Raw genomic sequence first — 70,757 nt, forward strand, 5'->3', positions numbered from 1 at the left:
GTTATTCTATTACGACTCCAGTATATTATAATTTTACTTTATACCAATTTAAATGTTTTAACTAGGGGTGTCAATGAATTTGGTTCGGTTCTTAAGACACTTAGAATTATAAACATTATAATTTTTTTTTTCGATTATGGTTTTTGTTCCAAAATAAATGGAATGGGAATTGGAGTACTCATTAATTCTAATTCTTTAAGAATCAAATGAAAAAGAAAGTATTTCAAATTATTATAAAACATTTTTTTCTTTCCAAAAATCAAGATATTATCTACAAAATTACTAACTTAGATAAGTTAATGATTTTTTTTAAAATAAAAATTTATTTTCTTTAAAAATTATAAATTTTTAGAAGAAGTAACTTATTTTAAGTTCCAAACCATAGTTTACATGAAAATTGAAGAACATATATAACATGCATTAATTTTAAATTAACAGAATACTTTAAATCATCTATAGTATTAAAAGAAAAAAAAAATAAATTGATTTCGAATACCCGTGAATACCCATTGGATTGAACCTAATGATTCAGGTTCCCAGTGGTTCGGCTCCATTTTAGACCCTAATCTAATCAATTACAATAAAAAGGGAACCAGAACCGAAGTTTTCGGCTCAGGTAAAGGGGTTACCATTGAAACCGCTACTTTTAACTAGTATAACAAAATTGAGTCGAACGAGTCAACTCGTCACGGTGAGGGGGTGAGGGCCAAGGAGACGGGATGTGTGATTTTAAAACGGTCCACTGGGCCGGGTCGAAGCCTTCGTTTTTGTTCGAGGAAATTATAATGGTCCAAACTTGTCAGGGTCATGGCCGGCCCATTATACTACAGACAACAAATACCTTTATTTTCCTATTTATTTACGGGTTTACCCTTAACAACATTCTGAGTTAGGGTTTTTTAGGAGACAAAACCTTGAAATTTAATCCTGTTCGTCCATATTACATAACTAAGTTTCGGACCGTTCGATCGCTTTCAACTCCTTTTTAAAGAGCAACCAACTCTCCTCCAGTCTCTCTCACAGAAATTAGGGTTTTGCAGAGGAACCCCTCCGAAGAAAACAAGTAGATCGAATTTCTGCAACTTCGGTTGCTTAATCTCATATCGATTCTGCAAACATGGCAACTCAAATGAGCAAAAAGCGAAAGGTCAGATCTCTGTTTGTTTTTTTTTTTCCTATTCTGGTTCTAGGGTTTCTCATCAAGATTTGTCTTACTTTATTGGTTACAGTTTGTCGCTGATGGAGTTTTCTTTGCGGAGCTTAACGAGGTTTTGACGAGAGAGCTTGCTGAGGATGGATACTCAGGTGTAGAAGTTAGGGTTACACCGATGCGCACAGAGATCATCATCAGAGCTACTCGAACTCAAAACGTTCTCGGTAAATCTCAATTTGTTACTTTAGGTTCTGTGATTTAGGATTTTTATTGATTTGAGATGATAATTAGGGTTTGGATTGGATTTTTATTAGGCGAGAAGGGAAGAAGGATTAGGGAATTAACATCGGTTGTGCAAAAGAGGTTTAAGTTTCCTGAGAACAGTGTGGAACTTTATGCTGAGAAAGTCAATAACAGAGGACTTTGTGCCATTGCTCAGGCCGAGTCTCTTCGTTACAAGCTTCTTGGAGGCCTTGCTGTTAGGAGGTACGTGTTGATAGTCTAGATGCTTAAATTGGTGTTTTTATGATGATTTTGTATTTGTTTGTTTGCTTGTTTGTTGTTGTTGATAATTTGTGGTACTTTTTGTTTTTTTGTTGGCATTTTTTATCGCATTATTGTCTGTTTGGCTTCTAGATCTGTAATAATGTGATGATTATTAGTTGTTTGATGCATAATATTATATCGAATGTTTCTGCAACGAATCAGATATGTACCAGAATGTATTGATTTGGTCGATACAGAAATGGTTTTTTTGACTAACCGAAACATCCAATCGATATAGAGTTTTAAACCTTGCTCTGAATTGCTTCTGAACTATTTGTATCAGTGGGTTTTTTCTCTCCTTTTTATTTTTATTTTTTACAATAATGCATTTGAATGGGTTTGCTTGGATCTAAGAATTCACTTTACCTTTTATTTGCCTCTGAAGTATTTGTATCAATGGGGTTTCCTCTCCTTTTTATTTTTTACAATAATGCACTTGAGTGGGTTTGCTGGGATCTAAGAATTCAGTTTGCTCAAGTAATCTACAAGAAGTTGGTTCTTCTTGCCAATCTTGTTTTCGAGGATGATTACATTTGATGCACCTCCATCTACGACACAAATCCCAAGAAGAGGTTCTTAATATTCTCTTGATATAATTGTCAGTGAGGGATTAAGTTAACTTCTGCTTTATAATACAGGGTGCGAGAGAGTTCTTATAGCTTAAATATGAAACGACTTGATGTCTTTATTCTCGCATCTCTTCAATGGTTCCGAGGATTAAATCCCTTGGCATGTATAGCATCCTTTCTGCTGGTATTAAAATTATTTTCTTTGTCCAAGAATCCTATGTTGGGACGATTGAGCCTTGTGTATGGGAGAAAGCTAATTTTGTAGTATTAGAATTTGTATGATTCGTGATTTGCTTCTTGCTGTCAATAAAACAGTTTGGTTTGTTGTACCAACTTTGTTTTGGAAGGTGTGTAATTAGTTTTGCTTCTATATTCCATCATCCTCATGGAATGTTATTGTTTTTTGTGCTGCAACCCTTAGGGAGGGCCACGATTCTTGGTTGTAAAGGAGCTTTGTTGGCTCAAGTACCATCAAACATAAACTTCTTAATGAGAAAGTAGTAGTAAAATCAAGATTTCTCCTAGATCATGCTTTATGTGCCTTAGAAATATGTAGAGCTTCGTGTGCTTTCTTGTTTGCTGTTTTAGGGAATTTTCCTCACTGTTTTTGTGTCATCTATAAAGCAAATAGGTAATCTTGGTACTGACTCTTTGTCGGAAGATGACTATATTAATAATGCTTGCCTGAGCTATTGTGCCCATGAAGTACACCTATATCATGTTGTAAGCTTGGGGTAGCCACATAACTTAGTTTCCTCCACTAGTTGTTTGTTTATTTAACTTTCAATGGTTATAATCACTATCATTTTGTGAAAGGAATTTTGAATTCATTTGAAAAATTATTTTCCTTTTAAAACTTTTTGCTTTTCCTTGTCCAAGATCAATGCATTGTGAATCTTGAGAAGTGGTGGGTAAAATTTAATAGAACTTCCCCTTGGTTAAAGTTATTGGTTCACACTTAAGTTAGTAAAACTATCATATATCTAAAAGAAAAAAAAATTGGGGATTGGAAAAGGAAATAATAGTACGTGTGTGTGTGTTTTTGCTAATGTGTGCAAAAACGATGAAGGACAATGAAAGAAAAGTATTACAAAGTGCCATTTACATTTAGAGTGCAGTATATGTGCGTGTGTGGCAAATCACAATTCTTTCATTGCAATTGATTTTGTTGAGTTCAGAATTTGATTTCGACAATGAACTTTGGAATTTGATTGTAAATTTTCATTTTTTAAAAATTTATTTTCTGACTGTATATTTTGTTAGAAATTTTCTATCTTCTTCTTATGTATTTAAACAAAAATGCATATGCTTTTTCCCATTTTTTCGTCATCCAAAATTTTTTAAAGTAGATTTTCCTGATTTGCAATAACATATGCGCAATGGCATATACTGATCATATAACGTAGCACGTGCTATTTGATAATATTGATCTCAACACTCACTGACTTTACCTACTTAGCAAGCTTGCACCTTCAGTACATTCATTATTGTTGGTAGGAATTTTTTTGTTGGTCTTGTTAAAATCTAGGGTACTTTGGTAAGTAAATACTATAATATAGGTTTATGGGATCTGTTGACGGAAAAAGCACAAAATCCTGACTGTTGCAACACAAAATCCCATGATCAGGATTTATGCTAGGGATATATATATATCCTCAAAATGTGTTTTACCTAGACCAGTGGACTTCGTGTTTTTAACGGCCAGGATTTCATATATGTTTTTTACGGGTTATTTTTCATGAGTCATCGATTCCCAAGCCTTATATTAAAAGTAACCCTGGTGACATTGTTGGTGCCCTTGGGTTATAAGCTATGCTTCTCTACCATCTTCGCATAAGTTTCTCTATTAGTATGCTTTCATCTACTAGATCAAGTTTCTTCCATCATAAAGGAATTTTAATTCTTCTATTTTCTTTTTTTCTTTTTTGGCTTCCTCTAACGTGCGCCATATGGTTGCATTTTTAATTATCTATGTCCTTACAATCTACATTGCCCAATGATGGAAAACTCATTTTGAGGAGCGGTTGCATTGATTTTCATTTTGAGCCTTGACACCACCACCACCACCACTATCACCACTACCACCACTATCTTAACCACCATCATCACCATTACCAACATCATCATCTTTTTCTATACTGAGGTGTGTTGAGGCTCTTAATGAAACCCATTTGCTTAAGCCGTTGATGAATATTGAAAGCTATGAGATCTGAGGGCACAAATACAAAATGTTAAATTGACAAGTCAGACTCATTTATGCTTTATGCCTTGCTATTCTACCTTTTTGGCTAAGTAATCTGGCTACCAAACTTTTTTTTTTGTTTTTGTTTTTGTTTTGGCTAAGTCAATTAAGGCGGTGACATTTTTGGTGCCCTAGGGTTATAAGTCATGCTTCTCTAACGTTGTTGCTTGAGTTTCTTTATTAGTATGCTTTTCATCTACTGCATCAAGTTTCTTTCATCACAAAGGAATCTTAATTGTTTTATTTTGTTCATTTCGGCTTCCTCTAACATGTGCCATATAGTTGCATTTTTAGTACTCGGTGCTCTTACAATCTACATTGCCCAATGATGGAAAACTCATTTTGAGGAGCGGTTGCATTGATTTTCATTTTGAGCCTTCACCTCACTACCACCACCCCCACCTCCGCCATCACCACCCCCATGTTCATCACCATCATCATCACTATAACCAACATTATTCTCTTTTTTCAATTCTGAGGTGTGTTTAGGCTCTTGATGAAACCCACTTGCTTAAGCCGTCGATGAATATTGAAAGCTATGAGATCTGAGGGCAAAAAATTCAATATGTCAAATGGACAAGTCAGACTCACTTATGCTTGTGCTTTGTGCCGTGCTGTTCCCCCTTTTTTTTGAAAGACTTAATGACCTATACCCTAAGTATATTTTGTACTTTAAAAAAAGTATATTTTGGAGATGAGCAAGTTCAATTTCTTTAAGCATTCACTTGCTACCTATTGTGTGTTAAGGACATGGACATGTGTATTGATGTCCATGACAGGAGCAATATGTATGACATGGGGCCTCTAAGAAGCTTGAAATATTGTCACATCCCTACATGTGTTTATCATCAATCCATCATTGAGGTCATCTGTACTTTATCCCAATAACTGGGGCTGTTAGCATGGGTCCTATTTCTACACATGTTTTTACAATATAATATTTTGCAAAACGTACCTGCATTATGCATTCTATGCCTTGGAAATATTTAGGCCTTAATGTTCTTCTCATCTGCTTTTTTTTGGGGATTTCTCAGTATTTGCATGTCATCTATAAAGCAAATAAGTAAACTTTGTACTGACTTTGTGTCGGAAGATGACAACATTAATAGTGCTTGTCCGAGCCATTTAGCCCATGGATTACACTTACTTCATGTTTTAAGCTCGGGGTAGCCACATTACTTAGTTTCTTCTACTAGTTTGTACTCATTTAGCTTTCAATTGGAAGTATGAAACTATAGATGTGGTTCAGTTTTAATGAGTTTGTGTGGATAGTAAAATCTGAAAAATGAAAATTTGAATTCTCAGCCTTGTTTCTGCAAGCATATACATGAGGCTGAGCATATAAGAAATTATTTTTGCTAATGTTGCTATTATTTATACGAAATGCCCCTCCTTTATTTATCATCTATGCTGAAAGCAACCTTAATGAAGATAGAGTTTCATAATCTTATTCCTCTAATTTACACTTATAAATCTGAAATATATAGACTTGGCAACATTAGCTTTACAAGTTCTTAGCAGACTCAAATAATTAATCTGCCCATTATTTTCTATTATGTGTGCCAAAAATTTGTTTTGTTTACTCGTTGACCAACCGATTAAGCGACAATACCACGTTTATACTGTATTTATTAAACTGAAATTAATAATTAGATAATACAATACGAGAACAAGTAAGAAATACCTCTTTGGAGGCTTCTCATTTATTATCAATGCTCACATAAACAATTTATGCGAGTGGGTTAGGCTTCTGTGACTTTTGTGAAGTGCTTGGTGTTTGGATTTTGGAATATCCTCCGACATGCCAATCCGTCCGTCTATGCTGATAAAGCCCAATTCAAGTCCATTAGTAAGAGAAGTGGTGGCCTTGTTTTGTTTGCCGGGAGAAGAAATGTTCAGTCTTTTCTAGCTAGAAAGCTAATGTTTGATTATACTGACCATTCTTATTCTTGTTTTTCCATGGGGCCTTCATGTATGATTCCAGCTTGTAGTGATCAAGTTGAAAATTCTGTTAGGCTGAGTTTAAGATCTTTCTCTATCTTCCCTATGTTATTTCAACTTTCAAGTCAAATTATGTATCTTAAAAAAAGAAGTAATAAATTTCACTGAAAAGATCTGTCAGAACTTTTTAATGAGTACATTTTTGCTATGACCAACTGTGAAAATAAGCTAAGGGCTTTTGAAAAGTTGAAAGAAAGTAAAAAAACTTCATAAAAAGTGCCAATTTGGTTATCGAATAAGAAGGTGATATAGGTTGAAACAAGCATTTGTCACCAGGGGCAGAGCCAGGATTTTGCCCTGTAGGGGCAACCAAGAGTAGAAATTTTTTTGTGGGGACAACAAATAGTGAAAAAAAAAAAAAAGTTTTGGGGGCAACTAAGATTGGAAAAATTTTTTGTGGGGCAATAGTGGCAGATTTTTTTATTTGCCACTAAAATCTGTCGCAATGGCTCACTAATTCATATAGACTTTGAAAATTCTTGTGGGGGGCTAGTGCCCCCACTCTAAATCCACCTCTGTTTGTCACTCATTTTTATTTTTTAATGTAAACTATACAAATAAAAAAAATATTTTACCCTTGAAATATGCTATGCCAGTTCTATTTGGATCACAGTATGTAATGTTATGGCAAGAATTTGTGTTAGTCTTTGCTTGGTTCACTGCATAATATTTTGTTTGAAGTATTTTTTTTTTCTTTGAGGAACAAATATTTTCTTCAAAAAACAAAGGTACTTTCAGAAAATATTTTTCTGTGAACCAAATACAGCCTAATTGCAAAAAATTGGTTTCAAATTTCATGAGTTATAATAGTTTTATATTAGTATATAGATGTTGAGTTTGTGTTTTCCGTAGTTATGGGAAACAGCTTCAATTTGGTTTTTTGAAGTTTATTGTGGATTCATATTAAGTCCTTATTTTCTTTGTTGAATTGTTACAATTTCACATTTTTAAATATTCTACTAAATTTTTTGTTTAATTGAATCACATGTCTTTGTGAATTGTGATACTTTGTCAAATAACAGATTATATTTATCCAATGACCCATCTATGTTGTAGGGCCTGCTATGGTGTCCTGAGATTCATCATGGAAAGTGGAGCCAAGGGCTGTGAGGTTTGTTTCTAAGCTGATTCTTGCATTTACTTTTATTGGTCTTGTTAGGATTTGAAAATGTGACGATTTACGGCTACAAACAGGTGATTGTGAGTGGAAAACTCAGAGCGCAGCGTGCAAAGTCAATGAAGTTTAAGGATGGATACATGATTTCCTCTGGTCAACCTGTTAATGAGTACATTGATTCAGCTGTGAGGCACGTTCTTCTCAGACAGGTCAGCTTCTGCACTTGTTTTTTTTCCCCTTGGTATGTTCGAGTTCCCATGCTTGTTTATGCAGGGTTACACTTTTTTTCCAAATCTGAACCCTTGTTAGCAATTTGGAATACAACAAAAATTAGATTTGTGAAGAATTCAAGTTCTATTCGATTTTGGATTGCAAAAATCCAGTCTAAAATTTGGCCAAAAATTCTATAAATGGAAAATATGCTTCATACGTGTATTATCCGTTTCTTTTCAGAAATTTTAAAATCAGAAATTCAGTCATATGATTGTGATGTTAATGGTGACGGTGAAGGTGATGGTGATAATGAGGACATTGAGGTTCGTGTCATTGTTTTTTTAAAGATAAAGAGGACATTTGTCATTTAAAAATGTGGATTCTTCCAAAATTTTGAAGTATGGCCGTGTCAAAGTCAACTTGTGTTACACATCACAACTTACAAGTTTACACTATGCAACATACAACAAGTTAATGTATAGTAGCATTTTTTTCCACGTTGTAAAAACTGCGTTTTATTCTTTTCAAACTTAAAATCCATGAATTATCCAGAATAGTTCAATAATCTGGAGAATAATACTTCCATTGATAGAAATGAAAAATTCAAGAATTAAACGGGAGATTTCTGACAAGGATCTGAACCCTGTCATGCTGTTATGAATTCAACGTTTACTATGAGATCCAATTTTTTTTTTTGATAGATACTATGAGATCCTATTTCACTGTGTACTACTTTTAACACACCAATTAATGAAATTAGATGCAACCCAACAAGGATATAGACTGAAAAAAGGAGTTCTGAAACCCAAACATAACAGAAAAAAATGGGTGGGAAAGAAAGGAGCTAACTAGTAATCCAATGAAAGCTAACTTTTAGTTTCTTTCTCGATCAACCTCACTCATAACCTTTCTTTCAGCTTCTTCTAAGGGGAATACATGCAAGTGGGTGCAGGTATTAAAAAAATGAAGTTCGTTTTTTGCACACCAAACTCCATATTTAATTTCATTGTGTAGCAATATAAGCTATCTTTATTACAATAGTATGTTTACAAGCATTTACTATGATAGTATTTCTGATATATCATAGTTACTTAATTAATGTAGTGATTTTAGGCTTGTTGTCTCTGCTATTATGTTTTGAATTGCAGATACCTTGGTTTATGGTCTTTTAAATATGGTTTACTTTGGGTTTGTGTCACAGGGTGTGCTTGGAATCAAGGTGAAGATCATGCTTGACTGGGATCCCAAGGGAAAACAGGGTCCAATGACGCCATTGCCTGATCTGGTTACCATCCACACCCCCAAGGATGAGGAGGAATACATTAGGCCATCGATGCTGGCCACTGATATTGATGTTCCTGTTGCTTAAGTCAAGTACTATGGTATTTTTGAGTTCCCGAGGCATTTAGTTTGTGTTTTTTGCGTTATTATGTCGGAAACAATATTAGGCTTCAATTGCAGAAGTAGTACTGTGAATTCTTGTTCATTTATGGTATTTAGATACTATATACAGTCTTTTTCTCAAATTTTTTTGACATTATTTACGCATGCTTGAAAAGGATTTATAGTTAGTTTTGGGGTGTGATTGTGTTTGTTTCTTGGACATCCTGGAAATGTTCTCTAGGTGTGTTGATCAATCTCTTTTATTTTAAATTCTGAAGCAAATATATAATACTACTTTATATGTATAGGTAGGACAGTTGCTATGAACTAGTGATTTTTATTCAAATATCTTCATACCTATGTTACCTACCAGAGGTTTAACTGAAGAAAGCGAACCCAGTTTTTGTAAGGTAGGGTAGGTAGAGAATTCGTTTTGGTGGTGTTTTACTTCATTGTTTTCCATTCAAATGTTATTTACCATGTGTTGGAACAACTTTACTGAGTTGATTCTAAATACTTTATTGGATTTTGGGCTTTATTTATATGATTGCAAAGAAAAAAATAAAAGCGTTACAGGATAATGATGGCAATGAGAGATGAGTGTCTATATTTTGGGAGCAGACTGTAGTAGTGCCCCTTTTAATTAATAGAGATTGACATCTTGAAAATAAAGACAGACAACTCAACCTTGAATGGATTATGGTGTAGATCAGATTTGAAAAAAAAAAAAAAAAAAGGTTTTCTTTTAATCAGATGGATGGTCCATGACTCCAATTTTTTAACGAAAAAGATTTTGTGGATATGTAACGTGGCTGTCCTTGGATTGTGGATACGTAACGTGGCCGTCCTTCAATTGTCATTTATCACTACAGGTGGTTACTGCAGGGAAAACGCACTAGAGAGGATCCACTCCCATGGATATAGTGCAATAAATACAAGTTGGGAATAAGCATTTAAATCACTTTTTAATGTGTGTGCCATGTTAAAAGTATGTGTTGATGAGATGGTATTAAAAGAGTATGCATTTTGACTAGTATAGGAAATTCAATGAAAATGAGAGCTCATTTTGCGAGGACTAATTGTCCCAATGGAAGTTCATTGAGATGTCTTAGTGGTTTTTAGGTTTTTGTTTTTTCTTTTCTATTGGGAGGGTCATCTCGACCTACCTTCCTCTTTGTTCTTTATTTATCTTATCAATAAATATTGAAATGGTTTGGGAATGAGATAAAAGTATAGCAAATTTTAATGGTCTTGGGATGCCAGACCTACCCTCTGTTGTGTTAATCGATAGAATTGTTCTATATTGAATTTATAAACATTTACCGGAGCAGACCCATCTGTTGCAATTTATTACAAAAAAAGATTAATGATAAATCGTGGCAAAGGCACATGAGAACCTCTCTTCTTTTTTCATGCATGCCCTTGCCACGTACAAATGCGTGCGTGCGTTGATTTATCGTGACTCTAAAAAACCTCTCTTACTTTATATGTTTGTTGTGAATCCAATAAGACTAACGGAGCGTCGTTGGGTCTATATGGATTGTTTAATTAGCAATCCAACAACACAACCTTCTAGATTTCATGGAAAAAAAAAATCAAAAAATCAAAAAATCTTTCTAAGTTTGATTGTAGATGTTGAAAATGATGGTTATCAAAATCCAAAATTTAAAATTAAAATTCAACATTGAAAATTAAATTTCTATTTTAATTTGTTTTTTTTTTTTCCTTATCGTGGTATCCTCACTCTTTAGGTGAGTGAGACATCCCACGGTCACATGCACCCACTCTTGAAATTCATTATTTCGTGGGTTTTCAAAACTTTACTTACCCTTCCCAAGGAGCTTATCAAGGCTAATCCGCTTGCCATGGGATTAAAATTAAAATAATGGAATTTAAACCTCTATCATTCTTACGTATGGTCTTACGTCACTCACTTGACACGATTAACAAACACGTGGTCCCGTCCCATGGCCCCCCCTACAAATTTGTCTCTTCAAAAGCTAGGCACTTTGGGAACTATATAGAAATACTTAATGGAAACCTTAATTATCAAAAAACTTCCTTGATGGTACATATTCCACCAAAAAGTACAATATTTTCAAATTTTAATCTAATAAACCCTTTCTCATCAAGATATTTTTCACAATTTTACTCAACTTTGATTTCTAAGGTTTTGTGACAACTGCTGTTAATTGAGCCCATTGGACCCTTAACCCGGAACCTTGATCTTTTAGTATACAAAGATAGGCACCTCGGGTTAGGACTTACGATCTAACAATCCAAACTCTAGCATTCCAACTCGACTCAACTCGTAGTAGATTTTAAAATCATATATTATATATAATTAGATGTATGATTTTATAATCAAAAGTAACTAAAATATATTACAAATGACAAATTTGTCTCTGTATTGGACTACTTTAAAAAAAAAAAAAAAAAATCTAGAATGGAGATTGAATCCTATTTTGATATTAAGCAAATATCAGACAGCTCCAAATTGTTTTAAAAATTGATCTTTTTTAATTTAGCACAAAAAATCAACCCAAGCCCAATCAGGGCCTCTTTCGTAGGTCCTATGGAGGTATAGAATTAGTTTAATGTACAACGCGCCTCTTTAATATTGAGTTGAACCCATGACCATATTTTCAAATCTTTTTCGAGATGAAGATGATTTGCCCAAGTCATCGTGCCATCATTCTTGAATTATCTCACATGTTGTCTTGTAAACAATCGAATTGATTCAAACAATAATTTGAATCTTTCAATTGAGTCTGTAAAACTCGATTGATTCAACTAGGATTTTATATATATTTTTTTAAATAATTATTTTTTATAATTTAAATATTAATTATCTAAATAAAAAGTGATCGTATGACTAATGATATTCTAATCTACCTCAGTTTATAATTATCTATATAAAATATATTAATAAATAATCGTAAATCTAGGTAAATAGTTTACCTCGTACAAGATGAGATGACTTGTCCGAGATAAATCAGTCTTGTCCATGAAAGAAACATCAAACTGAGATTTTATACTAAGGATGACAATTTTGCCCTGCTTCGACCCACCTCTATAGGGTCGAATTTTCACACCTTTAAATGTTTTCAGGACAGTTTTGGCATTAAAAACTAAAAACTGAATCAGATTCGGGATGGGAATGGTTTTGATATACCCACCCCTACCTATATATACCCCTCAATAGAGTTTATATTGCCACCCCATCTTTTACTTATCTAAGTTATTTTTCATTTTAATTAGGTTCAGTAAGTAAAAGTTGGGGTGCATCTTCTACAATCTTATTAAGATTCACTTAGACTAAAAATTAGAGATTTCCCAAGTTGATTGAGAAAAAAGAAAAAATTGTGCTAAAGGGCTAGGCAAGGCGTGGTTGGGGTTTAGAAAATAATATTAGGGGTGGGTTCAGAAAAATTTAGACCCAAGTCGAGGTTAGGGTAAACATTATTAATCAGGGCTGGGGCTGGGTTAAGCTAAACCCGACCTAAACCCGCCCCGTTGCCATCCCTATTTTACAAGAGATTAAAGACAACGATATTTCAGTCATATTCCAATATTCTCTCATAGAAGACCCATGTCAATAGATTATATCATTAATTTGAAAACTTTAAGGGATGTCCAAAGAAATTAGAACAGTAAAAATTTACTTCTTTACTTATACCCTGTTTGGTAGGTGCTTTGACTTTTAAAGAAAACGATTGGAAAAAGTTTTGACTTTTATAAAGAGGTCTACCCACTCTGACTTTTATAAAGAGGTCTTCCCACTCTGACTAAAAAGTTTTGACTAGTGGAGTAATTAAACACAAGTGGGGAAATCTTTTCAATAGGTGAGGCCTGAAAATGATTGCAAGCCGCCCTTACAAATGGAAAATGACGAAACCACCCATTATGTTATTAGTTAAATAAATTACTACATCTTCTCACCTACATTAAAAATAAAAATAAAAATAAAATATTTAATTTAAGAAAGCTAATGACCACTTTCTTCACTTAAGCTAAAGCAAACTTCCCCAAGTTATTATTTATTTAAAAAAAAAATTGAACCAACCAAAAGCCCACTTGATTTAATTATTAAAATAATATTTGAAAATTGTATGTGTAGGAGATACATGAAAAGTAATCATAGCAAACACTTCCCACTTACGACCTAGTAAAAGTGCTCGTATTTGTCAATTTTTGATTATTTAGTTGTCGGCACCTTTCATTTGTGTGTACAACAAATTTTACGATGATTTTTTTTTTTTTTTAAATTTTTTGTAAATTCTTTTTTCGAAATTCTTAAGATGTAGTTTCAATGTGAGCAAAACATGAATATTGTTTTATTGTCAACAAAGGGTGATTAGGTGTCAAAATTGATGATTCATAATAGAATTTTAAAATTTAGAAATTATGAATATAAAAAACTTGTCAAAATAATACTATTTGTAACGTTTTAGTACCACGAACAGTACGATATGGTTCGCTCTGGGCCAAAGCCCTCATGAGTACCTTAAAACACATTGTACAATATTGGATTAGTTTTGTCCTTATAACCTAAGTTTTGAATGTTTTCCTATCTTATATGAGATAAATTACACGCTCCCTATTATTCCATCTCGCACTATGAGTCCACGAAGACTCCACTTTGACCTCACATGGTCTTTATACCCTTTTTCTATCAAGTCAAGGTAAACCAAACACCAACAAAAAATTATTTTACTTTGCAAAGGAATGACTCAACATTGACTAATTGCAAAATTTTATTTTAAGTCAATTTACTATGATTTACATCAAATCTTATCATTAAAATTAAAAATTATAAGGATTGAAAAATTATTTTACCTAACCAAAAGTTTTTATTTTTATTTTTTTTCGTTGGAGAACAGCATCATTAGGGGATTTTCCAATTTTTTTCTTCTTTTCGACTTACTTTCGGCCTTGACTTGTAATCTCACATTCAACCCTAAATTATTGAATAATCAAATATTATAGTTACAATGAAGAATTTAGTGGACAAGATATTTTAGTATGATTTTCAATCAAAATCACAAAATTATTTATAACTATTTCAATAAAATAAAGGGGTATTTAAGTAATTTCAAGTTCCAAAAAAATAGACCATAAGCACGCAAAGACATGGTGTTATGATGGTGAAGGATACAAAGAGTGGACTCTCCACAATTTTACTTAGTGGATCTCAGCACGCTCGACAGGTTTCCCTCACACGGTGGCGGGTCCCACCTCCTCCTCAATACCATGCCTCATCCAATTTAGAAATTCAGCTAAATTTAGGGGTTTTATTTGATGAGAATTCAGCTTAAATATTATGACCTAAGAATTTGATACAGACTTCTCAAGACAAGCCTCGTGGCCCACTTTTTCATGTTTGATAATCCGATGCATCGATGCTAATGTTTTTAAAAATGTGATTGATGATTGACCAGAGTGACTGATCGGATGGTCTTATTCTATCTAATAGACTGATCGGTTCAACCCAAAAGTGAAATATTAAGTAAATGACAACCTACGTGGATCCAACAATTCAAATCTTATTAAGTTAGTTGTAAGTCTATTTCTGTTAGAGTCGTGATAATTTGAAACTCTTTTTTCAGATGCACCTTTACGCCCCCATCACAGAACTGTGGATCATTTGTTTTAGGATACACGAGAAAAATATTTATGGTTCTGTAACTATCAGGTTAGGGGGTGTCTGAAAAAAGAGCATTAGATTATCATTAGTCTTTGTGTAATGGTTTTCTAACTGAAAAATTCACTAACGTGACATATGCAAGAATCATATATTTTTTCTCTAGAGTTACACCACTGCTCATTCTCATAAAACATGTGCAGTTGTGTATCCCAAGAGAAAAAAATCTGTAGTTCTTGCACATGTCACGTCAATGAGTTTTTGAGTTATTGTTTCAGATTGAGTTAGAAAATAAGCCATGCCAACTTAGCAAAAGAATAAAAAGTTTAGAAAATCAACACTCTTAGTATTTTGTTTAATACGTTTGAAGATGAGCACATTTAACTTATTTTCCATTAGAATAATGATGGAGTGACTTCGACATTGACCTCAATTCACACTTCAATGATGTGGAGGTATGTACAAAAATAGATGCTTTTCATCAAGATACGAGTAAAAATCATTTATGATTGTGTGTGCACCTACATGTTAACAAAGTGTAAATTGAGGTCATTCTAGCTAAACTCTTTCCATTGATTTATAAGTGGAGAGCTTAGGTATGCATGTCATCAATTTAAAAACATGGGTATTTCGAATATAGGTTGGGATCTATTGACTCTTGGAAAAGACACATGATCCCAATCATGTAAACATAAAATCTAACGTACTGATTTGTCCTCAAAATAAGTATCCTCTAGATTTTGTGTTAGAGTCGTACTGGAGTGACCTCAACAGGAGATACCTTGATGTAGTGGTGGGCACATATCCATAAATGCGTTTTACTCATATCTTGGAGAAAACATATTTACGGGCATACGCACGCCACCTCGTGAAGATGTCCTTGTGTGTCCTCCACTGAAGTTACTCCAACATTAATCTTTGTGTTATTTGGATATATATCAGTCCTGATAGTTGAATTTCATGTTTATATGAATGAGATCATGTGTTTTTGACGAGTCGTTCTTCCTGAATCACTAGAACCGACCCTTCAAATATATATATCAAAACATGAAGGGCTACGCATTTGTTTAAGATCACCCAAAAATCAGGTCCAATCCCTTTAGAAGCCCGGCCAGGTCTGTTGGATCACTAATCCATTTGATCGACTCATGAAAACTTTTAGTTGTGGACCAACTCGGTTCAATCGTTCGATTTTTAAAACATTGATCCACACATCAAGGGACAAGTATTTAAGTTGGATTATTAGATTCTAATTCTAGATTTTGATTTGGGATTGACAGATTTAGGGAATTGACTTGAGAATCAAAAGTCATAATCTTGTTGGACAAAAATATCACTTCAACACAAAAATACAAAAATACAAAAATATAATATTCTATTCTTTTAATGAAAGAATAAACTTCTATAATCTGAATCAAATATAGTATTAAATTTCAAAATTGAATTACTAACGAGAATTAGATTTTAGAATCAAAAGCAGACTCTCATACAAATCATTGATATAGATTTATGAATCAGTGCGGTCGATACAGACATCCAAAGAAAATCTACAAATCTAATCCTCTACGTGGGAACTGGCGTGTGAATTAATGGTCCCACATAGTCACGCCTTCCCACTTCAGATTTTTGCGCAGCAGCCCTCATGCAGTCAAACCCCCACTATAAAGAACACCTCTCTTTCTCATCTATCCATCCCAACTTCTTCTCTCTCTCTCTCTCTCTTTCTCCTATTTATCTTATTTGGTCTTAATTTTGTTTTGAAAACATGGGTGAAGCTGTTGAGATCTATCACTCAAATGGGTTCTCTAATGATCTTAATCAGAATGATCAGATACTTGTAAAGAATCATAAGAAATGTTGTTGGTATGAAGAGGTGATCGACGAAGATCTCAAATGGTCTTTCGCTCTAAACAGGTTTCTAGGCATTTTCAACTCTTAACAATGTTTTGCTTATTTCTTAATTTTTTAAGAATATTATCTCAAATTGGTTTCCTTTAAAACTCAAATCAGACGAGTTTTCGGATACGTTTTGAATCATCTCGTTCAACAATGAGAAAAATGAATCATGATTTTAAATCTTCTCCGAATCGATCTCGTTGTTGGACAATACAGAGACATATTGGACAAGATTTAAAACCATGGTAGGAAGGCGCGTGTCTTACAGAATATACAACTTTAGATAGAATTGATCGATGAAATCGGATTCATATATTGAGTAACTCAAATATCTCAAAGATGAAATTTCATTATCACAAATCTTTGGGATATAATTTTGATGATGATTAGTGACTACATGACTAGACAAAAATTCACCAAATTGATTGGCATCAATCATATTCTTGACTTTATTTGGTTGGATAATTTGTATTAATGGACAAATTCTAAGTACATATTTGTATTTAACTATTTGGTTGGATAGATTTGTATTTATTGAAGAATTTAAAAAATTAGTTTGATATTTTTCATTTTTCCAGTACTCTTCATAGTGGGACTACTGAGTACCAAGACATAGCTCTTTTGGATACAAAACATTTTGGGAAGGTTCTCTCTCTCTCTTTCACTCATCTAGAGAATGATTCAGTGTTATTTTCTCTATGGTATTATATTGATCTTTTTTTTTTTTTTTTTTTCGATTTGGAATTAGGTTTTGGTGATTGATGGGAAGATGCAAAGTGCTGAAACAGATGAATTTGTTTATCATGAATGCTTGATTCATCCAGCTCTGCTTTGTCATCCAAAGTAAATTATTTGGTTTTTAATTAATTTTTTTTTTAAGGATTTAATAATTCTCCATTTCAAAATGTTTATGGGGATTGATTCAAGATCACTCTAAAATATTTTGAAATTTTGTTATAAATTTTCTCAAAATGTTTTTGAAATAAGATTTTAAATCGTGGTAATTATAACTAATTATTGGTAATTATTTCAGCCCAAGAACAGTTTTTATAATGGGAGGGGGTGAAGGATCAGCTGCAAGAGAAGTTCTGAAACACAAAAACATTGATAAAGTTGTAATGTGTGATATCGATCAGGTACGGATGAAAGGGTAGATTTTTTTTCCTTTGATTAGAGGATCCTGACCCTTCATTTCAAGTGGGTCCCACTGGTCCACCATCATTTGTGAATTTACACAAAAAAAATCAGCTTGATTGGTGATTCTTAACGGTTGGATTTGACCCTTTTTACGTGGACATCATCCACACTGGGTTCTAAGCCTGTGATAGAAAATCATCAAATCGAACGGCTAGAAATCACCAATCAGATTGGTTTTTGATTTTTGTCTTCATCATGATCATTAGGTTAAGAGATCTTATCATGGAAGCAGGGGAGACAAGTACTAGTGAGAAGCACACATCAAGTTCCCTCTAATCTAGACCAAGTGGCTTTCTTTTTGGAATCTGAGCCCTAAAAGGGAACACCAAAGTAGACTAAAATACCCTTTCACTTTGTCAGATCTTAAAAAAAAAATTGGTCTTTAAAGGGGTAATTTTGAACTTCTGTTTTTTGACACGTGTCATAATCTTGTTGAAATTCTTTCAGGAGGTTGTTGATTTCTGCCGTCGATATTTGACGGTGAACTGGGAAGCGTTTGAGGACGAGAAGCTTCATCTAATTATTAACGACGCCAAGTAAGAGATCACTTTAGATTTTGAAACCTATGGTGATAGGAAAAAGTGGTAATTTAGATATGCCCCCTTTATGTTTTGGATATTATTTGAGATACCATTGACCTCATTCTATTTTAGAAGACTAATAGAAAATGACTTCGATCTCTACCTAACAATTAACTCTTGATGTTCTCTCCAAGACAAGTATCTTAACTAAACCTCTAGGATAATTTTTTTTTCCCTTTTCGTCAATCTTAAGATTCTATCACATTGAGTGCTCAATATTAAGGCCTACCTTTAGGGATTTGTCCTAGAAATTACTTGGTACGTGTGGGGGAAGGGGATTGCAGGTGCCCTAAAGATTAGTCGGGTGTTCTAGGAGGTCCGAACACCTTGGGCACCCCCTCTTCCTCCAACCCCCCCCACAAAAAAAAAAAAAAATTAAAAATAGAAAAACATTAAGAACAAGAAATTTTCGGAGACTAATAAAAATAAAATAAGGGTAGGATTTTTGAAAAGTTAGATATGATAGAATTTGAACAAAAATTCTGAGGATTTTCTTCAAGAGGTTGAAGAATATGAATTGAAGATGAAGTTGAATAGATTAAACATGACATATCCTTCTTATATTAAGAACTTGAAAATGACATATATTTGAGAGAAAAATCAAGGGTTTCTATTAAATGTACGGTGGAAAAAGATTACATGGATTGAATGACCATGTAGAATCTAAACCAAGGTCTTCATTTGGGCCATGTGGACTACTATGTTGGCCCAAATAACTCCTCACATTCTTAGAGTTCATAGTTTAGAAGTAAATTACTTTAAAATATATATATATATATATACATATATCCAAATTTAATATCCAAATCTAATAGTAGTAAAAAATTACTTAGCAAAAAAAAAAAAAAGTCTTGATAATATGACTACTTGACATGGACAAGTTTGAGAACCGTAGATCTGTACGCCTTGGGATACATGGCTCTCTCAGGATACACTTTTTATGAGGAAGTACAATCGTGTATCCCAACGCATACAAACCTATGGTTCCGAACTTGTCACATCAGAAAGTCAATTAAGTATGCCACCTGACAAGTCATATTATCACGACTCAAAAAAAAATATCTACTAGTAAATAATGTAATTCTTTTTAGAACTCTTTAAGTTTTGTAATAATCTACATCTATGTCAACCCAATCATGTATTTGGGTGCCGCATTGCTGTCCTTATGGATATGTGGTCCATGCAACCCATCTCTCTCTCTCTCTTAAATAATAACTGAGTTAGATAAATATTGATATTAAATTAAAGGGCCGAGTTAGAAAGGAGGGAGGAGAAATTTGATGTGATAGTGGGAGATTTAGCAGATCCAGTCGAAGGAGGGCCTTGTTATCAGCTCTACACTAAATCCTTCTATGAGAAAATACTCAAGCCCAAGCTCAACCACAATGGAATCTTTGTCACTCAAGTAAGTGTTGTTATATTTCTTAAATTTTCCTCTTTTTTTCTTTATTGAGTTAATAGTTATTGATCTTCTTTTCTTTCTCTTGTCCCCGAATACAGGCCGGACCAGCTGGAATTCTGACCCACAAGGAGGTCTTCTCATCCATATACAACACCTTGAAACATGTTTTCAAGTGTGAGTCTTCTCATCCATACCATATTTAGTATTTAAAGTTGTAAGTTTTACTTGTAAAAATTACTTACACCTCTCCTTGTACATGGTTGTGCAGATGTGATCACGTACACGGCTCATGTCCCATCATTTGCCGATACGTGGGGATGGGTTATGGTAAGTAACCACTCGCGTGGTTAATATGAATGACAAAACCCATATTAAACCACAAAACCAACAATATATATAAGAAATGAAACACAATAGGTTTTACATGGTTTAATAATACTTGTATCGATCCTCGAATGAAATGAGTACAAGTCACTCCCTACGTGTACACGGGCTTATGGCATCTATAAGGCTAACTTTTGGACGAGCCAATTATATATATTGAGTAATTTTTTTTCATGAACATCATCGTTACCAAAAATCAGTACATTCCAAGGATACTATATAATGGCTATATTAACAAATTTCCTTCCATTAAGAGTTTAAATGAATCAGTCATATTCTTCGAATTCATGTCAACTTTTAGTGAATTATAAATGTACAATACGTTCTTGGCATATAGTACCACTAGCGATCAACTACCAATAGATCATATTCACGACATCTATCATAACACTTGAGATCTCCACATGTCTTAACGAGATTGAATTCTATTTCATTGTTGTTATTAACAATTGATGTATTTATATACATGTATTCAGGCTTCCGACCAACCATTTTCTCTCGATGCAAAACAAATTGATAGTAGAATCGAGGAAAGAATCAATGGGGAATTACTCTATCTCAATGGGGCCTCCTTCCTGTCATCTACCACCATGAATAAGAGTGTCTATCGATCGTAAGTTTACGTCTTCTATTACTTTCTTCTTTTTTATCCCTCTAAGAGGGCCTATGCAAAAATTAACATGCATGGTGTACACATTAAGTATGTATTATGTGAGCTAATATGTGTACTAATCAAGAGAATTGATTTACTTGCTATTACAGGTTGTTGAATGAAACACATGTGTATACTGAGGAAGATGCAAGGTTCCTTCATGGACATGGGAAGGCTTATCATGCTTGAATTTGAAGGCCCTTGCTGAAGGGTTGGCAACAAAAAATAAGAAGTATTACTCCAAAGAAGACAATCTTTCAGAAGTTGAAAATGTTTGGGATAGTTGGTTTAAACAATATGTTTGTTTCTTAAGGTGGTGGGGGTATAGGACTCCAAGAGATATAAAAAAAAAAAAAGTTATGTCTTATATGAACAATTTATGGAGCATTTCCATCATTAATGGTTTATCATGCAAATTTGAATTTATGAAATATGAGTTCTCTCTCTCTCTCTCTCTCAAATGAATCTTACGATGGTAAGATTACCCAATCTTTGGATGCATGGAATTATCCCACATGAAAGGATTAATGACAAAGTAAAAAAAGATAAAAAAGAGAGGTAGAAGCAAAATCTTCTGTTAATCTTATCAAGTACTCAAGCAACATTAGATGGAAACATAGATATCGGGAGAAAAAGACATTAAGTAGTTATTGAAGAAGACGATATAAGGTGCTCGTTATAATAGTGTCATTATAGTAGTGTAACAATCACTACAACAATGCATTGATTGCAATGACACTGTAATGATCGTTACGACACAAAAGTGATCATGTAAATAGTGTAGCAATTGTTTCCATATTGAAACAAATATTTCCATGTATGAAAGCAATAGCAATCACCACAATGCTATAGGGATTACTTCAATACTGCAGTGATTGTGTTCCACAAATATAGGGTATATAGTGTGCTGCACAAGCTAATGTACACTAGCTATTTTGATAAATAAGCGACCGATATGATATTGAATGAATCACAAGCTCTTGTTACAACAACAACAAAAAAAAATACAATTTTTTGAGGCACTAGAGTCTCATAGAAGGTCTACATCTTGATGGAACCAAATAACACTCACTGTTTTTTTTTTCCGAAGAACGACATGTGAAAGGTAGGTTTCAATGGTTTCAGCATTTGTTTGTTTGTTTGTTTTTTTGTTTTTTTTTTTAATTTATAAAAATTTGCGATATTGTAATTGGAAAGTAACGATTTGTAAACATAGAGGGAGGAGTCCAATAGAGCATTTCGCGCTCATGCATCATTTACAAACATAGAGGGAGTCAGATAAACACCCCTTAATGAGGTGATTAATGACTCTCAAAGAATACAAAGTAAATGTACCTTGCCTAAGAGTATCTCCCAACTCATATCTTTAAATTTTGCCATTGAATTGGCATCTTCTTCAAATTTGAAGATGGAGATTCCCTCCAAACTACTTTGAATCCTTTCTTTAGATCAGTATTCATTATTTAAGTACTATTAATTCTCTTAAAAATGATATCGGTTTTGAGGTAAAAATGGTATTTAAAACATGTTTCATAAAAAAGGTCAAAAATGACATTTATGAAGAAAAAAAAAAAAGGGACAAAATAGGTATTTACAAAAGATGAATAATAATTTAGAGAGACCCTGCAAAATTTCTTGCCCGTCTATATTTGAAGATGTAAATAGTGACATAGAGATGGTAACTTCTAAAATGAAGACCAGTTGGAATTAGGTTTGGAGGTCTCTATATATCTTTATATTTGAAGTTTTGAAGACCGATTGGGGGTGCTCTAACTCCTAATAACCTTATCGCTTCATGGTTTAACTAGTGAACTCAAAATAATGGCATTAATTATGTATATCACATAATCCATCTTGATTTAAATTTAATAATGTTGTTGGAGAAGAAATAGATCGATCCTATCCTTGGAGAATGAGATGAAAAAGTTGAGGGCAAAATTGTGTCAACAACTTAGAGTTTTGGGTACAAATTGAAAAATTGAATGAGAAAATCAAGAAAAAAGAGGTAAAATGTTTTTTATCTTTTGGAAGATTATCAAATAATCTAACAAATTTAGCCTCAAGAATACTAATGATAAAGAAAAAAGAAGGCTACAATTAATCAAAAGATGAAAAATTACATCTCAAGATATTTACATCATTTTTCAAGAGTGGTAAAAAAAAAAAAAAACCCTTATTTTAAATATGAGATATATGCACTTGAAATCCTAATTTCAAAACTAGTCTGAGCTCCAACTATAAGGTTAATGTGACGGATATGTTGACTAGTCCAATTTGTCGATCTTCAGAACCTTAGATTACTTCAATATTAATCCGTCTTTCCATCCCCTCCCAATTACTATTTTAGGTGATGGAGTAAAAAAATAGTGTCTCCAACTGACCCATCCCTTATCATTTTTTGGGTCTTAGACATTTTCGATACCAGAAAAAGGTATTCCCACTTAGTTACCCATCTTTTTAAAGGCATATCACATGAATATTCATAATTACTACTTACAGTACCTAAAAGATCCATTTATGAGTATAGGTATAATAGGGTGTTAGCTAGCTTTGGAATTGCTCTTATGTCTTTATAAAATAATTAAAATTTTTTTCTTGATTTAAATATTTATTATTAATATAAAACATAGATTTTGTTATAAAGCATCTCCTAATATATTTTATAAAGAAAATTTTGTAATTATTGAAATTATATAATATTAAATCAATTTAAATTGTTGAAATCATACAAGGCAAGATGATTCAAACCAGTCAACTCAATTTCTTGGGGGACAAGACAAGATAAGATTCGATACCTAATTTTAAAACGATGGTCAATTCAAAATATGATTTTCAATATAATTCAATGTATGAATCATCTAAAACATTAGCTATTTGTCTTGGTAGACAATTGATATGACCTTGACAATAATTTAATAAGGTTTATTTGAGTGAATCAAAATTTTTTAAATATTTATTTTTTAAATAAAATTTTAATTTATTGATGGACGATCTCCTAAACGGACATATTTTATACAAAATTTATAATTTTTTTGTATTTTGGATAAAAAATATAAACCGAGTTCAATGGTTCATCAGTTATATCTGTGAGACGAGATGACTCTGTGGTGTCAACTCGGTGAATGAGACGAGAATGCCGAGTTTTAAAACCGTGCCGTTGACAGTTTCGTCTTTATCTAAAGTCGGTTGGTTCCCTCTTATTCTCCCCGCCATTAAAATTTCTCAAAATCCCTAATAAGCTTCGACACTTTCTTCTCTCTGCAGCAGTGAAGCTCTCTTCGTTACGATCTCGTATTCTCTTGATTTGATTCTTAATTTTGTCTCTGTAAGTCTCATTTCGATTTCCTCTTCATTTCACCGGTTTTTCGATCTTCGAAACCGTAGTTTTCAATCAAATTTCTAATTCAATCTTCCTGTTTTTCCTAATTTTAGATCATTTTTAATGCCTCGAGCTAATAATCTTCAAATTCCTTTGTTTCATTTCGATTTGTCGATCTTCAGAACCCTAGATTGCTGTAATTCACGGTCTTCCTAATTTTTAGGGAATTTTAATCTCTAAAGTTAATGATTTTCAAATTCAAATTTTCGTTTCGATTTGTCGAGCTTCTGTACCCTAGATTTCATTAATTTACGGATTCGTATTTAGATTGTCATTCTCTTCGTTTCATAGGATTCTCAGATTATCTTAGTTTAGTTCTTAGTGAAGCTTTTTAGGGTTTTTAGGTCGACGAACAAAATGCCTGTAAATCTCACGCATAACGCAATCTCCGCTATAAATGGAGGTGATGTGAACTTAAAGCCTCTTGTCCAGATCTTGGACATCAAGCTTATAGGAACTTCACATGATCGGTACCGTCTTCTCTTATCTGACTCGGTTTCAACTCAGCATGCAATGCTAGCGACTCAACTCAATGATAAGGTGAAGAGTGGTGGAGTTCAGAAGGGCTCTGTGGTTCAATTGATTGATTATATTTGCAGCACTGTGCAGAATCGCAAGTAAGTTCTGATGTTTATAGCTCAATTTGATTATTTTCTAGTTTTTCTCAAATTGGTGGAAACAAGTCATGACTGTTGGCTATAAAAAACCTCAAGCTCACTTAAAGTCTACTTCGAAACGGGATAATTGTAACTGAAAAAAATTAAAATTAAAATGGATAAAATTACTATTAAATTTAAAAAATATATATATTTAAATGCGTTTTGGGTGAATGTGTCGGTTAAAGGAAAAAAGAAACCATTTGTATTCACTGATAGAACTAAAGCATTTTGAATTATTTGATACATTCATAAAATCAGCATTTTAATGATACATATTTTAGGTTTGATGAAGTTCTGATCATCTATCAAAGAGAAAAGGAAACAATTGACCTTGTAGGTTCCCAAGAAATGCTTTGATTTCTTCCTGATAGCCAGGACACTGAGGAATATCTGGAAAGGCATTTTGGTAATCGATCTTATTCTATCTATGTTCATTCCATTGTGGTTCTCGCTTCTCCTTGTTTTTGTTCCCAACTCCTCCCCAGGTAGTTCCCAATGTTTGGCTCATTCCATACTTCGTGAATGCAACATCAACTAATTCGCTCATGATCAAGTTACAACCTAAGATTTATGATCATATTAACACTGTTCGTATTTCGTTCATTCCATTGGTATGCTCCCAGGTACCTGTACTTCTGATCCGTTTGCCAGACGCCAGGGGTCTTTCTGTGGAAAGCTCCATGAACAATTGTCATTTTTTTAATGTTTTTCTTCCGCTTCTCACAGCTGCTCTTTCCGCACCTCAGATATTTGGTGCCAAATTGTTGGCCGTTTCCCTATTTTTTCGATAATAGAGTTGGTTATCTTTGTGGCATAAATTGGACAAGTTTGTGAAGAGGGCTACAACAATTTATTTTAAGATAGCTCATTTTTTCATGTCGATGCACACTATCATGAATTAATATTCTGGTAAACCTCAAATCTCGGAGATACTTATTCCGAGGATAAATCTCAACCATTGGATTTTGCATTTAAAGGGTTGGGATCATGTGTTTTTTTTCATGAGTCATTCTTAGGAGTCAAGGTTCTCTGTCAGATCTTTCTATGTTTGGCTTACCTCCTACGCAGAGAGTTCCCTAGTGGGATCTATTAGTTGGTCCAGGTTAGTTCCCTCTAAAGTATCTTTTTTTGTTTGGTTGGCTAATCTGGGTAGGATCCTTACGTTGGATAATTTGATTGTGCGGGGTTGGATCATTCCCAATTGTTGCCCTCTTTGTATGAATGATGGGGAATCTGTCGATCATATGTTGATCCATTGCTCATTTTCTTATAATATTTGGTCGAAATTCCTTGGTCTCTTCGGTTTGAATTGGGTTCCTCCTCGTAAGTTCTCCTCGTTGTTAGTAGAATGGACTAGTAACGTTTTCCACTCCAGAAAAAGGATTCTTTGGGCTTTGCTCCCCTCAGCTATCGCTTGGGGATCTGGAACGAAAGAAATAACAGAGTGTTCAAGAATCAGAGTAGCAGTTCTCATGCAGTTTTTTGGAGATCTTGGGTTTGTTATACCTTTGGTCAAAGCAGCATATAGAGTTGCGGGGACTACATTTGATGATTTTGTGTTTAGATGGCACTCATTTTGTAATTACTAATGTTGTTTTTCGTTTCTTATTGTTCTTATTTGAGGCTTTCTCGGCCTCTTTGTTCTTATTTCCCCTTTCTGATCAATATATTATACTTTTCAAAAAAAAAAAAAGGAGTCAAGTGATCCTGACCCATATATATATATATATATATATTATATATATATAATATATTCTTTTTCTTTTTCTTTTTTAATTTTGGGTTGTTTCGAAATATTTCAGTCGAAACATTCCGACACATACCAATACAAAACAAAACATTTTGAAAATTTAATTCTAGGGATGTTTTGTATCTGAATGTTCAAATGATAGGCATTTTGAACCATGCTTTTAGTGGAAGGGTTGCATGTGCTGAGACTGAACCATTTCCCGTGTTATTTCATTTGAAATGCTGATGGAGTTTTCTTTTTTAATTCTCATGTGGTTTATGCAGGATTATTGTTGTACTTAACATGGAAACTATAATCCCGGATTGTGAGATCATTGGGAACCCAAAATTGTTGACAGACACTGGTTCAACTTCTCAAAAAGCTTTGTCTGATAACAACTCTGAACATCCACCGAGAATTTCTAGTAATAAATCAGCTCCACCAAATTCTGGTAATAAAATTCAGAGCTTCCGCCCAACCATTCAACCTCCATACCAACCTCCTCCACCGAATTATAGAAATCATGGGCCGATTGTGAAGAATGAAGCTCCTGCTCGAATAATCCCGATTGCTGCCTTGAATCCTTATCAGGGACGATGGGCAATCAAGGCAAGAGTAACTGCCAAAGGAGATCTACGACGCTACAACAATGCTAGGGGAGATGGGAAAGTCTTCTCCTTTGACCTTCTCGACTCTGATGGTGGAGAAATACGAGTTACTTGCTTTAATGCTGTCGTTGACCGCTTTTATGATTCTGTTGAGGTTGGTAAAGTCTATATGATATCGAAGGGAAGCTTAAAACCTGCTCAGAAGAACTTCAACCATCTTAAAAATGAATGGGAGATATTCTTGGAAGCAACCTCAACGATGGAGCTTTGTACGGATGAAGATGGATCGATACCAAAGCAACAGTTTTCCTTCAAACCCATTTGCGAGGTTGAGAACACAGAGAACAATTCTGTACTGGATGTTATTGGTGTTGTAACATCTGTTAATCCTTCAGTCCCTATTTTGAGAAAGAACGGTATGGAAACTCAGAGAAGAATTCTGAACCTGAAGGATCAATCAGGACGGAGTGTCGAGCTAACTCTTTGGGGGGAATTCTGCAACAAAGAAGGGCGGGAGTTGCAAGAGATGCTCGATTCTGGGTTTTCTCCAGTTTTAGCTGTTAAAGCTGGGAAGGTAAGTGACTTTAGTGGGAAATCAATAGGGACAATATCTGCAAGCCAACTCTTTATAAATCCCGATTTCCCAGAAACCCAAAGCTTGAAAGATTGGTTTGACAGAGAGGGGAAGAACTCTGCTTCTCTGTCAATCTCAAAGGACATTATGTCCGGAGGGCAAAGAAACGAGATCCGTAAAACAGTATCTCAGATTAAAGATGAAGGTTTAGGGAGGGCAGATAAGCCTGATTGGGTCACAGTAAAAGCATCGGTATCATTCATCAAAACAGATACTTTCTGTTACACGGCTTGCCCGTTAATGATTGGAGATAGACAGTGTTGTAAGAAAGTCGTGAAGTCAGGAAGCACAAGATGGCAATGTGAGAGGTGCAATCAAGAGTTTGAGGATTGTGATTACAGATATCTTCTTCAAGCTCAAGTTCAAGACCATTCCGGACTGACTTGGGTAACGGCTTTCCAAGAGTCGGGAGAAGAGATCTTGGGTTGCACCGCGAAGGAGTTGTACGGGTTGAAATACGAAGAACAAGACGATGATAGGTTTGGAGAAATTATTAATCGTAGTCTTTTTAATCAGTTTCTGTTTAGGCTTAAAATCAAAGAAGAAATGTATGGTGAAGAGCAGAAAGTGAAAATAACTGTTACTAAGGCAGAGAAAGTAAATCCTTCTTCAGAGAGCAGATACCTACTTGATTTGATTTCCAAGGCTTCTCTATAAAGGGTATGAATTCTTTGTAAGAAATTCGGCGAATAAATGTTTGTTACTCGTAAATCTTGATCAACAAATACTAACTGCAGTTGATCCTCAACTGTACAGCTTTGATCCAGATTTCATTTTTTTTTCTCCGATTTAATCAAAGTAATTCTTCTTTAACCACCTTTGCTATTTTAGATCTATTGCTTTATTTGTTTGTTACTGATTGAGCTTTAACTTCGATTATATCAGGGATAATTCGTTGTTTTGTGTAATTTTGTTTCAGTTTCTTTATGATTCGATTATGGTCTGACTGCTCTTTTGATAACCTCTGTAAACAATGTGATCCTACTAAAAATCTTGCTTTAGAACCCTTCAGTGATGGAAGGTTATAAGAAGTGTTAATTTTCATTATTTTTTGAAATCTGATTTCTCGAATTCAGACCAAATTACAGCTAAGAGAATTACAGATGGTGAACATAAAGGAACGAGAAAATACAGACACCATTACTGAAGCATCATATAAGAAAAATGAAAAACGAAAAACGAAAATTCCCAGAATTTTCATATTCTTTTCAGGTCCGCTTGACAGGATCAAAGTTGGAGACACCAATGACAGCCCCGAGAATCGCAACAAGCACAACTCCCCCTGCTCCAATACTAAGCAAGAAATTCTTAAGAGATGGGGAAAATGCAGAACCAGCAGCCTCAGCCACCTCAGGAATCACCATGGAAGCCGTAAGAGCACCAGCAGTCAAGCCTGTGACAACCTTCTCCTTCAACGAAGCCTGGGCTTGGAGCCTTGTATCAGCTTTAGATGAAATTGTTGCAATTGCCTTTGACTGCTTAACAGGCAATGGCTTGAAGAAAGCATCTGAGCTCGGCTGTAGCCTCTTGTGGCTTGCAGAAGTTAATGGCATCGCCATGGAAACCACAGAAGTTGAAGCCATTTCTCTCTCTGTTTGTTCTTCTTTGTTAAACAAAGGAAGAAAAGTGTGATTTGTGTTGAGATCTGTGGTTTAGTTGTTGTTGTTGTGATGAGTGATAAGGAGGAGGAGAGGATTTAGATAGATATTTAGGGTAGAGGGAATGTGAGAATCATGTCCTCTCTCTTTATCCTATGTGGTGGCTTCTCCACCTGGTTTTAGTGGATAAGGTTATCCCCATCAGGTTGAAATGGGTTCTCCTCATAGGGTAGTCAAGTCTTGTCTCTCATCACCATCGAGATTGAGTTGACTCATCTGAGTCATCTCAGTTGGACGAGTCAAGTCCTTAGACATTCGGCTAAAAGAGTAGAGTAGATATATAATTTGAATTTGACACACTAAAAGACACTTAGTGTATGGAATGTATGGTTTATTTGAGATGTGGATGAAAATCTTGTGAACATGAATTGAAGAGAACAATTGAAATTTCATGAAATTCTCTTTCAATCCAAGAATACATCCAAAGTGACTACCGATCCTATAAATAGATATTCGGTACTAGTATACCGAACAGAAAGATTTGCCACAACTCGACATTTAGAAAAACCCAAGAATGCCAATTTAACCTTCCGGCCTATATCGATCCATATAGTCGTATTCTACCGCTCATCCTACATCAAAACCTTTCTCGAATGTTTCTTAGAGTACATGTGATGATTGCAAACGATGGTCTTATCAAAGCATCTTCGTCCCAGCAACGTCGTATAAGTTCAATCAGCTCTTCGAGTTGATGATCATCGTCCTCGGGGAGCTTTGGTCTAAGCTTACCCTCTTCAACTTCCAAAGCAATCTGTTTAGGATCAATGGCATGAGAAAGAAAATATCAAAACTTGATGAGTAGGGGAATGTAATTTATTATACCTTTGTGGGCCCATAATCAGTCTCAATGTATGGATGTTGGCCTGTGATCAGCTCATTAAGTATGATACCAAAGCTGTAGACGTCACATTTCTCTGTGTATGGTTCACACCGGATCACTTCTGGTGCCATGTAAACATACGTCCCTGAAGAACATTAAAAAGTATTGTTCTTAAACTCAGAGAGTCAACTCGATAAATTTTGAGGTGACACAATAATACTCCATTTACATAAATATTCAAAAACAATTTTAATATTTTAAACTAAACAAAATTGTTTTTTTCTCCGCAAAATATTATATATATAACCCTTGATTGAGTTTCTGAACCCCAACTCTTGCATTTTCAAGCCATCACAGTCGACATCATGATTTGTTGAGCTGACTCAATGAGTTGGTTCCATCGAGTTTTGTGCCAAATTTTGACTCAGCTCGACGAGTTACAAAACTATGATCTTGACCTAATGAAGTGAGTCTAGGTTTTAAAAAATTCCAAAATGATCACATAATCTCAGCCATTGAATAATTTTCCAAGATCAAAAAAATTGTGTTTCTTGCCTGTTTCACCAGTAAGTGCCTTCTCTCCATCCAGCAAGAATCGGGCATGGCCGAAATCTGCGACTCTTACATGCATGGAATCATCCAAGAATATGTTACTGGGCTTCAAATCTCTATGAAGCAACTTAGGTCTTTGTTCATGCAAGTATTGCATCCCTTGTGCTATCTCCATTGCCTTCATCACTCTCTCATCGAGCGGCGGAATAAGCACCGACCTCTCTTTTTGTCGATCACCATAACCATGCAACCACTCCTTTAGTGTCATGGTCATGATCTCTGTTACAACCCATGCATGTTCGGGTGGGTCTAGGCATGCGCCCATTAATTGGAGAATGAAAGGATGATGTTGTCGAGATAGTGTTTCAATTTCTTGGATGAAGAAGGCGGTACCGCTGTTGTTGGAGTGGAAGAAATTGGGGTATATGCACTTTACGGCGACGTCTAGTCCTCTCCAGGATCCTCTGTGTATGTCTGCAGTGCTGCCTTGGCCTACTTTTTCTTGTAATTCTATCTGTTTAGTTCAAAGGTGATGAGTGTGATCATACAGGTTAAATAGTTAGTCCCACATCAGACACAAATTGCCTTCTCTCGCTCTCTTTATAAGCTTTTGGCCTCTTTAATCAATCTCAATTACCTTGTCGATCTATTTTTGAGTTGGACCCAAGTTTATCACCAATATTTACTTATAACACACAAATCTATATGTAAATTATTGAGAAATTTCTGCAAATGTGCGCAAGTTATGGTAAAAATTTGCATTGTTCATTTTAATTCTCACAACATGCTTTCTAGTGAGTTTTATAACCAGCGATCTTGCAATAAATTACCAATGAAATTGTAGGTAATGTTAAAGTCAAATACCCTTGATATTTTTAACAGCGAGATCACTGCTAATTTACCAACGAGACCATTGATTATAAAAGTGAAGAACTCGAAAAATATGTTTTGGAAATTAAAATGAACAATATACCAGAATCAGAATTTTGTCATATTTAACTACGAAATCGTAATTTATCCTAAATTATTTAAGAAGGATTAGTATGTTGTAGATAAAAGTTGGTGTGCCAATAGAATCTCTCTAAATATTTGTGTATTATATCCAAGTTTTGATGATATGGTTAAAAATGGGATTTTGGACCGGATCATTACTACCCAGTGTGTAACTTATATTAGTTCAACAATATGGAAAACAATACCAAAACCTAATCCCAAAAATTTTGAGAAATTTTTTGCTCAAAAATCCAAATAGAGGAATCCCATGATGCCTAACATGGACAGTTTTATAAATTGGGAATACTTTTGATACACACGATTTCATTCGATTGATCAATTTTGAATTCTGTGAGTAAATTTTATTTTTCAAAAATTTGGAGTCAGCTAAAGGAATTTTTTAATTTTTTTACCATAATACATAAGATTACAATTATTTTTTTACCATGGTTCTATGGACATGTCACGTCAAGAGAGTAGAGGGGGAGTCAAAAAATCACGACTCATGAGATTAATGCATGTGATGGTAAGAAGCAAGTGGGTATACTCCTCAGGTCATTACTTTGAGTCTCTATATGTCCCTCCATAAAAATGTGCTTATTTATTCATCGTAAAATGTGACCGAGTGAGATGGTGCGTGCGGGCCCTAGGGAGATTATTCTCACCAAAGGTGGGGATACTACCTCGTGTGGTTCGATGTACCATCCATTGATCTTAGCTTGATCTATGATAGATGCAAGATCAAGGTTGTGGGCAACCATTGATGGAATCGTAGGGCTGGCATTTAAGGTGGAGAGAGGACATGGTTGTTGATTATCACTGTTGTTGTTATTGGTGATATAATCCAAGAATCCCTTCTCTTGTGCTATCTGAAGGCAGTGCCTGAGATAGGCTTGCACCCTTTCCAGCTTTGCTCTGTATGTGTCCTTGAGCCCTCTCAGCCGTTGGATCTCTATTTCTAGCTCGGCCACCTTTAAAATCAAAGAAATAAAGCACACAGGATCAAAACCCATGCTAGGGGTTAAAGAAATAAAATTAATAATGTCTCACAAACTTTTTTATTTTAGAAAGATTATATTAACACACCAACTTTACTTACAACACACCAATCCTTTTGAAATTAAAAGTTGGTGTGGCAATAGAATCATGTACCATAGTACAAATAAAACAGTAACAAGAGCCAAGTTTTAAAATCTCAATCACATGGAAATATTTTAATTAGGAAAAAATTCAAAATTCTTGATCAATGAAAATAATTCAAAATTTCAAAATATTCTTAGACAAATAGAAATATTCGAAATTCATTAAATATTGTTTTACGATCTTAATCTGATAAGATTGCAATTTGATTATTATTGGATCAGTTCTAAATCAATCATGTACCAATCCAATAGGGATCCGATACGATCACATAAAATGTGAGAAAATATAAATTATATTGTATATTTTGTCAAAATATAGGAAATTTATTTAGATTTTGTACCAAATCTGATTTGACCCGATCCGATTTGCATCCTAATTTTGAGATTCAAGAAAAACCGATCCGACAAGACTCCGATTCCATGCATATCATGAGATTAGTTCTGAATCTGATCCCATATCGGATTGGTACCAATTCAACCCAGATCGGATCGGTCCGACCCATTGACAACCCTAATTGGAAAATTATACCATCCATAAGTCCTAACCTGTTCCTCCAGTTCGATGGTTGATTGGTGGTGGCACATTGTAAGGGCTAATGGTGGGTCCACCTTAACTTGCTGATCAGATTTTGATGTAGGTTCGTGATGATCTTGTGAAAGAGTGGACCCCATCCAACCGTTAATTATTGTACAGCATCTGATTGATTGCTTGGGTTTTTCTTTCTTCGCAGATTTGGGTGATGATAGCTTTTGACTGAAAAGTTGCTTCTCCTTGATCTCATCAGTCTCTATGTTCATCATCCTTTTATTATAAAACGAAACCGAAAAAGAGAGAAGAATGAAGGAGGTGTGATGGGACTTTTAAAGCCGTTCGATTTGTTTTTAGTGGTGGAAAAAAAGACAAGATTTGGCGGTTGTTTCTATGGACGATCCATCTTCCCACACCTGATCACTATGATTCACATAGAGGATCTGTATTACATTTTGACTAAAATGGTGATAGTTTCGTGTTCATTCACGAATTTGCCACTTGATTTGGTTTTTGTTTGAGTGATTTTTTTTTAACATTCAAAAGTCAACAATGATTGGGTAAAATTCGGTTTCGCGTTTCGTCTCGTCCAAGGCTTGATATCGAGTCGTCTTGGACGAGTTTTCCAATATATTTGAGACCTCTCGTTGAAAAAATCATAAAATTCAACGTGAAGTATTAAATTTCAATAAAAAAAAAAGACTTGTGAGTTGGTCTCGTTTAGGTTCGATATCAAGTTAACTTGGACGATATGTCTTAGTCTCATACGAGTTTTAAAATCATGATTAGAACTGACTTGACTTAGGTCTTTTCTCATATATTAATTGAAAATAACTTAAATACCCCTTTCTTCAACTTATAATAAAATAAAAGAGGAGTGATTTTCTAACGCCCCTTGATGTGGCATGGGCTAGAACCAAAGATTTTTCCCTTGGAAAAGAATATATGGTTCTAACACATGCCATGTCATGAGGCATGAAACATGTGTCAAAGAGGGGGTATCATAAAATTATTATTCAAAAAAATCAAAATCAAAATTTCCTTCAAACCATTCAATTTCAAGCTCTTCTTTAAATTTCATCCCCAGTACAAGAAAATCCTGACTCTGCCTCTGGGCCTATAGAAAATGTTGTAGCACGTCTCTTAACTTATTTCTATCATCTGTAACTAAATATACTTGTATTAATATTGATTAGGATAAATGACTTGATCGACATCGGATTCACCATTCAACTAGTTTACTTAATCTAACGATCATACCAATCAAGTCATCTATTGTCTTTTAGACGTTTAAAAAGACAACATAAAAGGAAAGGTCCATGTGAAGTATGGTTAAAGATAGAATTTATGGACAAACTTGTAATATTATTAATAAGAAGGGTGCTTTTGATAATTTGAAAATGGTATTTTTCCCAAGCAAGTGAGAGAGAGAGAGAGAGAGGACAGAAGCAGTGTTGCAATGGCGATGATTTCCAAAGTGGTGGGTCCCACATTTGTAGACATTGTCATCTAAAACATCACGCTTATATTGATTGATTGTTATATTATAAGGAGAGGTAAGTAATTTGTCATTTTTCCATGCCCAGGCGTACTGGTCTGCACATACCGTCTCGCTACCTCTAGTATATCTAGAGAGTTTGTTTTGGGCAGATAGGGATGTAAATGGGCCGGTCCAGACCATATTGGGTTCGGATTTTAATTAATAATAATCATGCGGGGCTTATGCAGTAAGAAATGTAGAACACGAAGCCCACTTTAAATCGGGCTTTAGGTTAGATTAAAATTAACATTTTAGTTTAAAGTCAACATAATGATTGGGGGAAGAGTTGAGTTTATGGAATGGGCAGGCTTTGAATTGGGCTTCGAAACCTATGCCCTTACCCAACTTGCTTACATTTGAGGTTTCGGATCTCAGGCTTTTTTGACATCCTTAGGGGTGGATTTGAGGTGGTAAATGGGCCGATCCAGGCTACTAATTTGGCCTCAAAATCTAGTATAAACCCAACTCGTCTAATAGTCGTTGGGTCAGATTCAGGCCGAATAAATACATGCTAAGTCGTGGCATGGTTTAACCCACACATATTCAGGCTCGGGCTATTGACAACCCTAAGTAGGACTGTCAATGGGCCGGCTTTAAGAATAAAATCTTAGTCGAAGCCCAGTCCACCTATATTCGGGACTTTTACGGGTCGGGCTAAACCCATATTTAACTATTTTTTATTATATAAAAAACATACCAAATAACAATAAATTGATCGAAATAATATTTTATTATTAGATTTTAAAAAATTAATTGCATTTTATAAAATAATATTTTATGGGCACCATTATTAATTTATAATAATAAAAAAATTATTATGTAATATTTTTAGGGTAAAATTCTCAAATAATTATCGAAGTTTTCAAAAATACCGAAAGTGTTACATGTGTTGACACAACTGCCACATAATGTAGACAAAATGCTATCAAATTGTTAACATTACGTAATTACTTTTTCAACATTAGCAATACTTCGGAAATACCAAAAAAATTTGTAATTATTTGGGAATTTACCCCATTATTTTTATATAGAATAGTGGATTGGGCCTAAATTCCAAACTCAAATCCGGCCCTATAATAAAATGGGCTTAGCTGTACCCGATAAGTAAATTGACTAATTACTAAACTCAGACCAGGTCCATGACAGGCCAGATCAGGCCAAAACCCAACCCATACACAACCCTAACCCTAAGTATGATTGGCATCCATTCTTGACGTTTCCCTTCAGAAGATGTAGATGTGTGAAAGACTTAGCATCCTCTTTGAGGAAAAGGGATGCTAGTGGAACCCAACTTTTACTAATTACACACCTCAATTAAAAATAAAGAAAATAAGTAAATGTTTGAGAATAAGGTAAAGTTGGGGGTACCAATAAAAGCTCTCTCTCATTTTTATTTTTATTTTGTTCTAGATTACTATTTTTCGGTTTAAGATTTTGGGGAAATTATTGAAAAAAATCCTATAATTAAAATAAATTATCAAAATAGTACCAATTTTTTTTAAATTTATCAAAAGAGTAACAAGTCAGCACTTTAAGTGTCGATTTATTTTTTTAATTAAAAAAACAAATTCAGCACTTAAAAGTGTTGAATTTTTTATTTATTTATTTTAAATATGAAAATTTGGTACTTTAAGAGCCGAAATGTTTTGAATTCAACCGTTTTATAAACGTTATCCATCCGATGTAAAAATTTTAAATTTCTAACCGTTGCACTCTATATAAACTTATATATTACACACTCATATTTCTTACAATTTTCATTATCTCTTAAATTCTTATAATTCTATTACAAGATGTTATAATTCAATTGAAGATGTCTGCAAGAATTATTATTTGTTGATATGGAGGTTACGTTGAAGGTATCACATATTTAGTAAAAATACGTGATTTTTATCGACTTCATCAGGAGTTTCATATTCTGAGTTAGAAGTTTTTATCTTTTTGGTTTGTAATATTCGACAACAATTTTCAAAAAAGTCAGTTATCAATTTAGATAATGAAAAAAATTTAATAGATATTTTTTACTAAAGAACTTGAGAATATATATTAAATAGTAATCAAAATTTCTAAAGTATAATTATTTTTGTAGTACAACATGAAAATAATGTATCAATTAAATTATAGTCAAAGTAGGCTTAATTCATTGAATCAATATCTAAATATCAATATCAACCACGATATTACGTATAGTTCAAATGAACATAATGTTGTAGCACAAAATGATTCCAATAGTGATGTAGATACATTTGTTGATAACAATTTAAGTTCGTCGTCCGATAACGATGAAAATATATTTAATATTTATATTGTTAAAATTTTCAATAATGTAGTTGAATTAAGAGAAAAAATTATTTCTTTAACTATTTCAAATAATTTTATATAAAATATATTTTTAATAATAAAAAAAATTATAGTTAAATGTGATGTTCCAAACTGTGAGTAGCGTATATATGCTAAAAAAATTGCAAATGATGATTTATTTATTATACGTAAGTTTAACACAACTCACACGTAATATCTTTAATAAATGAAAATCGATCTAACCAAATTGAATCAGGATTCAATCATGGTCCAGCCATTTTGATTCTCCTTCAATCCAAATATTGCTTCGGTTCTTACAACATTGCTTTAAACGACATTAGTTTTTTTTTTTGCATTGTTTTGTCTTTATTCATTAATTAAACAGTTGTGTAGACTTCCAAAGAGCTAAAACCATTATATTAAAGTCTATATTATCTATCAAAACTCTATCCCAGACTTTAAATAATCTTGGAAACATCTTTGTAATCCTCTCCAAAATTTTCGACCTCTCAAGAATGGAAGATGATGCTCTAAGCCGTTTCATGGGGCTTGCACCACATCCAACCCCTTCACAAGATCTCAATCTATCCCCATTCTATTGTGTACTCGCCATGATTGGGTTTGTTGTGATAGTAACTTTGTACATTTTTATTAATTTGGAATGGGGCAGACATCACAGGCAAAGGTCCAATCAATCACTAGGATTCAAAAATCAGAATTTTAAAAACTCTGATTTAATTGTTGATCGCACGATCAAGTACCCCGACAAGGAGAAGCAGGAGCAAGCAGAGTGTGTAGTGTGCTTGTCTATTTTCGATGATGGTGAGGTTGTCCGGCAGTTGCCAAGGTGTAAGCATTCCTTCCATGCTCCTTGTATAGATATGTGGCTCAACTCTCACTCTGCCTGCCCAATTTGTCGAACAACCATCAGCCCACGAGAGAATTCTCAAGGTTTGCCAGAATCTGAAAGCTCAGTTTGCCTGTTATTTGTTTAGTTTTGTTATGTACAGTTTGTTCTGGGATCTGAGAGAGATGACATATTCATCAGGTTTGTTTAGATTCAAGTTACTGATCTCATTAAAAAAAGGTCTACCGATGCACACACACACACATCTATTCAAGAAAATGTAATAGCTCGAACAGAGATAAGCTTAGTAAAAGTCGATTGAGATGATTTGAACAAGTTTGATAGAAACCAATTACAACCCCGTTTTGAATAAATACTCCAAGTTGAAGGTTCTAAAAAAGAAATTAGATTGAGATAGCGAAAAAAGACATAAACACACTTTCAATAACCAAAGACATGGCTCTAGATGGAGTGGAACTCCTTCAATAAGGCTTTGATGATGATGATATCATCAGTATATCACCCAAGATCAACAAGAATGGGTAAAGCACTTTTAATGCCCGCAACCTGACACTATCGTTAAGTGAAGGATTTAAATTCCAATATAACTATGAAACAACCACTGAGACATCATCTTCCTCTTCACTTGTAGTATGGTTCGCTGTAACTAATTTGAACAATTTTTTTATAGGGCGATTGCAATAAAGTATAGTTTAAAACGGGGGAAAGAAGTTTGGATATGGACTAATGAAGCCATAATATTTGCAGAACAAAAAACTTCATTAAAATCTGTAATTTCAAATACTAGATTAACAAATTCAGACCTAATTTCACAAATTACATGGCCCAATATTCATTCTTTCTCGTTCCGCAGTCATGCATGTGTTTACAGTGTACAAGAAGACTACATTTTTCTTAAATTGTCCAACCTTGCTTGTAGCTCATTATCTATCCCACTGTCATCATTTCCTGTTGATTCAGCGTGGGCAACCTTCTTATTTTCCACTGGTGCAGCCACTGCTGATGCAGGTGCGTTCACAAGCTGCACATTTAATTAGAACACCAACAAGCCTCAGAATTAGGGCATAAAATGGGTCATATTCTATCAGAGTGATCCGAATTTAACAGGTTTGTAGACCTGAATAAAAATGGGTCGAATATGGGTTGATATCCTTTGATCGGAGTCGGATCTGGGCCAGATATGAATCCATCCCTCTATATCCACCTAGGTTCAAAGGATATATTGCTTTGAAAATTATATTTTTATATTTTTCAAAATATATTTTTTCTACTACTTTAATATAACATGGATTCTATTACCAATAAAAAAAAAACATGAATTCTTGTAAAATAAAAGAATTATAATATAATAGTAAAATCGAATAGTATAGCAATTAGAAAAGAAATATAGCAAACAAAAAATGTTGAACGTTCTGAAATAATCTGACCCGATCGACCCAAAACAAGTAATTCGGTCGAGTCAGATCCGGATTCAGTGAAAGCCAAATGGGACGGATATGGTTTTGCTAATAGGATCCAAGTCTGATTCAGATTTGGATATGGATATATACTCAGATCCAGGCCGAACCCGACCATTTTAAGCCCTACTCAGAATTGTTGCACACACCGCGTAATCCCCACAAACAAGAAAACCCATCCGCTTGAGTTCACTATAAGAACAAAAAGCCAAATGAAGTGAAAAGCATACCTCAGAGTTGATATCTATTCCGATCTCATCGAGAACCTGACTCACAAGCTCTTCTGTTTCCTCCTCTTCTTCGTCCCCTTCCAAAGCGTCGTCAATGGCATCTCCCATCACCTCACTCACCATTTCCATCTTCTCATTCTGTCTCTCGAATTCTTGCATTATCTTCTGCAATGATGGCAAGTTCATCTGCCGATTCATTTGGCCCATAGCCTTGGTAACACCTTTCATGGCCTCTCCCATGGCTTGTGTTGACTTCAATGTCTAGAAAAATATAAACACCAGTCCAAATTTCAGTCCTGAATGAAATTATTCGCGAAGGAACTTCAAAATTAATGGCCTTCATAACATTAAGGCTACAGAAATGCCTAACAGTTTGCATGCTAATTAATAAGAACCAGATTACGTATCTCATACCTGAGGTGTTAAGCCAGTTAATAGTAATTTTTGACAAGTACTTAGGCAACAAGTGCAGATATGGACTTGGTGATGTGGTACGATCAATCAAACTTGATGAAGGGTCTGACTTCTACCTAAACAAAGTAGATGGCTGTTGGGTCATTGTTGCATTGAGGGAGATGGAGGGAAGGCGCTTGAATGAGGGGAGAAGTGAAAAGAGTGGGCAATCAAACAAAATTTCTGAACTCTTCTGTAATGATTGGGCAACCATTTGGATAGTTTCGTTTCAGAATTGATGGATTTCTTTATATCAGCGACCAACATGAATTTCCTTGTGAAAACATAATTGCCCTATGGAAAACAAATAGGGTGCCTAGTAGCAAAATTCGGATTCGATTATTATTCGATGAGGGGTCGGTTCAGTTAATTCAGTAAATTTTTGGGGAAAAAAAATCGTGAAAATTTCAGATACTACAAAATTACATTTTCCAGTGTATTTTAAAATAGGTGCATTTTTCATAACTACACATTAAATCTAAGATTAAAGAATGTATCAGAATAATAATAATAATTCTTCTATTCATGAACTTTAAGGTATTGATTGTAAGAGTTAGAAGTTTAAGTATGACCATTTGAATGGTTCATCTGAATGGGGGGGAGGGGTGCATTTAAGAAAGATTTTTAGGGTTGTTATGATACTGTCCCAAGGCTGCACGTAGAAAGAATTCTCTGTCATAGGGTTACTAATAAATTTTCTTCAATTTCTTACATTGGAAGATGAGCAACTTTTGAAAGCCAAACCGCAATTTCAAATAAATTGGCGAATCACAGATTTAATCGGCAATTCAACAATTTGTGCGATTAATCACCAATTAAATCGGTGAACCCTAAAATCTGACCGCAAATGATTCTTCATCACTAAGTATTTTTTATCAATAAATCAGGATAAAATATTCAAATGACAACCACAAAGAAGAAGCATGCAACAGGAGAGCTTGGCCAGTCGAAAGATAACAAACATAGAGCGGAATCCAAGGTGTTTCTGCACTACATAAAGTACAAAACAAAACAAAAAAAAACAAAAAAAAAAAAAGAACAAAAACGCAGACAAATGAGAGTTGTACCTGAATTCTAAGAGCTACACCTTGGAGTTGTGATTTTAGTTTGTAGAACTTTTCAACCTGATGCCGTGTTCTAATAAGGTCTTTTGCCATTATTTTCACAGCTCCCTGAAACAGAACATGAAGCAATTTCAGGGAAAAAAATCCGAAGGTTATAAGGCTTTCTCCCATTCTTTGTCAAATAATAGGTCTTTGCTAATCTTATAAAAGCACCTGAATTGCAAAAAGTGACATTTTACAGATGCACAAGAATCACAAGAAGGTGAAGCCAGATCATAACAAAGAATGACAATCAAGGATCTTGCAAATTGGGTATGGGGCTGATTCAGATTATAAGCATAATAGGGTTTGGGAATAATTCATGAACAAATCATATCAAGAGAAAGACATGATACAAGAAAAAACAGAATGGATTAAGAAGTCGGAAGAATATCATACCATCTGCCCTTGCTTAGCACTTTTCTTTATCTCCAAAATAAGCTTCTTCTCTTGTGCTTGTAGACCTTGTCTCTCCCTCTCTATTTCTCTTATAGATTTGTCTAACATCCTCTTGTTTTCTCGCAGAAGCTCTACACAAACAGAATCATATATAAAAATGTAGGCAATACATGACTATAATAAAATTAAAAATATAAAAACAAGATACAATGCAAAAACGGAAAACCAAAAAACAAAATTGATGAAGAAGCACCTAGTTGGGAATACAAACTCTGAAAAGGTACTTAGGTTTATCAGGCAACACAAGGAAATGTGATGCGAAAAGGGTCACAAGTCACAACCCCACTCTGATCTTCAATGACCAACAATCAAAACCTCAGTTTCAGTTAGATTTCTAATTGGGAAGCCAAGCTTCTATCTCCAACCCTTATATGAGAAATCTACCCTAAGAACGGAAAATCTCTATAAAAAATTCAACTCAAATTCTTCTTTGTTTTGTAATATTCTTTGAAATAAGCAAAGCTTAAATGCACATAACAAAACCCTTGAGAAATCCTAGACTATCGGACTCCATTGTTGCAGGGCCTGTACTAACACCAAGAATTTAACATTATTTGTCAAACTATGTTTCCTAACTTCATTTAGTTTCTTGAGGTAAAGGCTATAAGTGTGACCTCTTGGCTAAGCACAACTTCTATGCCTACATGTAGAGCATCACTGTCAACTTCAAAAATCTTAGATTGTAGCTTTTTCCGTCCTTTTTTTTTTTAATTTTTTCTTGCAAGGAAAGTAAAGGGGTTAGTGGTCAACGTGAAAGTGGACCAGACAGGTTTCGAACCTATAGGTCATGGGATCAACACTCCACACGCCAAACCAACCTTATTTCATACCACTGTAATTGCTCTATCAAACTATTGAAATTACTAATGAAGCATCAGTGGAAGGTAGCTAGTGCATGAAAACTTTGTATTTCAGTGAGAGCTTTTGGCAATGACCATCCCACAATGGTTTTAATCTTCTCCTTATCACCCTCTACGGATTCAGAGGAGACAACAAACCCCAAAAGCACTAACTCTGGCTGCATATATGTGCCCTTCCTAAAGTTGACATAGCTTGTCATCTTGAAGTGTTTTAGGATGCAGCGCAATGCTTCAAGTAATCTTCCTCATTTACATGGTAGATCAAAATGTCGTCAAATTAAATGACCAAAAACTTGCCTAATAACAGTCACTACACTTGTTTCACCATTCTCATAAAAGTACTAGGAGCATTTGAAAGGCCAAACGATAGCAAGCCATTAATAAAGCCCATCTCACGTCTAAAGTAGTCTTCCACCCACTAACAGGATCCTTATCTAGCAAAATCCATTTCTCAAATTTATTTTTGAGAATACAAGTGACCTATATAGCACGTCCAACATATCATCTAATCAAGGATGGGAAAATGATATCCAATTGTTATCTTGTTGATTTCTCTTGATTGTAAATACACATTTGCCAAGAGACATCCTTCCTTGGGGGTTTAAGAAAGCGAGTCTACACGCAAAATCATGATCTTCCTAGCAAGACCTTTTATGACCAACTCATTAACTTGTTTGCTCAACTATACATGGTCAGCCAAACTCATACGATGCTTGTTATGGCAATGAAATTTTTTCGAATTAGATCAATATTGTTCCTATTGGAAGCTATCTGACTAACTCCTCTTGTAGGATAGTGTTAAATTGTTCAAAATCTGTTAAAACATTTGGCAATGTTGACACGATTGGTTAAGCTTCTTTTACTACCAATGCATAAACTCCACCAATGTCTCATATTTTAGTTTCAAACACTCTCCTTGTCAACATGCTACCTTCTTGTACACCTTTTAACTTTTTTGTAGTATTTGGAGACTTTTTGCAATAAACTAAAAGCCAATCATGACACCATCCTTCCACAACATGTATAATTTTCTCCCCATCAGGTACTGATTTTCAATCACATTGCCACGGTTGTCCCAGGAATAAGTGATAAGCATCCACTGGTACAATTCCCTACCATAAATCATCTTTGTAAGTCTCTCGTAGAAAAAGTAAATGGGGGTTGTTTCCAATGTGACCAAGTGTCTTACGTGTCATGTAAAAAGGACAATCTATTTTCCAAGAATTTTCCATGTTAGACATTGTACCATATTCATGTGTCGAACACAAACCAGCACACTTTCTCAAGCAAATATTAAATTATTCAGATTCTTTTTCAACTTATTTATATGATGTTACCAAATATCTACTTTTCTAAATATATTATTCCTATGTCTTACTCATAACAATGACTAGAAAATGTTAAAGATATATCTCTCAACTAATGAAATAAATTGAACATGATTGCGAACATGCCAGCATCATGGTATTGGGATTGTGTCCAACAATTCATAAATACACTTTTTTTGATAGATCAAGAATTTAATGATAAAAGAAAATGAGGATGAAATGCTTGGCATCAACAAAAGCAACCAAAAAGCACGAATTACAAAGTGATTCCCATCTAAAAAGGAAATCCCCAAAGAAAATCCAGAAACAATTTTGACCAATAAAGATGAATCCCACAATGCTTATTAAGATCTCTTGCATGGAGTAAGCCTTTCCATCAAAAGATCTTGAATTCCTTTCTTACCGAAAAGCGAGCAATAGACCATAGCATCCTTTATTTGCGCCTTGGCAATCTTGATTGTCCAATAATGAAAGAAAGTAAGAAATAAGGGAAGCACCAAGAGATATGGAATAGAGAAAAGAAATGATTCCAAATCTCCTTTGCAATGGAACAATGAATAAAAAGATGGTTGACAAACTCACCACTACTATTGCAAAGACAACGAAAATCAACCAAGGTTACACTCTAGCCATTACTTGATCCATTGTTAGGATTTTGATTAGAGATGCCACCCAAATAAAAAAGGATGTCTTGGACGAGACTTTTGATCCCCGGATTGACGTTTTGGGATAGGATGAGGAGGATTGAGGCAAAAGAGACTTGGAAGAAGATTTGGCAATTGAAAATTTAGGGTCAAATCTTCAATTGTCACTCACATTCCATACAATTTGGTCATCTTCTCCTAGGATCATGGAAACAGGCGAGATCAAACTAATAAGAGAAGCAATCCCTAACACTCCCACTCATTGAAGTCTCTTCTGAAGCCTGAATCCCAACAAAATTTATCTTTGGTTCGCATCGTAACATCAGAGAAGAAATATCCTTTCTTAGAAGGCATCTTATAAAGGCGAGGAAACTTCCATACTAACCTTAGAATACTTAATAATGAACCTCTAAAATAAATTAGGACTCGAAATGTCCTAAAATTGGCCAAAAAATGTGATAATAAAATGTTATAAAAAATAATAAATTTCATGATCCTGTATTGGCATTATAATAGTCCTATATTGGTAGTAAATTAGGACTCCAAGTGATCTTTTATCTAGATGCTTATTAAAGACAATAGCGTAGATCTTGTCATTAATTTTCTACATTGGTATTATAATATGATTTACAGTAGCGAAGTTATAGAAATTTGAAGCTAAGGTTGCAAAAAATATTTATTCTTTCGTTCAAATTTCTTTTGATCCAAGCACTCCATAAATTCTTCCATGACCTGTTGTACATCACATCTTCTCATAGATACTTCTAGCCAATTTCTTTAATACAAACAATATAATCATATCCTCTACAATGCCAATTTTTTAAACAAATAAGTCACTTGTTACTCACCTAGACACCCATGTGCTGAGGAGGCTCTACCGTATAGGTCCATCCAAGTGTTTTGAGTCCTCACAACCTTGATTGCATAGTTAATCTATTTAATTCTACCCTAATTGGGAACTCATCCTACTGGCATCGCTTATACGATCTTAGTTTACATTAGCCAAATTTTCTCCAATCGTGTAGTGTCACAAACCCATCATGAATTAAACTACAAACAACAAAATTTTCCTATTTTGTTTGATTTCTTCAATAATCCATACCGATGGATTAAAACCCTATTTGGGAAATCATAACACTAAGATAATCGTAGTGTACACTAACTAAATTCTCTCAAAACACGAAGCAACACAAATCCATCATGAATTAAACTATAAAAACAACAAATCCCTTTTTCTATTTTGTTTGATTTCTTCAATAAACAACAACTAGACTGCAAGAAATCAATTTCCCAATCTTGATTGAAAATTTATCAGTTACAAATATACAAATATCAAAAACCAAAAAAATAAAATATGAAAATTGGATGAATTATATGATTCAGCATGAGAAATTGAATCCAACAAAATAAACCAGAAATATTATTTAAAAAAATATAACAAACAAGAAAATACATACCAGCTGGTGTCTTTCTCTTGCCGAAGAGGAAACTCATCTTGCCAGAAGTTCTAGATTCGATGCGATTTGCGAATTGCAAATTGCGATGAAGGATCTGATCGTCTCTCTCTCTTTCGAAATGAAGATGGTTTAGTTGCTCAGATCATCCCAACTTTAAAAAACAAGAAAAAAAATTATAATTGTAATTGTTAATTCTTGGGCTGTTTACGCGGCATTGTGGATTGGATTGGGGGAATGAACCAGGAAAGGACTTACGAGTTACGAGGGAGAGGTTCGTAACTGGGGTTTGGTTTTGAAACTCGAACGATTTTGATTTGAGTCGGACGAGTTAGAATCAAGATTTTAAATATCTTCCGAGTCGTCTCGGTCTCCTCCACCAATGAGACGAGTTGACAAGTCATCTCAAAGGCATGTTTTGTTTTGACTCAAAGGCATTGTTCAAGATCTCGTCCGAGATGACTTGATCTCATTCATGGACAAGACAAGACGTCAAAATGAGTTTTAAAAACATGGTTGGAATGGATTCGGAGGTCATCGAACAAGATTTCCAATGTAAATCCATCATATCTTTTAAAAGACAAGTTGACTCATATTTTGACAACTCGATGGATAGGGATGGCAATGTTTTCTGTTGAGCATGGGTTTTCTGAAAATTTATTGAACTGAAACTAACCCATTTAATAATCATGCCAAAACCTTAAACCCAAACCTTTTTTGTTAGTGTTGATAATATGACATCGTTTTTGGCGCACACCCTTGACGGCCCCTGATGTGTTTACTCAAAACCCAACAAACGTTTGACATATGGTACAAATGACATCAGTAATAGAGAGAACTTCTCTCTCTTGCCAATTGTCTATAGATTTATTTTTTTAGATTTCAAATCTTAAAGTTGGACCCACATTGATTATTAAATTGACAATCCAACAACATAGCGTTTTAGATTTCATAAAAATATTCATATTCAAAAGAAAAATATGGACAGTCACTGAGCACTCAAATTTAAAAATAAAATTCAACGGTGAAATTTTTTTTTTTAAAACTTTACATCATTTTGTCCTCTACAACTTCATTGCATCCTATCATGTTTTTCAATGTCCCAAGGTGATCAGATCAGAAAGTTTTCTTGTTTTAAATATGGGCAAGAGAGAGAAAAGGACGAACGACAAAAACGTCATTTTTTTCAAAATACATTGTTTATTAAACAGGAAACACGACATAATCCATTCATTACACAAGTTGGGTTGTGTCCTGTTTAGGTTGACATGTATAACATGTGAACACAACATAACATGATTACAATTGGAAAACAACACAATTACTACCCACTATTAGGAAGTTGAGGTACGAAGCAACACAAATACAATTGAAGTAGAAATGAGAAAACTGAGGAAAAATGATGAACACAATAATTTTACATGAAAAAACCTTCAAACAAATTGGAGAAAAAAAAATCATGGACAAAATGTAGAAGAAAGATTTCATTATAGCAAAATGATTACAACACTTTCTCTTTATAAATAAGAAAAGCACAATTGACAATACCCTCTCTCTTATAATATAAGAATATACAATTTCTTAACAAAGAAAAGACTATAAACATTAAGAGAAACCTTACTATTTTACTTTCTAAACTTTCTTTCACTCTTTCACTTAGTTATTTTGCTAAAAAAATGAGATTTTTTAAAAAACAAAATGTTACAATGTATATATAGACAACATGAGGCGATATATTTGCATGTAAACATAAATTCACCGCCACATATATTACGGCCATCAAGTTGTAAGATAGTTATTTTTACAGTTATCTATGTATAGCTAGTGAAATCTTCCACTTAACGTCAATTAATGAAGCAATCAAATTTGACTTTTCAAATTCTTAAAAAAGAAGTAAATGCTTCTTAGCCAAGAAGTTTTAGCCGACTTAAGCCAACAAAAAGTGGCTCTATTGTCTAACACCCACACCATTTGTTCTTATTCAAGTTGTAATTACTAAATAATGGTTTACAAAAAAACCAAGAATTTGAGGCTTCATGAGATGAGTTAGAAATGTTTATTCGTTCATGCTCTTCCATAAGGTTTGGATTCAAAGAAAATGAGTTTTTATGATAAAAGACCTATTTTCTTTTGATTTCTTGTTATTTTCATTTGATGATTCAAAGAGTGATCATGGCTAAGTACAATTTCCACGATGGTTAAGTTGGAAAATCTGTTGGTGAGGTTCCTCTAATGCTTCAGATTTGCAACCAGTGTGCATGGAAGAGAGAGAAGAAGATTGCATCCTTGTTTTACTCTTTGTTTCCCTCACTTTATGCTCTTCACCTCTTCTTCTAAATATTCTTCTAGGATGGCATCCAGTCTGTGGTCTTATTTTGGTAAAGTGAATTATTGTACCTTGAGATATCATATGTTATATATCATCTCTTGCCCACAATAGAGATTTCTCGATTTTGAAATGTAATGAAGCTTTGGTAGTAAAAAAGAGTGTGATGTTGTTTTTACGATATTAGATTTCATATTCTAATAAATCTTATAATCGTAAGAAAGTGAATTTTTTTTAACATATGCAGTGTTAGAAAATGTGCATAGAAACTAAAAGAAATTCGATGAAGGAAATTGAATGAGATCATTATGACTTCAAGGCTCGGTTAAGAATTAATCTCTTTTAAACAATTATTCTTCCTTTCTGGATTGAACAACGAGTACGTACCAACGGGTCTATAGAAAAATGACCTTCAGGACACAATAAAGCCTATAATCAGATTTGTTGAATCAGATTATATACAATCTGGATTCAATTTAGAACACCCAAAATATTAAAGAGTTGATGATGCCAAATTTTAAGTTTGGAATCAGGAAAGCACATAAATTTTCAATGAGTCAATATGATATATGATTAGTTATTTATAATCTATTTTGTATCTGTTAACCAATAGTCATGACTCATATCTCTTGGTTCATGGTTGATCTTAGATCTAAAGATTTAGATTGCACCCCATCGAATGTATGTATCTTATGTTTGTGTCTTATCATTAACATTTATTGGTTGAATCTATAAAATAACGATTTTAACCGCGTCCGATCAAGACTGGAGACTAAACTATTTCATAAAAATTCCCAAATTTTCTACTTAAGAGTACCAAAACCAAAAAAACCTACTTATATTTTGAGAAAATTCCAACATGTGGCACTATACCTGAGAGAAGAAGAGAAAATATGTTTTTTTTTTTTGTTATTTAACTAAATTCTTATTTGGTGTCTTGTGCATAATTATATTAATGGGAGTTCTATTAAATTTTGTGCCAAAATAAGAAAGAGTTTAATACATTCAAATTGGAAAACACGAATTGAAAAAATTATATCAATACTCATAGCCAATGACAAGAAAGTACAGAGTTGAATTGGCTAAGAAAAAAACTTTCCTTATTAAGGAAAATTTCCAAACTGCATCATCTTGTGGTATCTAAAAATTTGTTCTGATGCCACAAGGTTGTAGAGGAAAAAATTCTAAGTTTGAAATCAAAATTCTAAGAAAAAAATTAATTTTTAATTTTAACTTAGTAAGGAGAGTTTTCAAACCGCATCATCTTATGGTATTCAAAAATATGATCTAATGTCACAAGGTTGTAGAGAAAAAACTTTGGAAAAAGAAAAAGTTAATTTTCACTGTTGAATTTTAATTTTAAAATTGGGATTTCATTAATCGTTCATTTTCAACACCTTGGATCAAGTTCAAAACAGATTTTTTTTTTTTTTTTAATATAATTTTTTCCATGAAATCTAAAGGGTTGTGGTGATGGATTTCCAATTTGCTAAAATCCATGTGGGTACAAAGACACTTGGTAAAATTTAAAATCTTACTGAGGCTAGCCTAGTTCATAGGTTAATGGATATTAACATTAAAGATGGGAAAGACGTGGGCAAGTTTTAGAAAATCCTAGTCGAGAAAAAGAGTGGAGTGATGAAGATGGAGAAAAAGAATAAAAGAAGTAAAGGAAGTCTTCATAATCACAACCAATCACGACCTTTGGCTGATCAAGAAAAAGAATAAGATGAAAATGAAGTACGATGTTTATGTTAGAACAATGCTAAAGTGACTTCCTATGACACTGCATTAGAGGTCGAATGCACAAACATGGAGATGTGTTAAGAACCATAGATGCCTTTCCTCAAGAAAAACATCTATGCTTATGAGCACACCTCCATGCCACTATTTCAGTTCAGTGTCGAAGATAATGTCTTGTACAGTCACTTTTGCATTGTGCTTATTTGTCCAGTAAAATACTCTTCTTTTATCAAATGTTTCTCAATCGACCTTGAATAATATCAAACTAAGATAATGTATGAAAAAGATTAGGAAAATTTTATTTTTCTTTAAAAAAAAAAAAAAAGTTTCACTGTTTGGTGATTTAGTGAGTAGATCGAAGATGCCACTATACAAAATAATAAAAAATCTAACATATATTTTTATAAACTTCCATAGAAGGCTTAAAGATCAATTTTGCAGATATATAATTAGAAAAGCAGACCACTTTTTGACCGATAAAAATATCTGTTAAGATGACGTCTATTCTTTGGTGACACCATGTTAAGGGCCCGAGTCATGCTGGAGTGACTTAAAGCTGGAATCTCATATCGCACTTCTTGACGTGAAAATGTATGAGAACCATAGATGCTTTTCATCGAGATAGTTCCCATACACTTTCCTGTCAAGAAGTGGATAAGAGGTTCCAGCCTGAGGTCACTTCAGCATTATTCGAAGGCCCAGCAGTAATAGAGAGAGAGAGAAAGCAAAAGCTACCACTTTCTGTCATTCTCTTTGAGAAGATCTGCCTTTGCTTTAATTCCTCTTCATTTTCTTCAATTGCTACTTTTCTTGTTAACATAACAAATTGGAACCTCCTTTGCTTCTTTCTTTTTTATTCTTTGCTTTAAACCCGAGAATCGATTTTGCTTAGAAATCAAGATTTCTGATTCTTCTCTTCTATCATTTGGAAGATCTCTCTTTATTTCAAATTAAAATATTGAGATGCAAAATAGGAAGAAAAAAAAAAAGGCTGATTTATTAAAACGTTTGCTGAAAATTGTGAGCACTTTTCATTTAATCCCCAAAAGGGTAAATTAAAAAACTAAAAACCCCTTACAAAAATATGAATTTTAATTAGGGTAAGTCACCATTTCATGTGATGAAGATGGAAAAATTCTCATTCCAATGCATTGTTCATCTTAATTATCCAAACATGCTTTTAGACAGATCGTCGCGGTTATAAAATTAGTGAGGTTGTCACTTTATAATAGATAAAGTGATTTCACCATTAAATATATACCTGATTTATTTTTCGGAAAGATCAGCACTTTAGAATATATACCAGTGATCTTGCTAAATTTTATAAACGAGATCGCTAGTTTACAATTAAAATAAAAACATTGGATCTCCTTATGCGTGTTTACGGAATTAAAATGAACAATGTATTGCAACGGGAATTTTAACAAAAATTACTTTAAATTTTCAAATTTAAAAAATAAAATTCAATGGTTGGACTTGAACCCACGACCTCAAAGTTGCTTTGAAATGTGTCCAAGCAATGTGATATAGGTCTAAGTCCAAATTATTTCTTTCTAAGTTCTTAAAATTATAAGATCGATCTAATCATGTTTTTTGTTAAATCTCACATGCAGTTGTTGAAAGCAGTGGTATACTGTTTTTATTTTCCTAATTCTGTTTCTCACTTTCTCTGTTTATTTATGTACAAAGCAAATATAAACATCAACAAAAAAATTAAAATTAAAAGAAAAAAATCAATTTTGTTTCTCTAAATTAGAGAATCAAACCATTAGCGATGGCGCGATTGGTATCAAGATGAGTTGTTTCGTAAACTGGAAGTTCTTCTCGATACCGCTCGATACTATTCATTCCAAGAATATTCAACTCGAAGAGATCAGAGCTCGAATAACTTCCCGAATCATCATCATCATCATCATCATCATCAATATTTTCGTCATCAATGTAATTAATACGAAGCAGATCTCTAATGGCGTAATCAGTCTTCTTGCTGTACCCCTTAAGATGATCTCTAGAGGTTTCTTGGACTCTCCAATTTTTCTCCATGAGATGGAAATTAAATTCTTCTTTGCTCGACAAATGAGATTGTCTGATCTCTTGATGTTGTTCATCTTCGGAGAGGAATCTATGTCCGCAAGGACGACAATTCTCGTCGACAATCACAGAAACAGGATAAAATCTAACAGATCTTGTAATTCCAGAATTATTCGAAGAAGTAGTTTTGTTTAAACAAGATCTCGAAAATGAAGAAACCGAAGAACACTTCGATGCTTGTTCCGATTTTGATTTCTTCTCAAAATTAGAATCTTGATCACCAATTGAACTTGAAGTCTTCCCTTTTTTCGAATTTCCTGCATTAAACAAAGAATTGAGAAAACTACCAATCCGAACGCCTGGAGAGATTGGTTGCTTCACCTTCTTTAGATCTTCGTAGATCTTTAAAGCTTTGGATTTTGTCTTTTCGAAGGTGTTATCAAAGATATTTGATTTCCTCTGCTCAAATGGCAGAGCTTCCTCCAATCTATCAGATCTCTCCGGTCGAACCGAGGCATTGTTACGAAGAGGTTTTAAGGAAGAAATCAATGATCTCGATTTCGGTCTAGTTTCGGAGTTAAATTCTGGTTTTATGAAGGAAAAACCTCTTCCACAGCTAGAATCTGAAGATTTAGAAGTCGAATTTGATAACAAAGAAGAACGATCATTACGAACCGATTTTAAGGAAGAAATCAATGATCTCGAATTTGGTCTTGTTTGGGAGAGAGATTCTGCTTTGGTGGATGAAAAACCTCTTTTAAAACTAGAATTTGAAGATTTAGAAGTCGAATTGGATGACAAAGAAGAATGATCGTTATGAACCGATGTTAAGGAAGAAATCAATGATCTCGATTGCGGTCTAGTTTCGAAAACAGATTCTGATTTAGTGGATGAAAAAGCCATTCCACGATTAGAATTTGAAAATCTAGAAGTCGAATTAGATAACATGGAAGCTTGTTCATTATAAGTCGAACCACTGTTACGAACCGGTTTTAAGGTAGAAATCAACGATCTAGATTTCGGTTTAGTTTCGGAAACAGATTCTGCTTTGATGGATGAATAACTTGTACCACACCTAGAATTTGAAGATTTAGAAGTCGAATTAGATACAATAGAAGAACGATCATTATGTAGATTTTGCCGAATATCGATCTTTTCGCTCACCTTTGTTTCCATCCATTTGTTGATCAAACAAGCTCGTCTGATACTCTCAATCTCTTCTTCTTTCATAGAATTTTCTCCTCTCGCACTGCTGCTGCTGCTGTTGCTTTGTTTCTTTCTAACGATTTCTCTGTCTCCTTCATCGATAGAATTGTAAATTGCGTCAAGAAGAGTTGAAGAGAACGATGGATTTCTCCTTTCGATCCGAGATCGATCTCCTCGTAACTGTTTCTCCCACTGATCCATGAGATTTAAAGCTATCAAAGAGGAAACAATTAAGAATTCTTCGATCTCAGTGAATTCTCCTCGAACGTTAATGAAAATGAGAGATTTTCGCTCGAGTAACTTTCGTGTATTTTTTTTATTTTTGATTTGGTAGAAAAACGGGTTTTATAGAGAGAGACAGAGAATCTTCTCATCTGTTATAGTTCTTCTCCCCCATTTAAAGGCTCCTCGCGCGACGCGTCCCGCGTGCAGTAATCCTAGTTGGCGCCAATGCCTGGTTGTCATTTGTTGACGTGGCATACCCTTTGTATCCTCATATTCAAATTTCATGCTAGATCCTGTACATCAGAAGTTAAGTAGCTAACTAACTTCGGATCACCATTTTGTGGCACGTGCTTGAAATTAGATCTTTAGTGAGTTCATGACTTGGTGCTGACCGGATTTGAACCCAAGTCTCTATATCATCACCCAAATACGTTACCAACTAAACTATCCAGCACATTTTTTTTTATTGATGATAAATTAAGATGATTTTGATGTGTCGAACGAAAACTAATTAAAATCTCAAATTAGAAGAAATTTTCAAATTAAAGATTTTAAAAGAGAGAAGATTATCATTAATAAAAATGTGAATGAAAATAGTGAAAGATATGAACTCAATTTTAATAACAAAAGACGTCATTCAGAATGAAATGAATGAGATTCATTTAATCGATGATCAATCCTTGGGATAAGATTTTTGTTGTTGTTTCTGATTGTTGCTTGCACCACTACAGAGGGAGCGTGCTAGCCCTTTGACATTGGCTAAATGGTTGTCTTGGACTTCTTAAAAGTCAGTAGGAGTCCATGTGTGACAGTCATAAATTCTGTCACCTAGAGTTAGATGTAAGTTTACCCCAGAGTCATCCGGGAGCACCCATGTAATATTATGTAAGGCTCACTATGAAGTCATATCAGTCCCGTGTCAGGGCATATCTGTTAGATTAGTGGCATTTTAGTAATAAGAGAGTATGACCGGCCTCCACTTTTGATGTTTCCTTCTGGAAATCTAGGAAAAGTTTAATATACATTTTGTAGGAAAGGTGTCTAGTGCTTCTCAATCCCCGACTTATACCCACGTTGATTAAAGCCCTCGAGCCAAGCTACGTGGAGTCCCGCATGTTATAGGATCATCTATTGCTTGTAACACACATTTATGCTTTTATAACGTGTTACGCCGTGTAATTAATATTATATCAACAAAGTTACCTCCGGATTTTACCTTGTGTTATCCAGTTATCTTGTTTGCTTGCTACGTTTGTGGTAGACGATCATTTTTACAAGCTTGCTTGTGGATTAGCACTCTCTTGTACCACACAGCCTCGCTTCGAAAGAACACGACCGTGACATCATAACATTGTTTCCTAATAAACAAGTGGAGCTTGTTAGGGATGTCAATGAATCGGTTGTGATTCAATTCCTAAGAGACCTATAATCAAAATCATTATATCATTTTTTGTTTTGATTTTGATTCTAAAGTTAATGGAATTGGAATCGTACGAATTGCAGACTCTCAAGAATGGAATTAGACAAAAAAAACCACTTGGAATCATTGTAAAGCTTTTTCTTTTAAAAAAATAACATATTATCTATAAAATTTGATTCATGTCGGAGTGACCTCAAGATGGTATCTCATATCGCACATCCTGACGTGAAAGCATGTGAGAACCTCATATCTATGGATCTCACATGCTTTCACCCCAGGATGTGCGATATGTGGTACAATCGTGAGGTCACTTTAGCATTATTCATAAAATTATTAACTTAATAACTAATGATAATTTGACGTTTTTTTTTTCAGACGCCCCCCTACACTCTATGACCTAGTAGTTACAGAATCATATATATTTTTCTTATATATCCTTAAGCAAAGGACCTACGGTTCTGTGATGAGGGCATCTGGAAAAAGGAGCGTCAAATTATCACAACTCTAACATAATTATAATTTATTCTAAATATATATACATATGAGTTAATATTTTTTTAAATAAAATTAATTTTCTTTACAAATAATAAATTCTAAAAGAGATGACACATTTTAAACTACAATGCACGGTTTATATGGAAACGAATCAAAAGTCTTTTTTTTAGAGTAGTAACTTATTTCTTGAAGATCTTGCAGATACTTTAGTATCATATTTAAATTCGGATCTTTCTACATCTTCTTGACTTTGTAACTAATCATAACTCTTTCAGTCTCTCCTAATTTGATATAGGTGTTCACTTGTAAATAGAATCCTAGAAAATCTCTTATTTGAAGTTCGCTTTGATTTCTCTTGTTAGATCTGTATTTTTTCCTTAACGAACTAACTACTTAGTCGAGTGCTTTGAGTTTGTCCATGTGTCATTAGACTAGGTCCTCTTAAGGAATTGGCTAGGATGATGTGTGGATGTCTCGGCTAAACAACTCATTTGCCAAGTAGACTTTTTGGCTTCATGAATGAGGCACATGTGTCTCTTAACTCAACCTTGATTTACTTTAGTGGACACATGGAGGCGTCTTATTAATCCATGTAATCGAACGGAATTATGCACCCACACATCCACATCATAAAAAGAAATGACAAAATAAATCAGTTATAAGTACCCACAGGTAGCCTTCAAATAAAACCAAACAATTTTGATTCATATTGGTTCAATTCCATCTTATACTCGACTTTAATTGCGTATATGTAAAAGGAAATCGGAACCTACGTTGTTTGTTTTGATTCCAATTCGGTTCCTATTAAATGGATACCCATAGACACCCTTAGAGCTCATATTGTTTATAAAGACTAGTGTTGTCAATGGATCAGAACAAACTTGATATCGGATCATAACAAAGAACTACATATTTGGATTGTGGATTTGGATTCCGATAAGGTTCCAATTTGATAACCTATCAGATTGATGTTGGATCAATCATATCGTGTTCCGATTAACTATGACATAATGTATAAACTATACTATTTTTTTTTTTTTTATAACCGGGTATCCTTGTAGACAGAGGACCGGGCCAGTAGCAATTTTGCCCACTCCATAGACTATGGTCTTGACCAAGGACTAGTCTCTTGGCCTATGCAACACCCGCACATCACACATACCAGGTAAGTGAAGGTATACCCTAACTAATGGCCCTAAGGAATTAATGCTCATATGGGTATCGAACTTACGACCTACGAGCATTAACCGCTTATCAGTCCAAAATTGCCATTGAGCCAACCCCTCCAAGTTAACTATACTATATATTTTGTTAAATATGTGAAATTTATTCATAGTTGGTATATCAAATAGGATTTGATTCGATTCATAACTGATTCAATTGTTTTCGGATCAGATTTGAATCCTAGGATCTTATAAAAACCCAATTAGACAAGGGTCTATTCCAATCTTATTATTAGTCCAATTGGATGCATATCAGATAGGTTCCAGATTGACCCTAATCCTATTTGAACCCGATCCTCAAAACTGATCTGATCCAATTGCTTACAACCCGATTTGATTTCTGGAAAAGATGATTATAAAAATAATATACAGAATGGATCATTCTCTATTTTATTCAGTTAGGACTTATTTTGTTTTTTCGAATAGTTAACAAAACTACGTTGAGTTGGTGACCTATTCAATGTTGAACTTATAAGATATGGTTCTTAACAACAATGTTGGCACTGCCATTTGTTTAAATTAATTAATTAATTAAAATAAAGGAGTGAAACGAGTTTTTTTTTCAAAGAATCGAAGGTTCATGGTAAGGTCATGGGATGTCATTGCCCACTGAGCTGTCGTACCATATTTTATGTAACAACCCTTCCATGCCATGAGCTTCGCTAATAAGATAAGAAGAAGAAAAAAATTACATATAAATATTTTACTTTTTTTCTTCCACTAACTTTTTTTGGGGTCTCCCATGATGTAAGTGATGGAATGGGCGTTGCAAGAAAAATGAATTTTCTTTTTTGGCAATTGTGATATAGATTTTGAGAGAAGGAAAGGGGGAGAGTAGAGAGAAATAAAAAGAGTCGTGGTAATATAACTCGATTGCCAGGTGGCATACTCAATCGACTCTTTGATGTGACAAGTTTGGGAATCGTAGATCTGTGCGCCTTGGGATACATGATTGTACTTCCCATTTTTTTAAAAAGTAAATCTCGAGGTGCACAGATCTACAATTCTTGAACTTGTCCATGTTAGGAAGTCGAATGAGTATGCCACCTGACGAGTCATATTATCAGGACTCATATAAAAAAGAGCACACACAAGGGATTCTGAGTATTTTTTTATTCTTAGCAAGGACGTTGAGTCATCTTGATCTCAAAGGCATTCGAGTGAAAACACCTTGGTATTTTTGATGTATTGGTTAGGTTTATATCATTTGGTATTAGAATTAGCGCCATGTCTCAAGTTCAAAGCTTCGATCTACTTAGAAGCATAGTGAAAAAGTCAAGTTCGAAAATAACTCGACAAGAGAAAACTTCAAAAAAATAAAAATATGTATTTTATAAATTAAATGAAAAAATAATACTCAAAAAATTATTTAAAAAATAAAAATAATCACTAATTTTTTGAAAAAAAAAAAACATGATTTAATCAACAATTGTTAAAATATTGATTTAATCACGATTTTTTCAACAACAAAAAAACACAAATTTGTGCCACCATGTTTAAAAGGTGGACCTGTAATCCAAAAAGAAATGTACTAGAATGAAAGTCACTATAAAGTGGGTGTTGACTTGACAGAGTCCACCTGTCGAACTTGTTAAAGCTTTGAATCCTTGAATAACCATCTAGTCCCTTCGCTATAGGAGCATTATTAGAAGAAGCAACCTATGAGAGACAACCTAGGGGAATGAAAAGAGTGATATCAGACTAAAATTAGTTATAGATTGAATCACTACGGAAATCAGTTGCAGAGCATGGTGGTATGTTACGACCCCAAAAAGATATGAATTTAACTTTCTACACCATGTACCAACACCTATTATTTTTGGTATATTGGTTCGATACATGTCATTTTCACTAGGAATCAATTATGTTAAGGACTCGTTTGATCTATGTGATTATAAGAAATTTGTTTACTGAGGGACATGAATTTCTTGGTAGAACAAATTTCTTAAGAAAATAAATCCCATTGTTTCATTGGATAGAGAAAAACGTTAGAAAGTAAGAACACACACATCGAGAAACTTTTTATATATGTCTCCCAAATGCCTTAGCAAACGGTCATGGTTGATTCAATTGTGGAGCTCACAATAGGATGATCCCAAAATGTCCTAATTAATGCGCATAAAAGGTTTTACAAAGAGTGGCAATCCTGTAGTCCAGGAGTTAATTAACATTATCAAACACTACATGAGCTACAAAAGAAAAAATTATCCAAAACTAATCTGATAATTAAGTTATTTAATTGGATTATTATCGGATCGGATTATTATTGGAACTCAAATACTTGATCCAAACTATATTATCGGATCGGAATGGATCAGATTTCAAGTCTGATATAATTCATTGATAGCCCTAGTGAGTCTAGAAAAGGGTGGCCAAGTAATCATTGTGGCATATTGGGCTGGAGAGAATGCAACCTGGCAAAATATGGATGTGGTGTTTGATAATGTTAATGAACCCAAGTTGTAGGGTATCCGGCACTTTTATCTAAACTTGTAGAACTTAGAAATATTAAAATGAAAAAGTAGGTAAAAGAGGATTCTTGGCCTTGACACAAATAAAGTAGTATTATTATGGAACAAATATCATTCTCGTAAAGAGCAAAAGATGCAAAGATGGATGTCTCTATCTGTCTTTACTTCAAAGTGTCTTAGGGTTTTTAATGGGCAAGTGACCCACGCAATCTCTCTTCTTTGTAGATACCATTAATGAGCTTAGAAATAGTAACCAATATTTCAATTTGTTATTAGTGATGGATATAATCATCCACTTGAAAGATATAGAGTATAAAGGATAGGGAAATGATTGGATAATTGATTTATATGAATATAGAAAATCCAAAAGTTTTCGAGGAGATTATAATATTATTTTATCCTCACTAACCAGAACGTGGAGTAGGTGTGAGAGTTGAAATAGAAACGTACGAGTATCATGTTTAAAAGTATCTTAAGACATGAAATTCTCTAAAATAATATTATTTTCTCTTAAAACAAAAATATATAATTATTAATTATTAATATATTTTATCTAATGATCAATGAACGATTATTGATGATGGGGGTATTTGAACTTACGTCCGACTAGGGGGATCAGAAGAACTAGGGTTGGAGCGAAGGCATTTGAATCCTTGCCCTAGGCACGTGCAACGCCCGGACATCACACGCACCAGGTAAATGAGGGTATGCCCTCACAGGTGGCCTCGAGGAAATATTTTTCATATTATGTGTCGAAATCATATTTTTTGCTTACAGGTCTTACAAAATGAATCATTCGTTTTTTTTTTTTTTTTTTTGCTCTTTTAGTTTAATTTGGACGTTAGGTTTTATCTTTTGTTATATTTTTCTTAATTTGTACGTAATCGTACTTTTAATACTACTTTTATTAATGGGACCCTCAAGATATAGTTAAGGACAAAGTAATAGTCTTAAGAAGACTAAAAGTACCAACTATCACTTCATTTTGCATATAAAAGCATTCCAGTCTTTTTGATAGAATCCAATAATTAATAATTATTTTAACAAACAGTAATCCCACCTTATGCCCATAGAATAACACTTCTCAAAATGGTTACCCACACCAAATAAGTTCAAACACACTTCTCAGCTTCTATTTCTATGGCTTTTGCTTTCGGTGTTCCCGATAATAGAAGTTTGCAACTATCGCAAACAGGCCCTTACATACCCATAAAACACCTCGAGTAGTTAGCTTCTAGAATAGAATACTCGGCAAAATCAAAATTCAAAACATACATCTTCGAGTTCAACAATTCTCTATTTATCACTCTAACATTCCAAAAATCACCCTTAAAGGGTTTAAATCATGGTTTTTAAACTCATTCAAGATCGAGACATATCGCCCGAGTTAACTCGATATCAGAGTTGAACGAGACCAACTCACAAAGTCATTTTTTGATCGAGATTTACGAGTCACGTTCAATTTTTTTATTTGTCTCACAAGACGTCTCAAACGTATCGGAAAACTCGTCCGAGATGACTTGGTATCAGAGTTGAACGAGACGAGACGAGATACCAAGTTTAAAAACCATGGTTTAAATAGAAAATAAAATAAATATATTTAAATAGAGATAAATCTTAAACAATTCAATCGTAATCTTAAAAATGATTTGGTGTGTCGCAGTACTTCTTATTATAGTACATCATATCTAACTACTCCAATAGGTATTCGAAGATGGTGAAATTTTACCTTGATTACAAATTTTAGCTAACTTTTCACTCATTTGGAGGGGTTGGGGATCTCCATGCAATGTTAAAAAAACAAAAAAGGAGCGTTGTTGGGGATTTCTCCAATTAATAATTTTGACCCAAATCAAAGAATGCCGCCATTAAAGAGTTTAAACTCTTAACATTTTACTAGATGTGAAGAGCGGAGATGTTGTCGCATTTACCAGCCTAAATGATTAGGTTTATTTGTCTCCTTGGACTTTAAGAGAAAGAGAGAGAGAGAGAGAAAAACGTCTCCTTATCTTTCTTAATGGGTTTAGATGCACTAATGATTGCAATCGTGGCTCCTTAGATTTTAGAGAGAGAGAGAGAGAGTTTACATCTGTTTGAACAAGTAAAGTTGTGTGTGGGTTTTGATTTAAAATTTAAAATAAAGAAAAGAACAATAAAGCAAAGCGTGTGTTAAATCTCTTTGTCCTTCCTCTCCACATGCACTCTCTTTCCTTTAGAATAAGAAACTTATTTTATGTTCACAACGTGAATTGTGAAGGTTGGTACACCTAATATTATTTTTATATATAATCTGTATATATATTTAAATATTTGCTACCCTTTGATTGGATTTCAATATTGATGTCTTTCTTATTCGATCATTCCAACAACTTTAATGTCTATAACGATTTATCAATATCTAGACGAGTAGTAGAAAACTACATGAAACAAAAATTCAAGAGAACTAATAGAAATCAAAGAAGATAAACAACAATAGATGTAATATTATGACTTGTAATGATTTCAAGACTAGAAAATTGTTCTTAGAGAAAGTTACTTAAAAAACTCTAGCAGAGGGATTTCTTTTTAATTAGTGTCTAACTTTTATGACTTCTCTTAATAGTTCATTTAGTAAAATTTGTATTTCTAATCGGTCCTTGAACCCCATTCCCCAAATTTTCTCACAAATGAAATGTTGAAACTTCCCTAACCATTTGAACACATCATTTTCATCCAAAAAAAATTGGATTTTTGACATTCAAGTCAAGTTTTGAAAACTCCATTCCACTAGAAAGGATTTGAGAAGGAAGAAGAAACCATTTTCAAGGGGATTTTCAAGCATTTTGAAGATGTATGTAAAAAAGCTAAGGTTTTTTTTCATTTTTTTTTTTTTTCGTTTTTTAATGAAAATCGATCAAGGATGGTTCTTTTAATTTGAAATCATCTACACAAGTCGTTATGTTAATTTTTAGTCGATCTTTCTATGTAATTTAGTCAGAAAAACTCAAAAAGTGAAAACAAATGGGTTTTACCAACATCTAGCTCACCACTTTTATTATCAAGTTCAACCTTTTTATTGTCAACTTCAAGATTTTTTTTAAATTGTCGAACTCTATAACAAAAAAAAAATCGACCTCGACAATAAAAAGTGGTAAGCTCCACATTTTATTAAAATTTTTTAATCTGATTTTCGTTCTTCATTTTTATTATAAATCATGAAAGAAATCAAAAAATACATCTAAATATTCAAAATTAGAAATATATCATTTTCATTTGTGATTCACAATAAAAAAAATCATCGAAAATTATAGGAATTACCGTTAAAAAACCTATGTGAAGAAGATGAAAAAATACATAATTTGAGTATTTCAATAACATTATAACCTAAGATGAGGTTGAAGGATCATTAAGAAATAAAGAGTTTACTAAATGAATATCAAGCAACCATCTAAAACCCAGAGACTAATTAGAAAGAAATCCCTCTATCACGGTCTTTTAAGTAATTTCCCCTAGTTCTTATTGCAATTATGATTGATCCACTGCAAAACCATGGTAGTACACCCTTTCACAAAGAATGTGGTCAATGGGGAGAGTGTGCATGGGAGAGGAAGAAAATTTTAAAGAACTTTAAATATATAGATATTTATTGTGTTGGGATTGGTAGACCCATGGAAGAGGAATTCGTATGTTCCGTCACGATCTCAATAATTGTGTAAGCATGAAATCCAACAATTGAAATAAGATATGTATCTTGAGAATTCATCACATATTGCTAAGATTTATCTCAAACCGTCGGATTTCACGTTTACACAGTCAAGATTGTGTGTGAACATATAAGTTCATTTTCCATGAGTCTACAGAGGCCCCCACCAAAATCAACACTAATCAATATTGTGTAATGTTGTAATACCCACCCACCCTTTATAATAGTAAAGGAATTCGAAATTTAATAGATATTATATATACTCTCGAGTACATCTCTTTTTAGACAAAATTGAATGCGAACTGACTTCGATCCATTATGAATCGGATGGGTTTTTAACCGGACACAATAACATGATCCAAATCAAATCAGATCCAGGTCAAATCAAATTCAATTTGATATAAAAATTATAAATCAACAATACGTGTTTAAACAAAAGCAAGACTCAAGAAATGACACAAAATCTTGACTTTGTAGACACAAAATATAATAGTTGAAAATTATCTTTGAGATAAAAATCATCGGGATATGTATTGTTGAGATACACATAAAATCTCAATTGTTGGATTTATTGTATGCACGAGCAATTGATCTTTTGTCATTTCTTGAGTGAACAGAGCCCAACCATTAAAACAAATAATCGTGATTTTCTAACACCCCAACATGGCATGGCCTAGAATCATAGATTTTCTCTCGGGATACACAACTGTACATCCCCATAAATATGTACAATTGTGTATCCCGAGAAAAAGAATATATGGTTCTAGAGCATGCCACGTCAGAGGGTATATGGGGGCTTCAGAAAATCATTATTCTTAAAAAGAATCTATATATATGTAAAAGATACATTTTATTACCACAAGAAATTTAATTAAGAGCACCCCAATTATGTGATATCAAAGAAGAATTTTGCGCACATCTTGAAGTGTTTTTAGTAAAAATTGGTGTGGCAATAGAAGCTCTCTAATATAATTTACATCATTTTTACACTTAATTAATCAGATCGACACATAGCCAATATTCCAATATATTATCAGATTGGAAACTTATCTGAACCTAAATTCTCCAAACAGATCCAAAGCTATTGGATCGGGTTTCGGATCTCATCCGATCCATAGACAGCATCTGTTTTATACTTCATAAGACGCAACGTTTGAAACACAACCGCTTTGTGTCACAACGGTTAAAAACCAACTACCGCCCTTTTTTCCTTCTCTTTCTCTAAGACTTCAATTCTTACTCTTTGAAATCCTTGGCATGCCCTCTCAAGCACCACCACTGGTGCTTGAGATCACAGGGTGGTCTCTCACGAGGTTCGCTTCCATTGTCGCCACCCTTCACTTGGCAACAACAACGAACAACAAAGAAACTTGGTTGATTTCCATCATCGATGGAAGAACCCGTATCATTCGTACCTTATCGAGACCCACTCGATAGCCCATCCTTTGAAAATGCCTTTAGGTTTTGGGAAGAGTCTCATATAAATTTCGATTTCGACCCACAAAATGTACTACCAGAAATGGCTGAACCCATATTTCATTCTCCAAAAATTCCCAAATTCGGGAATGAGATTGCTTGCCCTTCCAATCCAATTGATGAACCGTTATATTGGGACGTTACAAATAATTTTATTAATGAAGGGGATTGTGGTGACAATTCTCATGTAAGGCTTATGGATTTTCGGAATGAAACAATTAATCATGAAAATAAAAATCCCGAGAATGTGAATACGTGTCACGAGAATACGATGCCTCTTTCAATATGGCCGCCACCACCACTACCACTGGTTCCGTTTAGTTGCGGTTGCTGCCAAGTAATTAGACAAATAATTCATACCAATGGTACTCACACATTGTATAACTGCATTTGAATTAAGGGAAAATGTTTGCATGGCAAATCTTTTATGTGTGTTTGTGTGTACAAGGAAAATCATTTCTATTGTTTAAACCAAAATTTTAAATGGTGCCCCACCGATCGAATGGTCCAGATAGACTAATCGGTAAATCACTTGTACAATTCGATGGAGGATGGGGGATCATATAGTGTAAATTTACTTTTCTAATTTTGAAAATCCTTTGATGTGTTTTTCCCCATATTTATTTTGTTTATTTTCTCAGGCACTAATACTACAAAGCTTGAGGTTCATGGAAGAGTTGGTATGATATTTCATGCTGTCCTTGAGACCCCATGCAACACTGATGGGCTTCCATCATTAAAACATCAAATGATAGAGTAAGTGTTCCATTTTTATTTTATTTTTTAATTTTAGAAGATTAAACTTTGCCTAGAAATAAAAAAAGCTGCTATTGGCAGCCCAACTTCTACTTGGAGATAATAACTTGAGGGTGAATTACCCTTTCTTGTACTGAATATGACGAAATTCCGAGTCTGGTACATTATTTATATTAATTCCAAAAACATGCATGAATCATCTTTCAACGAATTCATTGGTAGATATTTTTAATTTAAAGTGACGAACTTGCTAATAAATTACCAACGAAGTTGCCATTAAAAAATAAGGATAGTTTATCTTAAAATTTACATACAAGTCAAGGATATTTTGACTTTAAATTTACTAACAAATTCATCACTTTAAATTAAAAATACCGACCAGCAAACTTACTAGAAAATGATTCATGCATGTTTTCGGAATTAATATCAACAGTGTACCAAAACTGGAATTTGGAAATAAGTATTGCATGTTAACTTGAGCCAAACCTTTGTAATGTTTGAATAGTATGTGTTAATCTTTAAAAATTTAAGAAATTGTTGTGTAATAAGCAAAAAAAATTGGGGTGTCAATGACAACTCCAAAAAAATGAAGCTTAAACTTTATTTCTTTTTTTTTTTTTGGAAACCGAACTATCTGGACTTCTTAGAGCACCCGACTAATCCTCGGAGCACGTGTAACTCCCACGCCCCAAGTAATTTCTGGGATAAATCATTAAGGGTGAGGCATGATCCTGACCATCTCACCAACCCTCAAATGTTTAAAAAGTTAATAATATTCTTAACCAAATTCCTCAAAATATTTATCATCATGGAAGTTGTATTCCAACAATATGGATTTTTAGGTTGGCTAAGTGAATTATTCAACGACGATGATGGTATAGGAAATAGCATCTAAAAGGTGATGGATCATAGACTTATTAGCTTCATTGGTGCTGCAGTTTCACCACCCAAAGCATGGAGGGTGTGAAGCAGTTCCTGATACAGTATTGTCAAGAGCGACGACAAGCAGGGTTCTTCACATTGGAAGATCCGCTCTCACCTTTCTACGACACCATGCTTGTGGGATTAAAATGGGATGATGAGAATACGGCGGATACCACCCAACCGCGCCAAACCGAATCAGGTGGTAAGTTACTAAAGCGAGCAACAACAATCAAATTTCAATTTCTTCTCAACAACTGGAGTTTTTTTTTTTTTTTTCTAATTTTGTGGGTTATATTATTACAGGGGCAGGGGCAGGTCAAATAAGGCACACTAGAGAAGAAAGCCGCCCAGTCAGAGTTCGTAATAGCAGCCTTGCAGCACAGGTTTGCATGTAATTCCTCCTATATTTACATCATCATCACCATCAGTGAAGTCTTATTTCAAATCTTTGTAGTTCATTTAATTCAAATGTGTTCGTACTCGATGACCAGACGTTAAATCATAATAATAAGGGTTATTTTGAAATTTTTTTTTTTCCTCAGGGTTCTGATATTAAAAAAAAAAATTGAGATGCACCTAGATTTTCAAACTGATGACATACTTTCCTTGACTTTCGTCTTCTATGAGATGCTAAAGAAAATGATCAAAATGCCCTCTTATTCAATAGGTAAACCCATTTTTAAATGAAATCGTTAACGAGGCCAATTGGTTCTTTTCAGGAAGAAAAATAAGGGTTTCCAAGAAGAGGTTGAAAACTGGATTGAAGAGATTAAAAAGTAATATTCTAGAGGTTAAAGAACAAGGATTTAGAAGAAAAAAAAAATTACACTAATATTATTGATAATAAAGGGTGCTTGGGAAGAATTGAAGATGAGGTATTTTAGTAATTTCATTAGATTTTATGGTAGATCAGGTTCAAAACCCTTGGGTATCTCTATAATCTTCACTAAAACCTGGAGGGGATCCTACCAATAACAAATTTTTAATTTTATTTTTTCTTCTTAAGTTGGTGGGTTTTTTTTTTTGGTTCCTGGATTATGAATGGTTTAGAGGGAGAGAACAGCAAAATTGGAACTGAGCGACTTCACCGATTGTTTTCACCTTCCCATGGAAGTTGCTGCAAAGAGATTGGAAATTTGCCCCACAGTTCTTAAGAAAATATGCCGAAGAGGTGGGATGAAACGATGGCCTTACAGAAAGGTCTGTACAAATCATACTCAAAAAATTAAGATGTACACAGCTTGACTAGTCTTGGATGAAAGAGTAATTTAAAGGTCCTCTCCTCATCTTCAACCTCTAGCTAAGAACCCTTGATTTTTCTCTTGTCAATCCGAGCCACAAGAACAAAGGAAGATTTTTGGGGAAGCTGAAAAGGAATGATATTTGGGAGGAAAAATCAAGGGTTTCTGTTTTTTGAAGATTGCAGATAAGGTTGAACAAGCTAAAAATAGGGACCAACTAGTTGCACACCAACCTTGAAAAGTAACCTTTTTTTTATAACCTCTAGTTGCACTTCATTATCTCGTAACTTCATATTCTTTGTTTGTCTAAATTGTAAATGCTTGTTATACAACCAAATATTTCTTAAACTAGTGAACCAACACTAATTTACATGAGCATGGTTGAAGAAGAATAACGAAAATCAAAGGAATGTAATATTTTTATTTTGAGTGCAACCATCCAAATGGAGTGAAAGGGAATTTTTTAAAATGGAGTGCAATTGGTGGTGTGTGGTGTGCAACTAGTCAGTCCCTTGAAAATATTGCCCCGAGATTGAAGAGGTCGAAGACACTGGAATTTAGGTTATTTTGTGTCAAGTCTCTCAGAGAGGGCAATGACCAAAGAGTTTGGGTAAATTATCCATATTAGTCACTAAAGATAATGGCCCCTTATTAATGTGCATTTTTTGTGTGTACATAAACAGATAAAAGCTTATGATAGGAAAATATCAGAAGCAAAAGATGCCGAACAGATCAAGAAGCTTATACGGGAACGAGCTCAAGCATGTACAGTTCAATTTAATAGACCATGTGAATTTGGCATGGAAACTTGAAGATAAATCCATAATGTATAGAATTTTGGATCCATTTGTATCTGAAAATTTCAACTCGTTTTTTATAGGAAGGTAATTTGAACTTTGTGTGCCCTACATGGCTTATATATTTCACAATGATTCAGCCTGGGAAAGAATCAACAATGCAAGTAGGGTACGTTAGATTGGAATCAAATTGTGTGAGCAAATATGTAATGCAATTGAAGAAAGAAAAATAAAGCAGGCTTGCACACATTAAATTAAAGATTTAATTATATATTAGTCGAGTCCATTTCACAGAAAACTAAGACATTTCAAACCTGATATGCTAAGCTTCCATCCCTTATTTAGCTGGGGATTGATTTGGCATTGGAATTTCCATTCAGAAATTTGTGTTCCAATTCATATGTCCAACTTGAGGTTGCTGATATGCTCCGACCTGAGTTCCAGGACTCGCTGCAGCCACACCAACTCCAACATTGCTACCCACACCCGGGACAATGTGGTGATGAGGATTGGCTATTGCAGCGGGCTGTGGTGACGGATGATATAAACCAGAGTAATGCAAATGAGTTGGTTGTGCTGCTGCTGCTGCTGCCGCATTGAACGAAGCATGACCGGTGTGAGATGGCATGTATGAGGCAGCGTGGGGTGCTTGCCCTGGTATGTTATAGTAAGGGGCCGATTGCATTCCTGGAAGCTCTCTCGGAGTCTGAATCCATAACTCGGATGTTTCAGCCTGTCATGTCACGAAAACACAAGATTACTAGATGAGCTTACGCCAATGAGAAGGGCAATTTAACCAACTAACAGGCACCCATCAAAGAAAGTGGGAAACGAATTTAATCATCAAACATATGGGACCCTTTCAACGTAATTGTGGGCATTATCACCAGTTCAACATAATCGCCTCTAGGGTTATTGAGAAGAGCTTTGCCATGTGGACTCTTCTCTTGGGCCCATTGGTGAACCTAGAAACCAAAAAATCAAGTTGATTGGAGACCTTTTAACAGTTGATTTCACTACCCTCAACTACGATATTTATATAATAAAACACGACTGTAGGGCCCACTTTATTGTCTTTCCTATTCACTCTCTAACTTTACTATATTTCATCTTTACTCCTTTAACCCACTATATTGTTTTTCCTCTTTTACTCCTTAACCTCCAAAATTTTAATAATACCCCCCAACTATATTTTTTTCCCTTTTACCCCCTTAATCTCAAAGAGGATACCCGTGCGTATGGCACGGGCATACTCTACTATAAATATATAGGGTCGGGACCTACGGACAACTATTGGTTACTACTTTTTTACACCACTAGGTCAATTATTTTTCCAATGCTTTCTACAACATCGCCGAATGCTGTTAGAAATTGTAAAATGGATGGCATCCGAGCGATGTAAAATATGTTGTAACAAATGGTTGTCCCCCAATCCCAAAATATATATATATATATATATATATATAAATAGGGTCCCGTTCGGCACCCAACATTTTGCCCAACAATTTGCCCAACATGTTTTGTCCTACATGAGTTAGAAGTTTTGGAATAGGCTGATTTTTGGTGAGGATGATCTCTATGGTGAGGAGATCATCCTCACCAAAAATCAGCCCATTCCAAAACTTCTAACCCCATCACAAATGGTTTACAAAAAATGGACGGTCCACGATTTTTCAACTTGTAAACATGGGGTTAGAAGTTTTGAAATGGGCTGATTTTTGGTGAGGATGATCTCCTAACCATAGAGATCATCCTCACCAAAAATCAGCCCATTCCAAAACTTCTAACCCATGTAGCACAGAACATGTTGAGCAAATTGTTGGGTAAAATGTTGGGTGCTGAACATATATCTATATATATATGGGTTTCTTTTAGTTTTTTACTTGTTGAAGGAAATAGGTTCTCTTCTATGAAATCTTTGTAAATCAATCAATTTGACTCTGTATGTATATACAAATAAATAAGGGTAGAAATCAATGGATAAAAAGTGCTTGAACCCAAAGGACATTAATCACCAACACAGTTAATTTTTGGTTTGTAGGTCTACCAAGGGTGGGCAGTGCGTATTGGCCCACACAGCTAGAGAGTAACTGGGCCAAAAAGTTTAAAGTGGTGTTTAGGGCAGTCAACATCAAACATTGGGTTATAAACAGAAGTCGAGGAACTTACAGCTGAGAGTTAAAACCAAAGATTTTACCTGAGGATTTGGAACGTAAATATTGCCCTCTTTGTACTTGATCCTGTTTGAATCCTCAAGACCAGTGGCACCACCAACAGTTCCCTGGTGATTCATAGCATATCCACCTTGATTGGTATAATTTCCAAATCCCGTGGGAGTACCGGCTGGGATTGGCTTATACT

General features: G+C 34.1%; 9 protein-coding genes across 13 annotated transcripts in view; 4 read left to right on the top strand and 5 right to left on the bottom strand.

The window, feature by feature from the left end:
- Positions 1 to 986: 986 nt before the first annotated feature.
- Positions 987 to 9,412, top strand: LOC147410411 (small ribosomal subunit protein uS3x-like). The gene is made up of 6 exons (XM_086435071.1): positions 987 to 1,147; positions 1,230 to 1,377; positions 1,468 to 1,639; positions 7,568 to 7,622; positions 7,706 to 7,837; positions 9,043 to 9,412. The coding sequence occupies exons 1-6, from the start codon at positions 1,118 to 1,120 to the stop codon at positions 9,208 to 9,210; spliced, it is 705 nt and encodes a 234-aa protein (XP_086291197.1). The 5' UTR covers positions 987 to 1,117; the 3' UTR covers positions 9,211 to 9,412.
- Positions 9,413 to 16,566: 7,154 nt separating this feature from the next.
- On the top strand, positions 16,567 to 21,411 carry ACL5 (S-adenosyl-L-methionine-dependent methyltransferases superfamily protein). The gene is made up of 10 exons (XM_086435087.1): positions 16,567 to 16,782; positions 17,343 to 17,409; positions 17,513 to 17,607; positions 17,798 to 17,900; positions 18,409 to 18,497; positions 19,791 to 19,947; positions 20,043 to 20,118; positions 20,213 to 20,271; positions 20,805 to 20,941; positions 21,091 to 21,411. Exons 1-10 carry the CDS (start codon positions 16,634 to 16,636, stop codon positions 21,167 to 21,169), a joined length of 1,011 nt encoding a protein of 336 aa, XP_086291213.1. The 5' UTR covers positions 16,567 to 16,633; the 3' UTR covers positions 21,170 to 21,411.
- A 2,764-nt stretch (positions 21,412 to 24,175) lies between these two features.
- Positions 24,176 to 28,802, top strand: RPA1A (replication protein A 1A). The gene is made up of 2 exons (XM_086435100.1): positions 24,176 to 24,976; positions 27,032 to 28,802. Exons 1-2 carry the CDS (start codon positions 24,717 to 24,719, stop codon positions 28,644 to 28,646), a joined length of 1,875 nt encoding a protein of 624 aa, XP_086291226.1. The 5' UTR covers positions 24,176 to 24,716; the 3' UTR covers positions 28,647 to 28,802.
- Positions 28,803 to 29,011: 209 nt separating this feature from the next.
- On the bottom strand, positions 29,012 to 29,755 carry PSBX (photosystem II subunit X). The gene has a single exon (XM_086435119.1). It carries the CDS (start codon positions 29,570 to 29,572, stop codon positions 29,198 to 29,200), a length of 375 nt encoding a protein of 124 aa, XP_086291245.1. The 5' UTR covers positions 29,573 to 29,755; the 3' UTR covers positions 29,012 to 29,197.
- Positions 29,756 to 29,979: 224 nt separating this feature from the next.
- LOC147410415 (serine/threonine-protein kinase STY17-like) lies at positions 29,980 to 33,914 on the bottom strand. Its single transcript, XM_086435111.1, has 5 exons — positions 33,701 to 33,914; positions 32,696 to 32,983; positions 31,011 to 31,533; positions 30,470 to 30,612; positions 29,980 to 30,398 (listed from the first exon to the last, which is right to left on the bottom strand). Exons 1-5 carry the CDS (start codon positions 33,824 to 33,826, stop codon positions 30,225 to 30,227), a joined length of 1,254 nt encoding a protein of 417 aa, XP_086291237.1. The 5' UTR covers positions 33,827 to 33,914; the 3' UTR covers positions 29,980 to 30,224.
- Positions 33,915 to 39,132: 5,218 nt separating this feature from the next.
- LOC147410416 (vacuolar protein sorting-associated protein 2 homolog 1-like) lies at positions 39,133 to 46,610 on the bottom strand. The gene is made up of 5 exons (XM_086435128.1): positions 46,384 to 46,610; positions 42,035 to 42,165; positions 41,600 to 41,704; positions 40,080 to 40,340; positions 39,133 to 39,413 (listed from the first exon to the last, which is right to left on the bottom strand). Exons 1-5 carry the CDS (start codon positions 46,418 to 46,420, stop codon positions 39,276 to 39,278), a joined length of 672 nt encoding a protein of 223 aa, XP_086291254.1. The 5' UTR covers positions 46,421 to 46,610; the 3' UTR covers positions 39,133 to 39,275.
- A 5,481-nt stretch (positions 46,611 to 52,091) lies between these two features.
- On the bottom strand, positions 52,092 to 54,039 carry LOC147410417 (uncharacterized). The gene has a single exon (XM_086435139.1). It carries the CDS (start codon positions 53,885 to 53,887, stop codon positions 52,202 to 52,204), a length of 1,686 nt encoding a protein of 561 aa, XP_086291265.1. The 5' UTR covers positions 53,888 to 54,039; the 3' UTR covers positions 52,092 to 52,201.
- Positions 54,040 to 64,440: 10,401 nt separating this feature from the next.
- LOC147410418 (uncharacterized) lies at positions 64,441 to 68,420 on the top strand. Of its 3 annotated transcripts, none has more exons than XM_086435186.1 (6): positions 64,441 to 65,043; positions 65,320 to 65,434; positions 66,373 to 66,560; positions 66,662 to 66,741; positions 67,409 to 67,558; positions 68,283 to 68,420. In XM_086435186.1, the coding sequence occupies exons 1-6, from the start codon at positions 64,593 to 64,595 to the stop codon at positions 68,409 to 68,411; spliced, it is 1,113 nt and encodes a 370-aa protein (XP_086291312.1). In that variant the 5' UTR covers positions 64,441 to 64,592; the 3' UTR covers positions 68,412 to 68,420. The 3 variants fall into 3 exon arrangements, with proteins under 3 accessions (XP_086291312.1, XP_086291320.1, XP_086291329.1); XM_086435194.1 differs by having other exon boundaries at positions 66,668 to 66,741; XM_086435203.1 differs by lacking the exon at positions 67,409 to 67,558.
- A 191-nt stretch (positions 68,421 to 68,611) lies between these two features.
- The window catches only part of LOC147410419 (dentin sialophosphoprotein, putative (DUF1296)), a 13,901-nt gene continuing 11,755 nt past the window's right edge, over positions 68,612 to 70,757 (bottom strand). For all 3 annotated transcript variants that reach the window (XM_086435153.1, XM_086435171.1, XM_086435161.1), the window contains exons 9-10: positions 70,594 to 70,757; positions 68,612 to 69,129 (exon numbers count right to left, since the gene is read on the bottom strand). The exon at positions 70,594 to 70,757 is cut by the window's right edge and continues 283 nt beyond it. In XM_086435153.1, coding sequence (XP_086291279.1) covers positions 68,773 to 69,129; positions 70,594 to 70,757 — 521 coding nt within the window. In that variant the 3' untranslated portion in view covers positions 68,612 to 68,772. The remainder of the gene's footprint in view (positions 69,130 to 70,593) is intronic.

This window comes from Akebia trifoliata, chromosome 1 (genome assembly GCF_017979445.1).
Source record: "Akebia trifoliata isolate Shusen 1 chromosome 1, ASM1797944v1, whole genome shotgun sequence".
Lineage (NCBI taxonomy): Eukaryota > Viridiplantae > Streptophyta > Magnoliopsida > Ranunculales > Lardizabalaceae > Akebia > Akebia trifoliata.

Coding starts and splice junctions, on each gene's coding strand:
- ACL5 (XM_086435087.1), top strand. CDS start 16,634: ATGGGTGAAGCTGTTGAGATCTATCACTCAAATGGGTTCTCTAATGAT. Junction 17,410..17,512: donor ATACAAAACATTTTGGGAAG/GTTCTCTCTCTC, acceptor ATTTGGAATTAG/GTTTTGGTGATTGATGGGAA. Junction 19,948..20,042: donor ATGGAATCTTTGTCACTCAA/GTAAGTGTTGTT, acceptor CCCCGAATACAG/GCCGGACCAGCTGGAATTCT.
- LOC147410411 (XM_086435071.1), top strand. CDS start 1,118: ATGGCAACTCAAATGAGCAAAAAGCGAAAG. Junction 1,378..1,467: donor TCGAACTCAAAACGTTCTCG/GTAAATCTCAAT, acceptor GATTTTTATTAG/GCGAGAAGGGAAGAAGGATT. Junction 1,640..7,567: donor GGAGGCCTTGCTGTTAGGAG/GTACGTGTTGAT, acceptor TCTATGTTGTAG/GGCCTGCTATGGTGTCCTGA.
- LOC147410418 (XM_086435186.1), top strand. CDS start 64,593: ATGGAAGAACCCGTATCATTCGTACCTTATCGAGACCCACTCGATAGC. Junction 65,044..65,319: donor ACAAATAATTCATACCAATG/GTACTCACACAT, acceptor TTATTTTCTCAG/GCACTAATACTACAAAGCTT. Junction 65,435..66,372: donor TTAAAACATCAAATGATAGA/GTAAGTGTTCCA, acceptor TTGGTGCTGCAG/TTTCACCACCCAAAGCATGG.
- PSBX (XM_086435119.1), bottom strand. CDS start 29,572: ATGGCTTCAACTTCTGTGGTTTCCATGGCGATGCCATTAACTTCTGCA.
- LOC147410415 (XM_086435111.1), bottom strand. CDS start 33,826: ATGGGGTCCACTCTTTCACAAGATCATCACGAACCTACATCAAAATCT. Junction 32,984..33,700: donor CCATCGAACTGGAGGAACAG/GTTAGGACTTAT, acceptor TTGATTTTAAAG/GTGGCCGAGCTAGAAATAGA. Junction 30,613..31,010: donor TGAAACAGGCAAGAAACACA/ATTTTTTTGATC, acceptor AATGTTCTTCAG/GGACGTATGTTTACATGGCA.
- RPA1A (XM_086435100.1), top strand. CDS start 24,717: ATGCCTGTAAATCTCACGCATAACGCAATCTCCGCTATAAATGGAGGT. Junction 24,977..27,031: donor AGCACTGTGCAGAATCGCAA/GTAAGTTCTGAT, acceptor TGGTTTATGCAG/GATTATTGTTGTACTTAACA.
- LOC147410416 (XM_086435128.1), bottom strand. CDS start 46,420: ATGAGTTTCCTCTTCGGCAAGAGAAAGACACCAGCTG. Junction 41,705..42,034: donor GTGCTAAGCAAGGGCAGATG/GTATGATATTCT, acceptor GTTCTGTTTCAG/GGAGCTGTGAAAATAATGGC. Junction 40,341..41,599: donor GTGTAGCTCTTAGAATTCAG/GTACAACTCTCA, acceptor ATATTTTTCTAG/ACATTGAAGTCAACACAAGC.
- LOC147410417 (XM_086435139.1), bottom strand. CDS start 53,887: ATGGATCAGTGGGAGAAACAGTTACGAGGAGATCGATCTCGGATCGAA.